The following is a 72,089-nucleotide window of genomic DNA, read 5'->3' on the forward strand; positions in this document are numbered from 1 at the left end:
AGCTACGGCTCAACATCCAACAAATAGGTTAGAACTTTCAAAAGCCGAAAGTAAAAAAAAATATGGAGTTATTAGAGTAGTTAATTTAAGGAGTGTTTGGTTACTTACTTTTCTCCTCCTATTTGCTCTTTCATTTTAAAATGGAGAAACTTAATTGTCTGGTTAGACACCTCTTGTTTATCTTTTATAATTGAAAACTAGCTTTTTATAAAAGTAGTGAATCCCTGTGTTTTTTTAAAACAATTTTTTTCAACAATAAATAGCAGGTAAATCAAACAAGCCCTTAAATATATTGAGTAATTATTTTCAGTTTTATATATAGAAAAACATAGTAACAGCTATAGTAGTAAAGATCGGGAGGGTAAATTAAAGGCTTATATAGTAAGTATATATACTAAGGTGTCATATGTCATATTTGATTCATAGAGTGCTGCCCTTCCTATTTCAAGAATCTTTTCTTTCTCTCTTCCCCTTTTTTCCTTAATCATCCGTTTAAGCATTAACTTCACTTAATTTTCTCCTTAAACACCCCTCTCTAAGCGTTACTTAAATCCATTCTTCCTAATTCGATTTCACACGCACAAAAAAAAAAAAAAACCTCTCTCTCTCTCTCTCTCTAACCATGAAGAACTCCGACGATATTGAACAGAAACCACGGCCACTGAAGCCCAACCATTCCCAAACACTATACCTCCATAGCTTAATCTCATCTTTCCTTCTGTTTGCCTCTGGTTTAGCATTCGGTGTCACTGTTACTTCCTATCTGAATCATATTTCCTTCAATTTTCAACTCAATCAATTCTCCTTTCAAACCCCTCTTTCCAACACCTCCTCCTCCTCCTTGTCTCTCGTTTCTCCTCCTCCGCCTATTAGTGCTTTCGTTTCGAACCGAACGGGGCTGAAAGAGTTCTTGACGCCGCCGGAGGTGTGGCATGATATGGAAGATTCGGAGCTTTTGTGGAGAGCTTCAATGGCTCCTCGTGTTCGTGAATTTCCATTTAAATATGTGCCGAAGGTTGCGTTCATGTTTTTAACTAGAGGAGATTTGACGTTTTCTCCTCTTTGGGATTTGTTCTTTAGAGGTCATGAAGGTTTATATTCTATTTATGTTCATACTAATCCTTCTTACAATGGTACTGTGCCTTCTAATTCTGCGTTTTATGGCAGGCGGATACCAAGCAAGGTTAGTTTTTTCTTTCTTTCTGTCTTTTTTTTTTTCCTTTTTTTGGTTTTTTTTATGGTAAAATTAAAGGTTTGAATTCTATGAAAACGTAATGAATTCGTGAAAAGGTAACGTAAATAAACTTAATTATTACTAAGTTTTTATTTAAGGAATTGTTAGAAAAGATTAAACAAGGAAAACAAACAAAATAAGAAATAATTTTCGCATCCAATTTAAGGCAGCAACGCGTTAGTATTGTATTATTATTATTCTTTTTTATAAAAAAAGATTAGGTTTATAATATAGAGTAATATTTTTTTTACTATAAATGTATTAATACCATTTGCGCTTAAACGGGTTCGAATAATTAATATGAACTTTTAAGTCTAAAATTTGTTTATTATTTATTGAAATATATTGTAAACTTTTACGTGAATTTTTTATATAAATGGGTCTATCTCGTCTGATGTCTATAAATCGTAAGTACCGACCCTACATTACACATATGGCATACTAATTTTTGTAAATCATGCATGGCAAATCAAATATTTGGATCACGGATAATTTTATTATATTTTAAAAACAAAATACTTTTATTCATAATTTTTCTCATCAAAGACAAAAGACCAGACTTGTAAACTTTGTCATTTTTATATATTGATAATTGAAAAACTGAGAATTTAGAAAAAAAAAATTCCAACTTAAAAAAACAAGATTCTATCCTTTGATACATTGATTCACCTCTCAACTTTTTCACATTCCTTTCTTTCATCTATATGATTTCTTTCACTTCACAAAAGACACTAAACAGATAACAAAATAAAAGTTGCACGTCATTTATCTTAATTTATATCAAATTAAAATAATAATAATAATAATAATAATAATGATGAGATTATAATTACTAATGCAGGAAGTAGAATGGGGAAAGCTTTCAATGATTGAAGCTGAACGCAGATTATTAGCAAATGCATTACTTGATATATCCAACCATCGTTTTGTCCTCCTCTCAGAATCATGCATTCCTCTCTTCAACTTTTCCAAAATCTACAATTACTTAATGGGCTCTAAACACTCATTCGTAGAGCTATATGACCTACCAACCCCAGTGGGCCGCGGCCGATACAACCCTAAAATGAGGCCCACTATTCGTCTTGATCAATGGCGAAAGGGCTCACAGTGGTTCGGGATGGACCGTGGCCTCGCCCTTGAGGTGGTCTCTGACCGCAAATATTTCGCGGTCTTCTGGAAATTTTGCAAGGGCTCGTGTTATAGTGATGAGCATTATTTGCCGACCTATATCAATATAAAATTCGGGAGGAAAAATTCGAATAGAACGTTGACATGGGTTGACTGGTCAAAGGGCGGAGCTCATCCGAAGAGGTATGGAAGAACGGATGTGACTATGGATTTCTTAGAGCGGCTGAGGAATAAGAGGCAATGTGATTATAATGGGAAGAGGAATAACATATGCTTCTTGTTTGCAAGAAAATTCATGCCTAATGCTTTGGATAGGTTACTGAGATTTGCTCCTAAAATTATGCATTTTTAGGTTCATTTATGCCATTCTGCTCAACTTTTTGTGGCCTATTTTCAAGTTCTTCGTTGTTCTTCATTTTAGGAATATTAATGTATTCTTTAATTTTATGAGAGAGATGTCACGTTATTTATAAGGAGTGGGTTTTCTATTCATGTTTTATATATTATATTATATTTAAATTTTTCTGTTCTTGAAAGATTTAAGTTTGTAATCTATACTATATATATAATAGCGGAAGCAGAGAGAAATAAGGAAAAGTGTTTTAGAGGCATTTTTGATGAGTTGTCAATGTAGTAAAAAATCAAGACTAAAAAGATTTAATTAATAAAAAATAATAGATTTATATTTATAATAAATTAAATAATTATTAGTCCATTAATTAAAATAATAAAAGAAAGTAAGAGTTACGGGAAGATGAAAAAACACAAAGCAAATGAAATCCAAAAGTCACAAATACACTTACTTCTATATAAAGCATGATAGATAGTATTCCGCCATTATATTCATTGGTCATAATAGATAGTATTATATTTCTGAAGGTAATTGTTCGTTTTTTTTCATATGTTGTAGTTATTTTGTTCTCAATTGTGTTGTTGTTTTATTTTTATTAAACAATAGTTGTTATAGTTTCATCTTTCAGATCCATTTCTGCCGTTACCCAGGTTCTATACCTCTCGCTACCTTATCCATGTTTTTCTTTTTTATTTGTCTTTTTTTTTTCAAACTAATATCTCCAATTGAAGAAACCCGATAGAAATAGAAGATGCATTGACAACTGAAATCGGGAAACACAAAAGTGTCAAAAATTACAAGAAATTCTTACATTTCTCAAGGTAATTATTCAATTTTTTTTCATATATTGTAGTTACTTTTTTTTGAGGGCGAGCCTTGGCGCAACGGTAAAACGTTGTTGCCGTGTGACCAGAGGTCACGGGTTCGAGTCTTAGGAGCGGCCTCTTGCCAATTAAATTGGCAAGGGAAGGCTTGCCCCCAATACACCCTTGTGGTGGGACCCCTCCCCGGACCCTCGCTCAGCGGGGACGCGTAATGCGACCGGGCCGCCCTTTATTGTAGTTACTTTTTTTTCTCAATTCTGTTGTTGTTTTATTTTTATTAAACAATAGTTGGTATAGTTTCATCTTTCAGAGATGAAATTCCATTTCTGTCGTTACCCAGGTTCCATACCTCTCGGTACATTATCCATGTTTTTTTATTTGTCTTTTTTTTTCCAAAATGACTAAAATAAAGATTTTGTATATTTGCATTCTTTTTTAGTATATGTTGCTATGTGTTATCGTTTTGATTGTTAACTCTATAACTAAACTTAGATTTTCGGCTTTATATGAATTCAATTTTTAACTTTAATTGAAGTTAGATTAATTTTTCTAATTCGAAACCTGTTGAAATCCACTCATTTTTTTTAGTTTGAGTTTATCTAACTGATATGGATTGTATTTTTTATTTTTATGTATTTTGCTACAAATAGATATAAAGTTTCACACAATAGTTGTTCATTGAAGTTTGAGACATATTGAATAAAATATTAAAGAGGTATTGAAATATTATACTTACAAGGAAGTTTATTTCAATTATAAATTGTGTTATATTATTATTATTAATGTTATCAAGAAGTTATTTTTTTCCAGTTCTCTAGACAAAGAGATTGTAAGCGTCTAATGCACTTGATAAGATGTTTATTCTTGAAGAATTTGGATTATGTTAGATACGAATTCAAAATGAAGGTAAATAAAAATAAATTTTGGTGCTCAAAATCCTAAAAATGTACGTTAATTATAGGTTATTGAGATAATTGATTTTGCAACATTGGTTTATATAGTTTCTAACTATTATATTATGGTTTGTACAAAATTGTTAGTATTTCAAGAGTTTTTAACATGTAAAAATGAAACATGGTCATAGGACAAGCTGTTGGAAAATATTAATTAAAAAAATATTATTATTTGAATCTCTTCAAATTCTCAAATATTGAGCATAATGATTCAAATTAATAGAATTAATTTCACATATTAATTATAAAACCTTTTTTTTTGTACTGAGTAGACTTAATACTTCATTAAGAAAAAATAAAATTTTTAATTAATGGGTAAAAAATATTTCCACCCTCATTTTTATATGCTTATATTTTGACATTCTCTCTTATTTTTTAAAACAAACAAGAGGAAGATAGTTCTCTCATAATTATCTTTTTTGTCCATTCATTTTTGTTTTCTATTCTTTTATTTGTTTTTCTTGCTTACAAAATTCAAGAATATATAATTATTAGAAAATATTAATGAAATCAAATAAGTGATATCAGCGAGCGTAACTGATATTATATAGTGAAAAAATGAAGAACAAATTGATTGAATGTCTTGATGCGATATTACGAGATGAAAATAGGAGAAATCATCACCTTAAGCTGATTCAATTGGATATATTGGGTTATTGTAGCAGAATGAATAATTGAATTCGAATACTTGGTGATCATGAAATTTCAACAAGCAAGATGATTATCATGAAGATGAATTTGTCACTAATTTTTATGAATTTTATTTTTTTTATATGTAACATATTGAATTGATAAAGTTTCTTCATATGCAACATTAGAAAAGTATTGATTGTAATAGTCTATAGCATAATATATTGATGTTACTTCCACTTTAACATATATTGTAATTCTTTTGTATCGTAGATATAATATTTAGATTTAATTGTAGTTTAATTCAATTTTTGTTTAAAATATTTTGTAATTCTTTTGTATCGTAAATATAATATTTAATATTGTAATTCTTACATTTCTCAAGGTAATTATTCAATTTTTTTCATATTGTTTTATTTTTATTAAACAATAGTTGGTATAGTTTCATCTTTCAGAGATGAAATTCCATTTCTGTCGTTACCCAGGTTCCATAGCTCTCGGTACCTTATCCATGTTTTTTTTATTTGTCTTTTTTTTCCAAAATGACTAAAATAAAGATTTTGTATATTTGCATTCTTTTTTAGTATATGTTGCTATGTGTTATCGTTTTGATTGTTAACTCTATAACTAAATTTAGATTTTCGGCTTTATATGAATTCAATTTTTAACTTTAATTGAAGTTGGATTAATTTTTCTAATTCGAAATCTGTTGAAATCCACTCATTTTTTTAGTTTGAGTTTATCTAACTGATATGGATTGTATTTTTTATTTTTATGTATTTTGCCACAAATAGATATAAAGTTTCACACAATAGTTGTTCATTGAAGTTTGAGACATATTGAATAAAATATTAAGGAGGTATTGAAATATTATACTGACAAGGAAGTTTATTTCAATTATAAATTGTGTTATATTATTATTATTATTAATGTTATCAAGAAGTTATTTTTTTCCAGTTCTCTAGACAAAGAGATTGTAAGCGTCTAATGCACTTGATAAGATGTTTATTCTTGAAGAATTTGGATTATACTAGATACGAATTCAAAATGAACGTAAATAAAAATAAATTTTGATGCTCAAAATCCTAAAAATGTACATTAATTATAGGTTATTGAGATAATTGATTTTGCAACATTGGTTTATATAGTTTCTAACTATTATATTATGGTTTGTACAAAATTGTTAGTATTTCAAGAGTTTTTAACATGTAAAAATGAAACATGGTCATAGGACAAGCTGTTGGAAAATATTAATTAAAAAAATATTATTATTTGAATCTATTCAAATTCTCAAATATTGAGCATAATGATTCTAATTAATAGAATTAATTTCACATATTAATTATAAAACCTTTTTTTGTACTGAGTAGACTTAATACTTCATTAAGAAAAAATAAATTTTTTTATTAATGGGTAAAAAATATTTCCACCCTCCTTTTTATACGCTTATATTTTGACATTCTCTCTTATTTTTTAAAACAAACGAGAGGAAGATAGTTCTCTCATAATTATCTTTTTTGTCTATTCATTTTTGTTTTCTATTCTTTTATTTGTTTTTCTTGCTTACAAAATTCAAGAATATATAATTATTAGAAAATATTAATGAAATCAAATAAGTGATATCTGCGAGCGTGACTGATATTCTATATAGCGAAAGAATGAAGAACAAATTGATTGAATGTCTTGATGCGATATTACGAGATGAAAATAGGAGAAATCATCACCTTAAGCTGATTCAATTGGATATATTAAGTTATTGTAGCATAATGAATAATTGAATTCGAATACTTGGTGATCATAAAATTTCATCAAACAAGATGATTATCATCAAGATGAATTTGTCACTAATTTTTATGATTTTTATTTTTTTTTATATGTAACATATTGAATTGATAAAGTTTCTCCATATGCAACATTAGAAAAGTATTGATTGTAATAGTCTATAGCATAATATATTGATGTTACTTCCACTTTAACATATATCACTACAAGAAAAATCGGTATCACCGACGGAAGTTTTCATCGGTGATTGCCTAAATTGCGTAGGTGATTGCCATCACCGACGGAATTCCGACAATTTCCTCTGTGTCGACGATAGCCTCCTAGGTAAGCTGTTGCGACAACTTTTTACCGACACAAGAAATCACCGACCCAAATTCTAGTCGGTGTTTTGTGTCGGAAATTCCGACTACTTTTAGTCGGTGAATTGGGTCGGAGATTCCTACAACATCACCGACTCATATGCATCGGTGATCTATTTTTAAAAATATTTATTTAAATAGTTTGTGACAGATATTGCATCGGAAATTGCGTCGGAAATTGTAAATTATTTTTAAAATGATTTTTATATTTTATTTTTATTAATTTATTTGGATTGAAGGGAACTCATATATATATCAAACAATACAAAAACTAAAAATTATAAAAGAAATATTGAATGTTGCTATGTGTTATCGTTTTGAATGTTGCTATAACTAAATTTAGATTTTCGGCTTTATATGAATTCAATTTTTAACTTTAATTGAAGTTAGATTAATTTTTCTAATTCGAAATCTGTTGAAATCCACTCATTTTTTTAGTTTGAGTTTATCTAACTGATATGGATTGTATTTTTTATTTTTATGTATTTTGCTACAAATAGATATAAAGTTTCACACAATAGTTGTTCATTGAAGTTTGAGACATATTGAATAAAATATTAAAGAGGTATTGAAATATTATACTTACAAGGAAGTTTATTTCAATTATAAATTGTGTTATATTATTATTATTATTATTAATGTTATCAAGAAGTTATTTTTTTCCAGTTCTCTGGACAAAGAGATTGTAAGCGTCTAATGCACTTGATAAGATGTTTATTCTTGAAGAATTTGGATTATACTAGATACGAATTCAAAATGAACGTAAATAAAAATAAATTTTGATGCTCAAAATCCTAAAAATGTACATTAATTATAGGTTATTGAGATAATTGATTTTGCAACATTGGTTTACATAGTTTCTAACTATTATATTATGGTTTGTACAAAATTGTTAGTATTTCAAGAGTTTTTAACATGTAAAAATGAAACATAGTCATAGGACAAGCTGTTGGAAAATATTAATTAAAAAAATATTATTATTTGAATCTTATCAAATTCTCAAATATTGAGCATAATGATTCTAATTAATAGAATTAATTTCACATATTAATTATAAAACCTTTTTTTGTACTGAGTATACTTAATACTTCACTAAGAAAAAATAAATTTTTTAATTAATGGGTAAAAAATATTGCCACCCTCCTTTTTATATGCTTATATTTTGATATTCTCTCTTGTTTTTTAAAACAAACGAGAGGAAGATAGTTCTCTCATAATTATCTTTTTTGTCCATTAATTTTTGTTTTCTATTCTTTTATTTGTTTTTCTTGCTTACAAAATTCAAGAATATGTAATTATTAGAAAATATTAATGAAATCAAATAAGTGATATCTGCGAGCGTGACTGATATTCTATGTAGTGAAAGAATGAAGAACAAATTGATTGAATGTCTTGATGAGATATTACGAGATGAAAATAGGAGAAATCATCACCTTAAGCTGATAAAATTGGATATATTGGGTTATTGTAGCAGAATGAATAATTGAATTCGAATACTTGGTGATCATGAAATTTCATCAAGCAAGATGATTATCATCAAGATGAATTTGTGACTAATTTTTATGAATTTTTGTTTTTTTTATATGTAGCATATTGAATTGATAAAGTTTTTTCATATGCAATATTAGAAAAGTATTGATTGTAATAGTCTATAGCATAATATATTGATGTTACTTCCACTTTAACATATATTGTAATTCTTTTGTATCGTAGATATAATATTTAGATTTAATTGTAGTTTAATTCAATTTTTGTTTAACATATATTGTAATTATTTTGTATCGTAAATATAATATTTAATTTTAATTGTAGTTTAATTCAATTTTTGGTTTTTCATTATATTCTGATATATTTCTTAATTAATCTCATATTTTATTATTGTTGTTTCATAAAATTCCAAAATATGAAAATGTATTAAAATTATTAAAAAGTACATATCATTGAATTTTGTAGAAATAAATAAACCATTCACCTTTAATTAAAATTCTATAAAAAAATAGTCAATTATTTTCAAAATTAATTTAATTTGAATTATCAATAAAAAATATATATTAATTTCAAATATACATAATATAAAAAAAAATTCATAGCATGATATAAAATTACTTAAAAGTAAATATGTCAATTTATTTATTTATCTTAATTATATAAAAGTTTCGTATCCCGTGCATCGCACGGGTTTTCGACTAGTTAATAACAATAATCAAATACTATACCTGAATTACACAAAATGGTATCAGACGCACATGCTTTTTCCTCCACTGTCTCTACCGTCGTTGTCCCTCCGGCCACAAACATGGTATCAGACGCATAGAAGATGTTACTTGTAGATATTACTTTGTGAAATATAGTGAAAGACAATTGAGCCTCATTGACTATAACGAGGAGTGTTTGGATATTTCTCCAACAAGATTGAAATGCCTCAAGTGTTTCTCCCTAGTGTAATGTGAGAAAATCTACTATGCGCCTGGCATGCCACCTATGTGTGGTTTGCCAATCCATTCAAAGCATGACAGGTGTCAAAAAAAAATAACAGGTAATTAAAATTAATTAAAAGATTCGATCAAAAAAAATAATTAGAAGATAAGAAAACTCTTATACCACGATCCTAATTGCAGTCTTTCTTTTCTCAAAAATAACTATACAGTCGTCTTTTTTATCTGCATCTGTCCAATAGATTAATCTTCTCTCAATTCATCACTCTATCTCTTTTAGAACAACACTTCCGGCATCCAATAAATTTTCCGTGCGCTGGTCAACATCCTTGTTCCGTTTGCATCCCCACCTGTTCATTCTCTTCCGTCCATCCTTTTCCATCTGCTCTTTTAATTTTCACTTCCATTACCGAATTATTGCCGAATTATTGTGATTTTGTTGTGGCCCCATTCGAAAAAAAAAGGCATCCTTCCAATATTTGTTCTTTTGCATTTATTCTTTTTAATATTTTTTCAATATTTAAACATGTTTTATTTGCACATATTTATTTGTTTTATGTAAACGGTAACAATAATTTTTTTAATATTTAATGGTAACATTTAAAAAAACAACGAAAAAATTAAAAATAAAAACTATATATAAGGTTGAGTTTGAAATACTACATCAAGAAATTCAATACTCACTCATTATATATTTATCTTTGTATAATTTTATAATTTCGCATCAGAATTTCTTCCGGTAGCAATGACGAATTTTTGGCACAAGACCAAAGGATGATGGAAATGATAGAGGAAGATGATCTAGAGGATCTCAATATAATTGAACAACATGTTTAGCAATCAGAACCTCGGCAGAAGAAATATGTGAGACGTGATCGTGAAGAAGCTGCAGAGCGACTTTTCAGTGACTACTATTCTCCTAATCCAGTTTATTTAGAGGATCGATTTTGCAGAAAGTTCTTAATGAATAAACTGCCAGAATGGAAACATGCCATATCTCATACAATAAAAGCCCTCCTTGATAACAATACTCGGTTTTTGGTTCCAAATCTAATTGGTAGGTATAGTATGAGTTGTAAATGGTGGTAAAATTGAGAGACACAAAGCCCTTCTAGTGGCTCGTGGCTTCACCTAATAGTCTAGTTTAGACTATAAATAAACATTTATCCCAGTGGTCATGGCTACAACTATCAGGGTCATCCTGGATTTTGCTTCATCTCATAGGTACTACAATGGCTAACTTGATGTTTCAAATTCATTCTTGCATGGCATTCTATCTGAAACTATTCACATAGGGCAACCATAGGGGTTTGTAGATAAAGACAACCGCAATCATGGTTTCCTACTTAAAAAATCCTTATATGGATTGAAACAGGCTCCCATAAAGTGGTTCAACACACTCAAAATGTTTCTTTAGAAGATTGGTTTTTGGATGTCATTGTCAGATCAATCATTGTTTATTAAACACACTAACACTAATTTTTTTTATTCTTTGTTATATGGATGGCATTCTTATCATAAGGATGAAATTAAATCCGATTCATCAAATTATTGTCATTGAAAGTGAATTTCCAATTTAGAAACTTAATCAGTCATCCTATTTCTTTGGGGTTGAAATACATTATGCAAAGAAAGGGATTCACCTATCTGAGGTGAAATATACTCATGACCTCTTTGAACGAGTCAAAATGGACAATTGCAAACCTTGTCAAACTCATACGGCTACTACTCCAAATCTATCCAAGGCCCATGGTACACAGCTTCCTAGTGGTGGTGAGTCTTGTAGCATAGTTGAGGCCTTTTAGTAAATTAGCATCACTCATCCTTATTTGTCCCTCTTATTAACAAATTGCATCAATTCATGCACTTCCCTACTAATGAATAGAAAAGTGCCAAATGAATCCTTCGATATATACGGGGCACACATGACTTTGGCATCCTTTTGCCTTCTTGTTCTATAGTCATACAGTTCATTATTACTCAAATAGTGATTGGATGGGTGCCCTAATGATAGGACATCAATTAGGGCTTATCTATCTATATATATATACTAATTCTGTAAAAGATATTGCTGATGTGTCATTAAATTAGAGTATCAAAGCTGACATGTATTTTTTACATTTAAGAAATTAATTATTTACTTCCACACGTATTATTACCCTCAACTATTCTTCTCCCCCACTTCCTCAACTGCTTCTCATGTACGCAGTTCTAAAACTGCTCCCCCTCTTCCAATATCAACTGCTTCCATTGATTGTTGATGAGTTTGAATCTCTCCTGCATCTGTATCCATGGTAATTCTAGCCTAAATCTTTTTTTTTACTGGTGAATTTTTCCATTTGAGATTGAATTCACATGGGTTTTTCTGGTTTCTCTTTTTCAAGATGTGTTCGCATCAGTATCCACGGTAATGGGTTTTTCTGGTTTCTCTTTTTCAAGATGTGTTCGCATCAGTATCCACGGTAATTTGAGATTGAATTCAGATGGGTTTTTCTGGTTTCTCTTGAGATGTGTTCGCATCAGTATCCACGGTAATTCTAGCCTAAATCTTTTTTTTACTGGTGAAATTTGCCATTTGAGATTGAATTCGGCTGGGTTTTTCTGGTTTCTCTTTTTCAAGTATCCACCGTAATTCTATTCAATTGTTTGTTTATGATTGTACTTCTTTTCGGTTACATTGATGTATGACCTCTCCCTAGATGTATGAGTATGCTGGTATGAATCAATTCAAGGAGTGGTTAGTAATGGGCAATTGTGATTCAAATTTTAGAACATATTTCATTGACAGGTTAGCAATCTGCTCTGAATCTGAAGATTGCATCTTTTATTTGTTAGGATATATTAATGCAGTGTCGTTTCCATTCCTTTCAAATTATCACTGTTTTTCTTTTACTATGGTGGATTGGCTCTCAATATTAACATCTAGAGCATGAAGTAACACAACACACCACACCTTAGGCGGAAAGAAAATTAGATTCTTGGAATGAAGTAATCCTGTATTTAATTCTTTTAACATAGATCCCCTTCTCATCCTGTATTTATTCGCTCAGAAATACGATTTGAAAGTAGGTGCGGTTACAACTGAAATTTTGGGCTCAAATGTTACAATACAACTAATTCTTTCCTTTTGGTGAGTTTTTAATTTTTATATTTTCTGTTTGTGTTTCTATTTGAGTTTACCTTGCATGCAAACAGTTTGTAGTTCTCTGCATTTCTACAGTCCACAGCGACAAATCCCCAATTTCTATGCGGTTACAACTATGTTTTTGGGCTCAAATGCTACAACTGATTCTTTCAAATTTCTTTCTACATCCCCATTTGGTAAGTTTTCTGTAAGACTGTTTCTTTTTCTTAACTTATTCTTTTCTCACAACTGTTTACTCTATTTCCGATTTTTTTCTGTATGCCAATTTTAGAACCTAAATTGGGGTATTAACTGTTCGTGGAAATTCTCCAGTGAGAGTTTTTTGTAGTCAAAATTAGATATTTTCCTTCTTGCTTGGGTGAAAACTGAGTGCAAGTTGCTGATTCTCCATCTACAAGAGTGGCATGTGTTATTTGGACAAATGAAAAAAAAAATGCTAAGTTGAAGAGTCAAATTGATACTTAATATTCTTTTTGGAGTTTAATATTTTTTTGGAGCAAAATAATCAATGATAAAATGAAGTGCCAAATTAACTATTTATCAGTTGTTCTTCAGGTGCATTGAAAGGAAAATCTGGATATGTTCTGTCAAATTATAGACTGAGATTTTTCAAGTCACAAAAATTAAGAGGCACACCACATCAAAAATTACTAGAAAATCGAAAAGTAAAAGCTAAGAACGACACCTAAAAGATGATGAATAATGATGATTTACTTGAGCAGTTACTTTGATCAAACATTATTTGAGGAATGGTCTCCTAACTTTGCAATTTATATCATAACAGCCCCTAAATTCATTTGAGTCTCTAGAATAAATGGTGCTGCAATGTTTTACATTCATTTTTTATTTATGGTTTGTTAGCTTGGATTCCTGTTTTTATTTGAAGGTTGCTTTTCGACTGTTAATTGATTGATAATAAAATTGACTGACCTGTGCTCATCTCTACTGATAGGAAGTTTTAAATCGGAGTGACAGACTCTATAATTGATCATCTGGTTGTGGCGATGGAAGCTGAAGTCTCCCTAATTGGGGGCGATTTCTACTTTGTGGTAATTGATTCCAATGGTTTTTAAATAATACATGAATTTGTTTCATCTTTTCAATTATATGAACACAAACTACATTCATTCTTTTGAGTTTTTCTCATATGAATCTGTCCCTTCTATTGGTCTTTGATTTATACTATTTTTATTCATACTTTGTGTTTACCATCTATTCTGTCTCCAGATTATCATATTCTTCCTGCACTTTTCTTTCTTTCTTAATCTATTGTTTCTCCAAATTCTCAAATTTTTCGTGGTAGATCCATACAGATGGGAATTGCGTCATTTCCAATTGCATTTGACAGGTATGGATTAATCTTTAGCCATGATTTTTTTATTTTCTATGTTACCATTGTTGTATGGTACGGAGTGTTGGGCAGTGAAACACTGCCACATCCATAAGATGTCGGTGGTGGAGATGCGTATGTTGAGATGGATGTGTGGTCACACGAGAAAGGACCGGGTGCGTAATGAAATAATTAGGACAAAAGTAGGGGTCACATCTATTGAGAATAAAATGAGAGAAAACCGACTAAGGTGGTTTGGCCATGTGAGACGTAGAGCGCTTGATGCGCCGGTTAGGAGAACCGAAGAGTGGCAAAGGGATGTAGTGGTGAGGGGTAGGGGAAGACCTAAGCAAACTTGGAGGAGGGTGATCGAGAGTGATATGAGTTTATTGGGAATTGAGGAAAATATGGTAGTGGATAGGACGGAGTGGAGGGAGCGAATCTGTGTCGCTGACACGACTTGATTTTCACGGTTTTATATGATGGTTCATGTTAGCCGACCCCGAATCATTTCGGGACTAAGGCTTTGTTGTTGTTGTTGTTACCATTTCTTTGTTCAAATTCGTCGCTTTTTACCTTGGGCAGAAAAGTTTCTATGTTCTTTCTTTCTGCTAATTTTATGTACTAACACAATGTTTTGTGATATAGGTAGCAAAATACTTCAAATGCCACAAAGATTTAAGTACAGTAGAAGAATTGATTGATGAAAGAAAGCTACAAGAGCTGAAAAACTGAGAAAAATGAACTATGCAACTTTTATATTGCTTAGGAGGAACTTTTACTATTTCCTTATTATTTATGCTATACCTTTAAAAAAATAATATTAATTGTTTAATCATCTAACAAATGACGGATTGGTGAAATTAACAGAGGATAAAGTTTAGTGAAATACCATTCTATTCACTAAGAATTGGAACAATTAACTATTATACCTTAAATTTAAAAACTCTAAATTCTAAATTTAAAAAGTCGAGATAAGAATTTGATCAATTGTTAAATGAACTTTTTAAATTTACAATTCATGTTAAATACTTTGACATCGCATTATCTTTTACAGTTGGAATTTTGAAAAATAAAATTAGCATGACATGTTTTTTTAATGGAAAGTCTATGATAAGTATGAAAATCACATTATCTTTTTAAATTTTAAAATATATGTTTATCTATTAGCTTGAACTTGGCATATTACTACTTATAATTGGAATAAAATTAAAGATTGTATTCAAATACAAACTCATAAACCAAATAGTCCAATATAATTCTTTAAGGGAAGGCTATAAAAATGTTCCAGGAAAAAATACTCAACATTTCCTACTTTCAAATTACACAGTGTTCTTTCTTTCTTATATTATTTTCCTTCCAAAATAAACGAGATAAACGAAAAAAAAAAATTATAGGTTGTAAATATGAGGCGTAAGGTTTTCATATTCCCTCTTTCAAGCCATCAAATATCAAATTAGCTTTTTCTTTTTATCCCAAATAAAACAATATTTCTTAGTTTGCTTTGCTACAACAATAAAATAAACATCAAGATCAATCATTTAACATATTATATATCTTATTACCAGTTTTTAGCTATGATTATGTACTTGGCGAGTCGCAGACTCAACCAAAAAATAATTGAAATATTCTTATGATGAGGATGATAATACAAATAATTGTATTTAAAGTGTAAATTTAAAAATAGAATTTATTGCATTAGCACTATTAATGTACAAATAACATCAAATACTAATTAATTTATATATACGTTATATATATATATATATATATATATATATATATATATATATATATATATATATATATATATATATATAACAATTATAGAAAAAATATTAAAAAGAAAAAAGAAATCCGTGCATAGCACGGGTCTACAACTAGTTATATCTATTTTGGTGACAATTTGGTAACTTGACAGACACGAAAACAACCTAGTCTTACTAGATCATCCAATGAGAGTGAATATAAAATAGTTGTTAATGTCACTATGAAACTTCTTTGGCTTGTTCTCTCTTAACTGATTTAGAGTATATAATGCCCTCTCTAATTCAATTATGGTGTGACCATGTTGGCTCCATTTATCTCAATGTCAATCCCTTGTTTCATAACTCGTCAATTTCTAGCATCTTCTTTGGCTCGTTTCTTTTCTAGAGCAAATGAGGATCTCTATTTGTATTTTCTATATTATTTTCTCTTAAATTTTGCTTGCTCCCTTTCTTTCATCTTCCTTCTTTACAATCAGCACTCTATAATTAGGTAACCTTAAAAATCTCATCCAATTTTTATGAGCAAAAAAATAAAATAGTGTGATAGCTAGTGACTTTAGAGCAATAATTTTGGAGATGATGTAGGTGAGTAAACTCAATCCCACATTCTAAGCATTCTTTTAAAGATGAACTTCTTTCTAATGTGAATGTAGAGCTTTCATTCATTTTTTCCTATTTTCCTATTGTATTGTATGTACAACTATCTAGCAATCCAAGAGTAGTTCACTGTTGTATTAAGCAAGAAATATTAGTCTCTACATTGAGATATATACATACAATCATAAAAGTGGCTTTCTTTCCATCCATCTAGAAGAGCTTCTCAATTTGTGCTTGATGGGAAAAACCGGACTAACAACGGTAACAACAATAATGCGGAATTAACCTTCGTTATTAATCCTTCCCGACTTGAATGAATCTATGAGAAAACTAATTTGTAGAGCAACAATCAAACACAAATGAAGCAACAACGATAGTAAAATGGCAGCCACACAAACACAAAGAACAAGCACGATTTTTACGTGGAAAACCCCCTCAATGCAAGGAGTAAAAACCACGGGGACCGTAGTCCGCTTAAACCTTCCACTATATCAAATAATAATGGGCAATACACAAGTTCATCCCTAGATAACACTAGAGGCATACACAATCAACATACAATCTTGGAATTTTTCCTCAAGAAGTATGGAATCAATCACAACACAAAAGAAAAGAAGAACCTCAAGGAAGACACAAATCTATCTACGATCTGCCCCTGGTACGAACTGGTCTTCCAAGCCTCCGAACGACGATCGCTCCGGTGAAAACAAGTGAACAGGTGTTAGGAAGCTCCTGTCCAAATTTCACGACGATCCAACGGTTCAATCTCCGGCTATGGGCAATTTCGTGTGGCTGGGCGAAATGGAAGAAGAATGGACTTTCACTTTATCTTTTCTTTTGTGGTGGCCGAAAATTAGGTCTAAAAAACACTCTAAACTTACCCTTATATACTCCTAGGGTTAAAACATGGGCCTAACCCTAATTGGGCTCCTCATGGGTCAGAAAAGCCCAACAAATCTCCCCCTTTCTGACTATGAGGAGGAATCCGCCATCCCGGCGATAGAGCAACACACCTTTAGCTTCTCCCTTGCTAAAGCCTTTGTCAACATATCGGAACCATTATCATCGGTATGAACTTTGTCAAGTTCAAACATCCCTTCTTCAAGAGCATCTCTAATCCAATGATACCTCACATCAATATGCTTTGTTTGAGCATGGTAAGTAGAGTTTCTAGCAAGATGAATCGCGCTTTGACTATCACAAAGAATCACATACCGCTGCTGTTTAAAGCCAAGCTCTTGCACAAACCTTTTCAACCACAAAATCTCCTTACCTGCTTCCGTTGCTGCTATATACTCTGCCTCTGTTGTAAAAAGTGCAACACATTTCTGCAATCTTGATTCCCATGACACAGCTCCCCTTGCAAAAGTCATCAAATAACCAGAAGTAGACCTCAGGTTATCCTTATCTCCTACCATATCAGAATATGTGTACCCAACAAGCACTGGCTTCCCATTTCCAAATGTAAGACCCAATTTGGAAGTACCCCGTAGATATCTGAATATCCACTTAACTGCCTCCCAATGCTTCCTACCCGGATTTGACATATAACGGCTAACAACACCTACTGCATGAGCTATATCAGGTCGTGTACACACCATAGCATACATCAAACTTCCTACTGCTGAGGCATATGGAACTCTATCCATCTCTTCCTTCTCTTTCTCTGTAGAAGGGCAATCTTTTCTAGTGAGCTTAAAGTTAGTAGTAAGAGGAGAACTTACCACTTTAGCTTTATCCATGTTGAATCTACAAAGCACCTTTTCAATGTACTTCTCCTGTGACATATGTAATTTCTTGGCAGCTCTATCCCTGCTAATCTTAATCCCAAGAATCTGTTTTGCTGGCCCCAAGTCTTTCATAGCAAAAGACTTGCTTAACTCTTTCTTCAACTGGGCAATTCTTCCAGCATTCTTGCCAACAATTAACATGTCATCAACATAAAGCAACAAAATAATAAAGTCATCAGAGCCAAACCTCTGAACAAAAACACAGTGATCTGAAGTAGTCTTTTGGTAGCCTTGCTCCCCCATAACTAACTCAAACTTCATGTACCACTGCCTTGGTGCTTGCTTCAAACCATATAGACTTTTCTGAAGTCTACACACATACCCCTCTTTTCCTTTCACCTGAAACCCTTCAGGCTGCTCCATGTAAATCTCCTTATCTAAGTCACCATGGAGAAATGCAGTCTTGACATCCATCTGCTCAACCTCCAAATCAAGACTGGCTGCTAAACCGAGAACAACTCTGATAGATGCCATTTTCACAACTGGAGAAAATATCTCATCAAAGTCAATACCTTTCTTTTGACTGAATCCCTTGACCACCAATCTAGCTTTGTACCGTGGCTGTGAAGAGTTCTCTTCTTACTTCTTTCTGAACACCCACCTGTTCTTCAAAGCTATTTTGCCCTTAGGCAACATCACCAACTCAAAAGTATTATTCTCATACAAGGACTTCATCTCATCTTGCATGGCATCAACCCACTCTTTCTTGTGCTCATCTTTCATAGCTTCTGCATAACTCTCGGGTTCTCCCCCATCAGTCAACAACACATACTGATCTGCAGGATACTTGGTGGAAGGATGACGATCTCTGATAGACCGCCTAAGTGGAACAAATGGTGGAACATCTGGTACTGGTAACTCCTCATGGATAATCTCATCCATCTCTTCCTGTTGTGGAGCATCAACATCATCAATACCCTGTTGGCAGTGTTCTAAAAGTCGGCCAAGTCGCCGACTAATCAGCCGACTAGTCGGCGAAATTCAGAACACTGATCGATTTTTTATAACTGGGCGGGTTAAGTCGGGGGTCCGATATATTTCCGCCTAGGCGGTTCAAGTCGGGGTAAATCGGGGCAAGTCGGGCTAGTTGGGCAAGTCGGGTTAGGCGGGCAAGTCGGGTTAGGCGGCTAAAAATCGGGTCAAATCATAAAATTATAAAAATTTTGCTACAAAATAAATAATACAAATAATTAATGATCACAACAACAACTAAAAATAATAAAACTAATTTACATAGCACTAAATAAAATTAATTTCAATATATTAAATTACGAATTAAATATTTTGAGGAAGAAAATAGAGAATTATTTGACGAATATGGAGAAGATAGTAGACATATTTTTTTATGAATATTTATGGATATTTTATTATTTATTTAAAGTAAATATTTATAATATTTAGATAATATTTATTAATATTATTTTTAGATGTGATAATTTATATTTTAAATGTGTTTATATAATATTTATTTAATTATAAATCTAAAAAATAGAAAAATACATATCCGATTAATCCCCGATTAATCTTTTGAGGTCTTGTCCGCCCGACTAGCGCCTTACGACTTTTAGAACACTGTTGTTGGTCATCATTCTGAACACCATCTCCTACATCAACATGTCGAGGAGGAACTGGATCCAAGTCAATAAGGTCATCTGTCTGCTGAGGAGCTGTCTCAACCCTATCAAGAAGATCATCAATATGCTGAGGAACTGACTCTGCCTTCTCAACATCTTTCAAAGTCTGATCTTCCACAAAGATAATATCTCGGCTTCTCACAATTTTCTTCTGAATTGGATCATACAACTTGTAACCCAACTCATCTTGTCCATAGCCAATGAACACACACTGCCTAGTCTTCACATCAAGCTTAGATCTCTCATTTTTGGGAATATGCACAAAAGCCTTGCATCCAAAGACACGTAAATGATCATAAGAAACATCTTTGCCGCTCCATACCCTATCAGGAACATCAAATTGCAAAGGAACACTAGGTGTAAGATTTAGTACATGTACCACAGTACTCAAAGCTTCACCCCAAAATGATCTAGGCAACCCTACATGAGACAAAATGCATCTGAGTCTCTCAACTAGAGTCCTGTTGGTCCGTTCTGCTAAGCCATTTAACTGTGGAGTCTTTGGAGGAGTCTTTTGGTGCCGAATACCCTGCTCTCTACAATAAGCATCAAAAGGGCCTATATACTCACCTCCATTATCTGAACGGATACACCTAAGCTTCTTCCCAGTCTGTCTCTCAACTAATGCTTGAAACTGCTTGAAAGCATCTAACACTTGATCTTTTATCTTCAAGGTGTACACCCACATCTTCCTTGAATAATCATCGATGAATGTAACAAAATAGAGGGAACCACTAATTGTCCTAGTTGACATAGGACCACATACATCGGAATGAACCAGATCAAGTATCTTCTCCTTCCTGTGAGGAGGATGACTCTTAAATGAAACTTTAGTCTATTTACCAGCCAAGCAGTCAGAACATTTCTTCAATTGTATATTCTCCAACCCAGATAGCTTCTTCTTCTTTGACAAAATAGACATGCCCTTTTCACTCATATGAACAAGTATTTAATGCCACAAGTTAACCACATCATAATTCTCCACTGCATTAACAATGCTCTTGGAGATTTTTGGATGTGCCATGTACAACCTAAAGTGCCTACTTCCTCTTGCCACAACTAAAGAACCTCGAGTGAGCTTCCATTGACCATTACCAAAGTTGTTGTGTTAACCATCATCATCAAGCAAGCCTGTAGAAATCAAATTCATTCTCATATCTGGAACATGTTTCACATTATGTAAAACCACCTCCATTCCAGTGTCAAACTTCAAACAGACTTCTCCAATACTAACAACCTTTGATTTTCCATTATTACCCATATGAACATCACCATGATCACCTGGTATGTAGGATGAGTAAAAATCTCTACGTGATGTAACATGACATGCAGCACCACTATCAACAACCCAACTCGAATCATCATAGGCAACATTAATAACATCACAATCACTACAAATCAGAAAATTATCAGTAGTAGCATTTACCTCGGCTTTCTCATTACCATTGTCGTCTTTCTTCTGATTGTTTTCAGCACCCTTCTTGTTGTCTTTCTTCAGCTGTCTGCAGTATCTTTTGGTATGTCCCTTCTTGCCACAATGGTAGCACTCAACATTGGCAAACTTACCCGTGGAACTGCTGCGATGTTTCCCTCTATTACTCGGACCTCTGCTCTGACTTCTCCACTGCCTCTCTGTGACTAAGTCATCTGACTGTGAAGAGGAACCTTGTGACTTTCTTCTAATCTCTTCATTCAACATGTTTCCCTTAGCCAATTCCATGAAAATAATCCCATCTGGTGCAGAGTTAGACAATGACGTTCTAAACGTCTCCCAAGAGTCCGGTAATGTACCAAGGAGGCATAAAGCCTGTACCTCCTCTTCAAACTTGATCCCCATTCCAGAAAGCTGATTTATGATTCCCTGAAAGGCATTCAAGTGATCTGACAAAGGAGCCCCATCTCGGTACTTCAAATTCATCATTTGCTTTATCAAGAACAACTTGTTATTCCCTGTCTTTCGAGCATACAATTGCTCAAGCTTGTTCCACAACTCCTGTGCATTTGCTTCTCCACTAATATGATTCAAAACATTATCATCCACCCACTGTCTGATATAGCCACAGACCTGACGATGCAAAATAGTCCACTCAGACTCTAACTTATCCGCAGGCCTATCTTTACTGAACACTGGCAGATAATAATCCTTCACATAAAGAAGGTCCTCCATTTTCCCTTTCCAAACATGGTAATTTGAACCATTTAAATTCACCATTCTACTTGTATTAGCCTCCATCATTCAAACAAATCCAACAACAATAATAGCCAACCTCTGATACCAATCTGATGGGAAAAAACGGACTAACAACGGTAACAACAATAATGCGGAATTAACCTTCGTTATTAATCCTTCCCGACTTGAATGAATCTATGAGGAAACTAATTTGTAGAGCAACAACCAAACACAAATGAAGCAACAACGATAGTAAAATGGCAGCCACACAAACACAAAGAACAAGCACGATTTTTACGTGGAAAATCCCCTCAATGCAAGGAGTAAAAACCACGAGGACCATAGTCCGCTTAAACCTTCCACTATATCAAATAATAATGGGCAATACACAAGTTCATCCCTAGATAACACTAGAGGCATACACAATCAACATACAATCTTGGAATTTTCCCTCAAGAAGTATGGAATCAATCACAACACAAAAGAAAAGAAGAACCTCAAGGAAGACACAAATCTGTCTACGATCTGCCCCTGGTACGAACTGGTCTTCCAAGCCTCCGAACGACGATCGCTCCGGTGCAAACAAGCGAACATGTGTTAGGAAGCTCCTGTCCAAATTTCACGACGATCCAACAGTTCAATCTCCGACTATGGGCAATTTCGTGTGGCTGGGCGAAATGGAAAAAGAATGGACTTTCACTTTCACTTTTCTTTTGTGGTGGCCGAAAATTAGGTCTAAAAAACACTCTTAAACTTACCCTTATATACTCCTAGGTAGGGCTGTAAATGAGCCGAGCCGCTCATGAGCAGCTCGGCGTTCGGCTCGATAAAAGCTCGGCTCGGCTCGGCTCGGCTCGATTTGTAAATGAGCCGTTCGTGAACACGATTTTCAGGCTCGGTTTATAAACGAGCCGAGCTTGAACAGACCAAAGCTCGGTTCGAAAGCTCGCGAGCAAGCTCGATTAGAGGCTCGTGAACAAGCTCGATAAAAGCTCGTGAATAATATAAATTATATTTAAATACAATGAAAATGATAATTTAAATATAATAAAAATTATAACTTAAGGCCCATATAGAATTAATTAGAAACATCAGCCTTGGCCCATAATAATTAGAAAGATAGGCCCATAATAATTAGAAAGATAGCGTTCAATTTTCATTCCATCTCTACTCTATGCTGCCGCCTCCCCTTCTTTTCCTCTTATCTAAAGACTAAACCCCAGCCAGCCACCTCTTCCTCTTCTCTTTCTTCTTCGCGAATCACAGTTCGTATCGCAATCGCTTTTCGTCGGACCGTCTTCTTAATACTCCGTCCACCATTCTCTGTATCTCGTTCTCCGTCTCTAATTTCATAGTCACACTCCGTGTGTTGTCGTTCTCTTGCCGACTAACTCCGCGATCTCTATTTCCGCCGGACTATACCCTCCGATTCAGTGCTCTTCTCTCATCTCAGTTCTCCATTTGTCGGCTCGTGAGCTCGTTAAACGAGCGCGGCTCGTGAGCAGCTCGTGAACAATCGAGCTGCTAAACGAGCCGAGCTCGAACAGAAATTTGAGCTCGAAGCTCGGCTCGAGCTCGATAAGAAACTGCCGAGCCGAGCTCGAGCAGGCCAAAGCTCGGCTCGGCTCGTTTACAGCCCTACTCCTAGGGTTAAAGCATGGGCCTAACCCTAATTGGGCTCCTCATGGGTCAGAAAAGCCCAACAGTGCTACCTAGGAAATTCACTAGCTTGAATAGCTTTATATATAACCATTCACTAGGAAACAACACCCTACAGGGGGTTTGAGGGTTTGAACACCCACTGGTTGCTAGAAAACGCTAAAAATTCTATGGAAATTGTGTACGGATTTTTAATTTTTTATATAAAAAACCAAAAATATCAATTTAGCACTCATAAATCACAAGAGAAATGAATCATGTATCCGTCACTGAACAACACATTAGAGTTCAGTTATCGGGAGAAAATTGTGCCCTTTTCCAAATCCTTGCAAATGTGCAATCCTAATATATTAAGCAAATATAAAGACTTTTTTTTTTTGTGTTGTTTTGAGTTTGACCAATGAAAATAAGAAACAGTATAAAAAATAGGTAAATTACATTTACGGCCACCGAACTTTATCCATTTTCAAGATGACTACTATATTTACGGCCACTGAACTTTATCCATTTTCAAGATGACTACTATTGTTACCGTTTACTTTTGAATTCCTCTTCAACAAGTTTATATTTTTTTCTCTCTCTTCTCAACGTTTAAAAACATCTCACATCAAAATATGCAGAAACATTCATCTATCCACCTTTTCTTCCTCTGGCCACAAGGATATTGGCACTGCATACGAACTATTTTGGTTTGAAGGAAGCTCCATATGGTGATGAATATGAATATTGTTTTGAAGCCTAAGAATTAAATTTGGAGATGAGATATCAGAGGAATTGATATTATAAGAATGATCAGTTGGAAATGAAATATTAGAATTAAATTTGGAGATGAGATATCAGAGGAATTGATATTATAAGAATGATCAGTTGGAAATGAAATATTAGAATTGGGTTGTGGTGAAGATGGTGATTTGAATTTTTTTTTTTTCCGTTGTTGCTATAGTAATCTGATCTTTTCAAGTTGGTCAACACCAACTCCTCTTTGTGGAACTTTGGTCTTTTGATTTTGCAGCTTCTTTGATGATCTAATTAAACCCCATTTATTTCCAATTGAGCCATTCTTGCTATCTAATTCCATCTAGTAACAACTCAAGAATTCAATCCTCACTGCAAATTGTTGAAGTAGCACCTTAGTTTCTTGAATAGATTTTGGATATCTAAATTCCTATAAGGAAGATCAAAACATACAAATTAAGATTTGGAGAGAGACCGAAAACCAAAATATTCAGCTTTATGATTTGAAATTGAAATTCCGGAGACGAGAAAAGATTACAAAAAGTCTTGTGGGCAATGTAAACTTTTTAACATTTTACTTTCATTAACTTTCATTTATATTTCATCAGCTCCCAAACAATGTTAAATTTTAACCTTTATTTCCATCACTTCCCTTTCCATTCCATTATCTCTTCTAACTCTCACCTGCGTTACCTCCTAACTCCCAAACAAAAGCTAAAGCAACTTATCTATGTTACTAATTTTGATATGTTACCAAAATTGATAACAACCATTCTCTCTCCTACTTTTGTATAAAAAACTATTTTAGTCCCTCAAAAATATATTTTAATCTTTCAAAAGTGTACTTTAACATTTCAAAAGTCGGTTTTAGTCCCTCAGTCTTTTTTTTTCATTTCAATATTTTTATCATACTATTTTATTGGATAAATATTTTTTATGATTAATAATAAATATTGAATTTATTATTTTATTGAGTAAAAATCATTAATTGTATATTAATTGAATAAATATATAATATTTTATGACAAATGGACCATAAAATTGGAAGTAACAAACCTTTGTAATGGTATATTATTTGTGTCACTTTTCCTTATGTGGAAGTGGTAAGTAACAAAATTTGTTACTTACCACTATAAATGCTCTTAGAAGTCAAATGTCAGGTCAACGGTAATATTAGCCACAGGTATAACAAAATGTAAAGTTAAGTAGCTTTTATATTAAAATTTGAAGTTCGGTGGTCATACTATGAAAATGGACAAAGTTCAATGGCTGTGGGTATAATTTACCCTATAACAAAATATATGATTACAAAATATTGCCATTAACATGTAATAAAAATGGATACACTAGTTCTAGAAAAAAACATACAGCAGATGGTACATAGTAATTGATCCCTGATTCAACATATGGCGCTTGTACCTTCAAGGAAACTCCAGCAATGGCTTTCTCTCATTCAAACCTCACAGCAACAGTAGCTATTTTAGTATATTTTTCTCTATCCATTAGCATCATCGGTATTCAAATGACTCCTTATCTACAAAGTAACCGAATTTAAAATAGCAACATGAAAAAGGGGAAAATCTATGAGAAATGACAAACTTACTCCAAGGTCTTAAGAAGCCTAAATAAACCAGCTGCTTCTCTAATGCGCGAAAACTCAATGCAGAAGGCTTGTACTTCAATGAAAAGATCCTTAACTGCAAACCCAACCCAATATAATTTGCCACAATCAACATGCTGAGCTTGTCAATAATAAGTTTGGAAAGAGAAGGCAACATAAGACTGATGAATTAAAACCATAGTTATTAAAGGCGCTAGGGTCCTGGAACCTTGGCGCGAGCCATAGCGAGACAATACGCACTTACAAAAACAAAAATTATAAAACTATAAAACTAACATAAAAATGCAATGAATACTAAATCATGACAATATTAAGCATAAATAAGTTTTAAAATGCAAAATAAACCCCATGTTAGAAAGCTAAAGTTGAACACTAAATCCTAAGTTCTACTCCTCACCAAACTCTCCAAATTAATCACTCATGTTGAATTTGCATTCCCTTGGCTGCTTTGTTCTGTGTTTTGTTCTACTAAACTTCTTCCTCTTATAATAAGATTTTGTCATTACCTCTTCTAGTTAATTCAAATGTATACTCTCTTCCTTTTTAATATTTGTTTTTTTTCCCCTCATTTGGACCCTTCAGAAGAACACTTGTTCCATATATGTAACCGTCAAAAAACCCATGAAACTGCCCCTAACTCACCAAAGCGCACCTTAGTACGCCTTTGGCAACAGCCACTTGGCACACCAGGCGCGTGCCATGACGGTTGCGGCACGCCATGGGGTGTCATGGCGCTAAGGCCTGCACCATATGTGCACCTTTAATAACTATGATTAAAACAATATTCAGCAAAAGAAGATACATCAAGAGGCAAAAGCCTAACAATCAAGAATTGCCTCGGTGCATATAGTCCATTCAAGACCACAAATTCAATTCTCCTTCGAACTATGCACATACAGAAACTATCGCAGTTCAATGAAACACGGAAAGTTTTAGTTAAAAATAAAGTTTGCTGTCATGTAATGCCAACACATATGCAGTGCAGTCAATATAAGATGCAAATATAATCAAAATGCCAATTCCTTAGAAAGCCAAACACCTACAACCTAAACTGCTACCCATTTTTCCAAATAAGAGAAAGAAGAAGAAAAAATCATCATCATTTGCTTAAATCTTATTGTAGAACTTTTAACTTACTAGATATTTGGTAGTTATCCTCCCAAAACCATTTATCTCCAATTGCTGTAGTCAGGGCTGTTCAAGAAACTAACTAATCCAGTGACCCAATCCAATCTAATCCAACCCAAAAAAGCTAGTTTACTAATTTATTTGTTCGATTGGCTTGGTAATAGATTATTTCATACGGATTGGTTAATTTAACCAGTTATTAACCGGTTATTAACTAATCCAATCTAAACCGTAAAGAAAATGGTGAGATTTTGATGGCTAGAGAAATAACTCGATAAATAGTTTGTAAAAAATGAAAAAACATGGAAAACTGAAAAATAGAAAAAAAAAATGAAAAACGTGAAAAAAGCAAAAATAGAAAAACATAAAAATGGAAAAAACATGAAAAACACATGCAAATCAGAGCTCTTAGTTGTGAAAATTTTGTGTAATCTACGATGTTCGTCAACTATTTCTGTTTATAAATTTAATCATCGCGTTGATAAAACCAATAGTTTTCCAAAAATTGATTGCTTTCATCAAGTTTGACACAACAATTATCCGATTTCACATTCAAATTGAAATTGAACTATTCTATTTGAATTAACTAATTATTGTTGAATTTTGAAATACCTTAAGATTTAGTATAAGAAAAACAAAAGGAAAATACTCAGCAACAGATAAAGTCAACTAAATTTAAAAAAAGAAAAGGGAAGATATATTGCTTATAACTAAAGTGAAATCAACCTTATTTTTTTTTTATCGTGGTGAGGGGTAGGGGAAGACCTAAGCAAACTTGGAGGAGGGTGATCGAGAGCGATATGAGTTTACTGGGAATTGAGGAAAATATTATAGTGGATAGGACGGAGTGGAGGGAGCGAATTTGTGTCGCTGACACGACTTGATTTCACGGTTTTATATGATGGTTCATGTTAGCCGACCCCGAATCATTTCGGGACTAAGGCTTTGTTGTTGTTGTTGGTCATTCATTAGAAAATAATAAAATACTAGTGCAATTATATCAAACATATATACAAGTAGAACTTATATTATACTAGAGTTTAGAACACGTATTTTTTCGTTTTTTTTGTTTTCATGTTTCCCGTTTTTTTCCGTTTGTCACATTTTTCCCGTTTTCACATTCTCAGTTCTTTTTTTTTCTGTGTTTTCACGTTTTCTTCCCGATTTTTTCTTCTAAATTTGATATGATTGTATAAAGGGCGGCCCGGTGCACTACGCAGGAGGATCCGGGGAGGGGTCCCACCACAAGACATTGACACGTTTTTAACATTTTATTACATACATTGCCATTTTCCACATATACTCCTAATTTCTCTTATTATTTTAATTTCTCAAGGAAGCTGTCCTACCATGGAAAAAAAAAGGTAGTTTCCTTTATTATTGCACATACGGATCATACAAAAAGGGTCCGTTCGGTATGTTGTAATGCAATGCAATGCAATGTAATCAAGGTTGTAATGTAATGGGATGGAATAGCGATTCCATTACCATGTTTGGTTGGCAAATTTTAATAAATTTGATAAAAATTATCATTACAATAAATATGTTTCTAATAGTGATTCCATTACCATGTTTCGTATTTTTTCGGTTTTTATGTTTTCATGTTTTTTCCGTATTTTGTTATTAGTAATAAAAATACAAGGGCCAATCGTAATGATGATTCATGTCTATTTTGTTTGTAATGCCCATTACATAAATTTGTAAAGAAAAAATGGGTGATGTATTTGTAATTCCACTACGATAAAAATTATATGACTAACCAAACATGGTAATGAGCCTCTATTGTAATGGGCATTCCATTACAACGCCGTTACAGCGTACCAAACGGGGCCAAAGAACATTGTAGGTCAATGTCTCCATATTGTTAACTACGGATTAATGTATGCCAAACTCTATAAAAGGTTATACTGACCATCAATAATTCTATTCCGGATCAAACTCTGCAGGAAAACACAAACAAGCCTGACGAGCCTGTTCTGCATGTACTTGTCCTGTAAAATAAGAGAAAGATGAAGGCACCACATTTAATGAACGAATAACATCCCCAAGTGCTGCAATCGAGAATTTAATGAATACAAATAACTGTAAATTACAAGTGTAGAAAAATACCTTAATGTTTTCACAGGATGATATACAATTTGTTATATACATGCGTACAAATTCCTTTGGAAGTTCAACTGCTGTCGTAAGCCTGTTAACCACTTCCATTGAATGAAGACTCATGTCCATATTGACTAGTACTGTAAAATAGCTGTATAATACATTGGAAAGAAAACAAAAAATACATTAATTTCATCAAGTTTGGAAAAGAGAGGAAGGGGTTAAATTCACCATTGGTCACCAAACTTACATGGTTGTCTCAAAATAGTCACTCAACTTCAATTTGTCTCAATAAAATCACTCAACTTTGAGTTTTGTCTCAATTAGGTCACTCTGGCAATTTCAGTGATTCAAAAGCATCGAAATGATGATGTAGGTGACATGTCATCATGATTCAACTTAGACCTCTGACCGAAACTACACATGACATCCACGTATGAAATCGTCAGAGTCACCTAATTGAGACAAAACTCAAAGTTGTGTGATTTTATTGAGACAAATTGAAGTTGAGTGACCATTTTGAGACAACCATGTAAGTTCAGTGATGTGCATTTCACCCAGAGAGGGAAGTGACAGGGAGCTGTATCCATTCATGGAAAGCATACTCAGCGATTTCCGGAGAATTTATCAACTTAGTAAGAACTTCAACTGCAATTAGGGGATTGTTCTCCACCAATTCCTGATAGCAAAAAAATTTAAAAATATAATTTTCCAGGCAACCCAAATCATTAACATCAAATAGAGGAGAGAATATCAAATCACATACAGGTAACCTCCTTGGTGTCAGTCCACAGTGATAAACTAACTTCGGATCATTTGCCAATTCCACCAGAACTTGCTGGACAAGCAAAGAGAAGGTTGGAATGATTTTTTCAGTATAACTCAAGTAACAATAGGAATACTGATAGAAAATAGCTACCCAAACCAGTAATATAAACTATGGAACAGAAACATAGCAATGAAACAGTAAAAAAAAATTATATTAATGTAAAATTATAGCAATGAACAACAGTAAATGTAACGAAAAATTATATTAATAATGAGATGAATGAAGGAACACACGGGATAATCCCAATGAAGAATTGCCAAACACAGGGGACTGTTCCCCTTCCCAGACCACTGCCAAACTGCAGTAGGTCCCCAAAATTAACAATACATCAATACCCCTCCAACAGGTCTCTCCATTTATTTAATAGACCCGCTACAGAACACACTAATTCGAATGCACTCTAGGCCAATCCTATCTGCCGAGTGTCTCCTTTCTTCCTTCTCTGATACACCCTTAAAACTCTAGGCCCTATGGTTATTGTCCCCCGCCTCATTGTTAACAAATGGAAATATATTTGAGGATCCATTTTCCACCTAAGAAAATACATTTATATAATTTAATGCTTAGTTAAAACATTCCATCACATAAAACACATAGAAGAGGAAACAGACAATAAAAAAAGAGCACAAAAAAACCTATAATCGCTAATACAATTATATACACAATGAGCATATATGAAACTCAATACAAGATGCAGCAACTCTATGATTAAATTGCAAATGTAGAACAAACATTGGTTCAGAATATCCGAAATTACAACAATATAAACACACAATAACAGTTAGACATGAGCAACATGAATGTGCAAAATTTACGTGAAACACCAGATGAACTCTCGACTGGGCAGGAAGTATTAGCTCGTACACCACGGACCAATGCAACGTTTATCCTGAAAAGGACCATAAAAACGAGCCGCAATCTTCTGATTCACTCTTCGAACCCTGTTTGGCAAAGAGACGTTTGGGGTAAACTTAGAGGTTTGGATCCCTTTAGAGGTTTTGACTAGTCAAATCTCTAATAGTGGTGTTTGGTGAAAAGAGGTTTGAAAGATCTTTTATGGTGCAAACCTCTAATTTTGAAAAACCTAGTTTTAAGAGCTTTTTCAATTAGCTTATTGCTACATCTATTTTAAAGGACATTTTTATCCCTAATTACTGCCGATTACCCAAATAAACGTTGTTTTGTTACTTTAATAAAAAATAAACTAATAACATGATAAACATATTCATCTAGCTACATTTTAGTCGTAAATGTCAATTAATAAATCTAAAATTTACTTATGTATTTGGAAATCATATGTCTATTCAAAATTATATGGATTAAAATTAACAATGATATTCTAATGAATATTATTGGAAACTTTGAGAAGAATATAAAAATATTAGGTTTTTGTTTTAGTGAAATGTTAAATGATAAATTAATTGGTATATATTATAAATATCCAAGATACTATTAGCAATCCAAGTCTAAATTTTCCAAAATCTCCTCCTGATAATTAGCTTTGTTCATTAAGTTAATTCATTTTACTTTAACAACTATTACGGCCCCGTTTATTTGCTGAAAAATATTGTGTTTCCTGATTTTTCGGTATTAGTTTGCTTAGGAAAATAAATCAACGGACCAATTCTGTGAAGCGGCACCAATAATTGACAAATATATTAGCTAGAGACTTAGTGGAATATGGGTATTTAAGGAGGATGAAATGAGCATACTTACTCAACCTATACACAACCACCACAATTGTATCGAAGCCATTAGACTTAGGAAGTCCGGTGAGGAAGTCCATTAATAACTCTTGCCACACAACATCAAGAATATTGAAGGGTTGTAAAAGTCCAGCTAGAGCTAGTGTTGACGCCTTGAAACGTTGACAAATATCACAATTTTTTTACGAACTCTTAAACAGCCTTACTCATTCCCACCTAGTAGATGTTTGCCGCCAACCTCCGGTAAGTTCTGTAAAATCCCGAGTGTCCTCCGATAGGAGAAGCATGGAATTCTTGTAATAGTGAGGGTATCAAAGATGATTGGTCCCCATCTTCCTAGCCTCTTCTCGAAAGAGCATCAGCCCTCATATTCAGTTTCCTGCTTGTAGAAAATTTCAAATTGGTACCCCAAAAGTTTTGCCATCCAAGGAATCATTCGAACAGTAGCAGTGCATACTCAAGTCCGGTCCTATTGGTGAAAAAGAAAGAGGACTCATGGCGATTATGTACCATCGATCCTTCAACCGAGTGACAATACCAGACAAGTACCTGATTCTAGTTATGGAGGAGTTCCTAAGTGGGACTAACGTGAGACTCCTAAGTGGGAGTGAATACCAGAATGTCGTCAAAAAATACTCTGATGAACTTCCCCGAATCGAGTCGAAGAATCTCGTTCATCGTAGCTTGTCGGAACATTTGTCAATCCAAACGGCCTCACCAAGTATTCGTAATGTAAGTTGTGCGTCCGAAAGGCAGTCTTTTCCACATCTCGTGCCTTCATCAGAATCTGGTGGTACGCTTACTTCAAATCCACTTCAAAAAAATATTGTGCCCCAGGTAGTTCATCAAGCAACTCCTCCACAACTGGAATCGGGTACTTGTCCGGTATTGTCACTCGGTTTAAGGCTCGACAATCGACACATAATCGCCATGAGTCATCTTTCTTTTTCACGAAAAGGACCGGACTTGAGTATGCATTGCCACTATTTGAATGTCCTTGCTCTAACATTTTTGTTACATGTCTTTGAATCTCGTATTTTTGGTGATGTGCGTAACAATAAGCCCGTACGCAAACAGGGCAACTCCCAACAACTGAAGTGAAGGTGTGATTAATCTTTCTAGGTGGTGGGAATCCTCCGGGTTCTCGAAAGACCACTTTGAACTCCCTACGAGATGTGAACCGTGTTTCTGGCTATTTTGTTTCCCTATGAGCATCTTCCTTTTAGCTTCTTCTAATAAACAATGGAGAGAAGATATTGCTTCCTTACCCCTTCTCATATCACGAATCAGTTCAATTAATTCCCCCTTTTGCCAGAACTTCATTCTCCTTTGGCCCCAGTCATGGCTGACCTCCCCTAATGTTCGCATCCATTTGATCCCCAAAATTAGGTCTAGCTCCCCTAAATCGAAAATCAATGCCTTAATCTGACATTTGAAAGAGCCCATGGCCAAATTGATCACTAGGTTCCTTTCCAACTTCTGTCTATAACCCATCGCTCGAACTAGAGTGGATATGAAATTGTGGGTTGCACCACTATCAATGAGAATCAAGATTGGGATGCCCTGAATTTCTTCGTGACTTTGAACCTTTTAGAGTTCCTCGCCGTTGTGTTCCACCATCTTGTTCCACTAAGATGCGGCATTCACTCCCAACCAACCTCCTCTTCTATTTCATCTTCTTCAGGTGAGGTAATTGCCTCTTCGAGCATAATCTCTCCCTCTGCACTGACCTCCTCATCCTCCGCCAATAAAAGTATGTGCAACCCTCCTTTTGCACAGCGATGTTGTGGAGAATATGGTTGGCCACAACGGAAACACAACCCTCTTTTCTTACAATCATTCCACTCTTTTTAAGTTATATGTTTGGTACCCCTATTCCTCACGGTCGAATTTGCGTAACAGAATGAGTGCGAGTTGGTAGAGGTAGGAAATTTTTCTATTTGGAAATTCAATTCTAGGGCTTACAAAATTGGACCCATTTGGAATTGTTTCAACCCACGTTGTTTGGCCTACTATTCCCACCACCTTTATAATGAGTCACATGAGTAGAGATGGTCTCCCATATTTAGAGTGCCAATCAATTTCTTTGTAATTTTCGGCATCGCTTCTTTCCTTGAACGTTATGGCCTCCGCTGTTTTTGCTAGGCTCATCACTTCTACCCTGGATAAGGGATGGTGCACCCTAACCTTGTCGCTGAGGTCGCCTCTCAAGCCGTTAATGAAATATCCCACGTATTGAAGCTCTTACCAGCTCAAAATCTTCGATGTATTCTATGACTGTTCCAGTTAGACGAATCACAACTAACTCCTCATGGATTTTGAATATCCAGATGGCTGAAACGTTGGGGAAGCTCGTCTTTGAATATCTATGAAGACAGTTGACTGCATTCTTGAAGGATTGTAAACCAGTTGATGGTTGGGCCTTCAATACAAGCGTTGGCTATCCTTAACTCCAACGGTGTGTGGTTGATCCTGAAATACGTCTCAGCCATGGCTAGCTAGCCTCTACGTTCTACTCCTTCAAACAGTGGTAACTTTACTATCCGGCCACCCAAGAGGGAATCCGGAGTCCGAACAACCATGGAGTTGTTGGGAATGTCATTTTCAAGCTCAAGTTGACACCTCGGCCTAGGGTTGTGTTTTGGCAAATCATCGTTGCATCTCTAGTACTCAGTTCAGTTGGTTCTACTCGTACATTCATTCCATGGGAAACAAACTCTGTTTCAATGGGCTGTTTGTCTAACTTCCTCAACACGTTAGACATCTCGACCTTTAGCTCCTCCATAGAAATATGCATATGTTCTGGGACAGCGTGGTAACTTGCTTATCCATTTTGGTGAGCTGCCTATCCACCCTTGCTATCTTAGCATCGACCGAGTCAAACTTGCTCTCAACTCAGCTATCCATGTCCCTGCTGGTGTTTGTCATCCGACAGATCGGACCAAAACCATAGAGAATAGCTACCCAAACTAGTAATATAAACTATGCAACTGAAATATAGCAATGACGGTAAATGAAAATAAAAAGTATATTGATAATGAGATGAATGAAGGAACACACTGGATGATCCCAATGAAGAACATGGACTGTGCCCCTTCCTAGACCACTGCCAAACTGCAGTAGGTCTCCAAAATTAACAATAAATCCAATACCCCTCTCAACAGCTTTCTCCTTTTATTTAATTAATCGACTCACTACAAGACACACTAATTTGAATGCACTCTAGACCAATCCTAATTTGCCGAGTCTCTCCCTTTCTTCCTTCTCTGATACTGCCTCAAAACTCTAGGCCCCACCCTATGGTTATCGTCCCCCGCCTCATTGTTAACAAATGCAAAAATATTTGAGCATCCATATTCCACCTAAGAAAATAGATTGATATAATTTAATGCTTAGTTAAAACATTCCATCAGATAATACACATACAAGGGGAAACAGACAACAAAAAAAAAGCATATAATCACTACTATAATTAATTATAGACACAATGAGCAGATATATGAAACTCAATAGAAGATGCAGCAACTCTGTGATTAAATTGCAAATGCATAACAAACCTTCAGAATATCCAATATAAACGCACAATAACAGTTTGACATGAGAAACATGAATGTGCAAAATTTATGTAGGGATTTTATATAAAATGAAGTAATTAATCTTGTAAAATAAAAAAGAAAAACTTCACATAAGGAAGGTAGAATACATGCAAGAGGGCAAGAGCTTTGTTTGAGACAGTCATGTGTACATGAGTAAAAGCAAGGAAGTTAATTTGCATGTAGTTTATAACATGGGATCATATGAAATTTAAACACTGATACCATATCCCAATGCAATTTCTTTTGATTTTCCAAAATCTTTCTTAAACTACTGAGCAATAATTAGTTAAAGGCTCTAGCTTTGCTCTATTAATAAAACATAGTATGAAAAGAATAATAATAACAATAACAATGAAAGTCATATAACCTCTTGTTGTGCAGGAGCTAGTGCTCCCTTCAAGGCTTTAGAGATCAAGTCTCTAACAGCTGCACCCCTGCTAGTATCCGCACACATACCATGATCCCACACAAGCTCGTGACTATTATCAGGGTTGAGCCATACTAGCTGAACAATGTTCAAGACGCATAAGTAAAGATGGTAAACTCAAGTAATCAATTGAAGAATTAATCATACACTATTACCTCGCCATCCTGAATTGGCAAAATTGGAGGATGAGGCCTCAACCATTGGGGACCTATCCCCTCCAGTGACAAGTGCAACAACAACCCAGTGAGAGTCTCATCTCTATCTCCAGATCCAAGTTTGGGTTTGGCTCCAACTTGCAAATCAAACCTGCAAAGCAACCATGCCTAGTGTAAGCATAAAATAATGAGAAAAAGCAAGAAAGATAAGTAAAATGCAGAAAGCAAATGTCTCTAGTGTCCTTGATTCATAAAGGGCATACTCTTGTGAACTTGCATCACAATTGCTAGGTACATCAGGATCTCGCACTACATTTTTCACAACAGCCTTTTTAAATAAGCAACCATAAGTTTCAGAATGGACTTTATCACAGTACTGTTGCTGCAATTGCTCACGTTGTGGGAAAACCTGACAGCAAGAACATAAACTTATGAAGACCATAAAAGAAAAAGTACAAGGAAGAAAGGAAGATAATGGTTCAAAATAAAAATATTCCCTATATGACAACAGGATCAGAAAGGCAATTGATATTTCTGATCACAAAAGAATGGCTGTTTTTACATGCACATAATTGCGAGAGCATGTTTACAACTTACATGAGCAGAAGGATCAAAGACTTCAATGTAATTTGCAGCAGACAATTTGAGAAACTGAAAAAAGAGTGCCAAATAGTAAGAATTCCTCTTAAGAAACTACATACATTTAAAAGTATAAAACCAGAACTGGAATAACGGATAGAATAGTAACACACTCAAGGAAAGCCTGGCTATAATAAAACTAACTCCATAGAATATCTTAATCTTATATTAGCACAACCACTACCAAGCAGGGAAAAAGAAAAGTTGCCGTCATCCAAGTCTGCAGATCATTTAATATTAAAAGGGTTCAAAAAAATAACTCAAACCTCTCTGCCAACACCAGAGGCTCCAGAAGTTAACAACTGCAGAACAAACGCCCTCTCACATTTTGCAGCCTCATCATCAGATGCTGCCTGAAAATCTCAAAGATAACAACGCAAAAACATACAGCGGGTTATCCGAAAGGCATAGAGAAAGATAATATAATTAGTACAGAAGAATTGGCATTTTTTTGTCATTTCTGCCACATCTTTATTTTATGTTGTTTTTTAATCCAACTACTTTCTAGCTGCACTGCAGATTCATACTAAATATGTTTGGAAACTCTGCAGTTCTTTCTTTTTTTGCAGCATAAATGAAGGGAACAAAGAACATGACAAGCATGAAATAGGCGAAAAGGCAACAATGCAAACAGCATTGAACTCTGTATTTAAACATTATATGTTCATTCTCATCTAATCCACACCTACCTGGCTCGTAATTTTTAACAAATCAATCAATGTGATATCAATGTGCAAACACAACATGGTACTTTCCCACAAAGCATATCTTCTTCTTTTAAGTGTTAAAAAAAAGGTCCATTAGTCAAGCACGAAATGAAAAATTGAAATAACTTGTAAATATATCAGTAATTTGAAGTTATGGTTCAAACAAAATCTACTCAGACTTCAGTTTAAAACTGGCAACATAAATAAGTAATGAAATAAAAGCTTCTTCAAGTTTAAGCATCCCTTGTGCTGCAATATACATGTTCAACCTTTAAATAACAAGGTTGAATGCTGACACCATTAATTATTCAGATAAGCATAAAGGGCGGCCCGGTCGCATTACGCGTCCCCGCTGAGCGAGGGTCCGGGGAGGGGTCCCACCACAAGGGTGTATTGGGGCAAGCCTTCCCTTGCCAATTTAATTGGCAAGAGGCCGCTCCTAAGACTCGAACCCGTGACCTCTGGTCACACGGCAACAACGTTTTACCGTTGCGCCAAGGCTCGCCCTCTATTCAGATAAGCATATTAAAAAAAAAAAAAAAAAAAAAAAATTGGAACTCGCTGAGAAGCAGCAGTTCCAATAGTATGTCGCATGCATGTCATACAGACAACAGACAGAGAATCTAACTGACTTGGACCTCTATGTTAAAAATAATGATGCACAATGGTTCATGAACTTAAAGACATGCCTTGTTCTGTGAAAAACTTGCTTACATTTACAATATAAGATATGAATGGATTTGCAGAAGATGGTTGGGAGGAATAAGCCTGGTGAAGAATAGCAAATGCAATAAGACGTTCAGGAGACTTGAGCATCTTTTTATCCTGCATTTACATAACATACAGCTCGTTAGTTGTTGAACTGCTGAACGTAAATGAAATAGACTAACTGTGTAAGGATAATTGCCTAAAAACACTTAAAAATAACATAAGGCATGATTTTCTAATGTACATACCAAACTAATAATAACTAATAAGATTCATAGTTATCAAAGGCGGGCAGCCTGAGGCAAGGCTCAGGGGTTAGCGCCTCTTTGTGTGTGAGGCAGGCGATGTCAGCCAGGCGCACGCCTTTGTGTGCCTTGGCTAGCGTCTCGCCTTGAGTGGGGCGCGCCTAGGCGCAATTGTAGGGTTCTTTTGGGGGTTTTCGGCTTCTAATCACAGGCATAGGGAATCTTTATGATGAATGGCCCAGAATAAATGAGAAAAAGAAAAAAATAAGGAAAGGAAAGAGATGAGCTGTGATTCTTTCAAGCAGCCATCTCCGATCTCTCCTCCATTCCAGCTCAAGCAGCCAGCAATCTATGATTTATAATTACGTCTTAGTAGTTAATTAGAATTTATCTCATGCATTTTATGATTAAGATTATTGTTATTTATAATTTTATATGTTAATTTGTTTTGGTGCGCCTGAGCCCTGCGCCTGAGCTCCAGGTCCCATTGCGCCTTACACAACTATGATAAGCATATAAAAGAACATAAAAGTAGGCAAATTCAGAAGAAAGAAATCTATATATAAGAGAAACAAAACCACATTTAAATTCAACTTCAAGTTTATTAACATATTATAAGGCTACAAAGTCAGTAAGAATGTGTAAATAAAATGGCAAGAGTAAACCCCAAAAATGAACGCAATATACTTTAGGTTCCATGAAAACTTTTCTGAAGAAGAATATAGCATCTTGCTAAGGTGCTAAGGTATTTAATTGATGATTGTTGGAGTAATAATTCACTTGGAAAAAAGAAAAGAATAAGATATCCAGAATAGTTATGATCCAACAAATCCGATCCAAGGGACTGATAGGACAGGAGCAATATAAGAACCAGAAGTAGATTCTAATTGTTTCTTGAATTTAACACCCCAAAGAAATTTGATAAGCAACGTTGAACTTTCCAGTGCAGCTACTCATACTCTAAAACGGAAATTGAAATTTCAATTTAGGAAGTTTGTTTTTCTTAAATGAAATTAATGATTTGCCTTAACTTCTTGCTAGAGCTGCTTTCCGTCAATGAACATCTCCAACAACCTTGGATAAACTTTAATGAATAAAATCATTAGGCTAAACTACAGAGGTGTTGCTTCCTGTAATTTATGCACATTCATCATAGCCATTCTCATTTCTGTCACTCATCCTGTGCATGTTTTGTCCTAACCAACACTCTCTTCCATGTATCATATGTTGTCAAATAAAAGCACTGTAAGACATTCCCTTCAATTTAGCATTTAGGTCGTAATAACAATTGGACTTCTATTGCAATTTACTTCACCTATCATAAAGTTAAGAATTACTAAAATTGTTCAACGACTAATTGGCCAGAAAGATATCTTAATGAGAAACTAAGGCCCCCTTCAGAATGTTGTAGAGACACACTTCTGGTCAAACTTGTAAATAATGCAAAACATCTTCCCAAGCTCTTTTCAGGTTGTTAAGAATGAAGGAACACAACTAGAACAGCATAGACCATTTAGCCTAATACTCGTGAATTTGACTGAACCATCAAATAGAAGGTTAAATTTTGAAGGATTTTTTTTTCAGTAAGCATTTATGCATAATTGATTAAAAGTACATTTGCGCAACAAATGATTGTAAGTTCAAAATGATAGAGATGCGGTCTGCCACCTAATGGCAGCAAAATTCCAAAATAAAGCCCTAAATAAAAAGCCCCTAGCTAAAACCTAATCAATTCAAGCATTTGCACAGTGAATCACCATAACTTAAAAATATATATATAAATATATATCAAAACAAAAATACTCTTAGATATAAGAGAAAAAGACAACGCAGAAGCGGTTACTTGCCTCTAAGAGGAGTAGGAGAGAATTGCAGACAGCAAAACTGCGGGAGCGGCCAATTTTTAAGCTGAATTCCGATAAGATTTCACCCATTGATCGTTGCTCAGATGTTAGCAACGTGTGAACCAAATTGGATTCCTCGAGGCTTAAAGCCATACTCTTTTTCGTCCTTGAAATGGTATATATACAGAAAAAATTATAGCAGCAATAGAGACGATAAACACAAACATAAACATTAGAAATGAGTCGTACTTACATAGCGAGAACTAGAGACCAAGGAGTCAGGGTTACAGAATTCAAATACTCTCCACTGAAGTAACAGAGGACTCGCACTCGCGACCCACGCCACGCCCAAAAGAAAAAAGATACTGGAGAAAACGACGGAGGAGATCCAAACCAGCTTTATTTATAAGGGGCCATTGTTTCAATTTTTTAAAACATTTACCCAATGAATGTCTTACAAATTTAGGTTTTTTTTTTTTTTTTTTTTTTTTTGACTTGATAGCCTGAAATTGTCCAAAAAGTTAATCCGTCCCCTAAACTTTTAAAATATTTTGGTAGTTCTCAACTTGTATAAAATATTCGGTTAGCTCCCTGAACTTTAGTAAAATATACTTAATTAATTCCTCAGTTGCAAAAAAAAATAAGCTGCATGTGAAAGATGTGGTGCAGTCGCCTTAAAATGTTATTACATAAATCACATAATAGATTAAAAATGAAATTCTTACTTGCCCAACTGTAAAATTTATCTTCTCTAATATTAGAACCGCATACCCGATCTTGATCGTTTTACTCTTTTTTTAAGATGCGTGTAAACATTTTCTACATTTGACTTACTTTTTTTTGCAACTATGTGGTTAATTGATTATATTTTACACAAATTCAGAAGTTAACTGAACATTTTATGCAAATTGACGATGCTACCGGAATACTTTAAAAGTTTCTTTTGAACAAATTCAGATACAGATAATGTATTAAGCTTTTTTGTTTAAATAAAACAAGAGAGAAAAAACCATGTTTGGAGTAAAAATAGTTGAAAAAAGTTACTATAATAATGTAATTTGAAAGACATTTTTTTTAATGAAATAATAATTGAATGTAAATCAAATCATAGCCAATAGACTTATAAAAGAAGATGGGACAAGAAAAGTGTTATCAAACATGAGGTTTCAAAACCCAATTTTACAGCCTGATCAGCGTCACAATTGGCTTCTTGAGGGATAAAATGAAACCTACAACTTGAAATATTCTTAGCAAGATCCAACAATCCGCCAATATAAGCTCCAAACTCGAGTGATCATCCTCCTCATCCTGCAGTAACACATTAATAACCAGTTTAGAATCCCTCTCTAAACAGACTTCTATATCTCCACGATCTTTAATCCAGCTTAGAGCTTCACGGCACGACATTGCTTCTTCTATGGTTAGTGGGAAAGCTCATGTAACTAACACGAAACAAGTAGCCACAAACAGCTCGTGAGAATCCCGAATTACAACCCCAATTCCGATTTTATCTTCTCCACGACAGGCAGCTGCATCGAAATTAACCTTGATACCTGCGAATGGCGGTTGCCACCTCTCATTCCGATTAGTCGTGGCCTCCAATCCACCGACTTTCTGCTACAATTGCGTCCGCCGCTAAGAATCTAAGAACCTAGCAGCCTTTGTAGCTACCTCCAATGGAATGAATGGGCTGCCTTCCCACATCAACTGATTTCTCCCGTGTCAAATAAACCACAGGAGGGTAGCCCAATTTCCTACTATCTGAGGTGAACAGCGACCCATCTCCTCCTATCACCATTGATCAAAACACCATGCCGACCTCTGCCTATTATCAGTCAAGGATGACTGATTCCAGACACTCGTAGAAACAAGGCACTCCAGGAGCACGTGCGATATTGATTTCGGAACCTGTTGACAAAGCGGACACTGAATATCAACATAAACTTGCCGAATTTGAAGATTATCATTGGTTGGAAGAATGTTCCATGCTGCACGTCATGGGAAGTTTTTTACTTTTGGGAGACAAGAGATTTGTCATAGCTTTGTCTATGGAGCTCATGTCTCCTCTAAAGGCTTTGAAAGTGAAGATTATAATTAATTAAAAGTTACTTCCTAATATAAATACTAATAGCATTTATATTTCTTATTTGGATTATAATTGACGTAATTAATTTGTAAATAATTATAATCTAATTATAATTAAACTGTAAATCAATTAAAATAATTTACCTAATATACCTATGTAAATTATCCTCCTTTTTTTCTCTCTCCTATTAGAACAATTCCAAAATTACAATTTTATCATTAGTTCTCAATTCATAATGTCGGACCTATTAGGTTCTTACCACAATTAGTCATATATGTTTATTACAATTCATTTAATCTTGAATGGAATATCAAATTAACTCCTTAATTTCCATCTATTAATTCTATCATAATTAATCCAACTAAACGTATAACAGAGTGAGTGCCCCAACTTAAAGTTAAGAAGTGTCTCACTCCCCTAGAAGCCATAGGAAGTCAAGTTGATTTTAACCTTTTTACCTTTCTGTGAATACTTCAGTATAATATAATCTTTCATCAACTATATCCAAACAAATCGTGACTATGGAAATTGTCAAGTCACATATATAGACATTTGTTTACTTGCTCAGGTTCAATTCACTCATAACGGATAGGTTAAATGAAATCTCAATTTCCACAGTTAACTTACCACCTTGTAAGGGTTTTAAGTAATTCTACCGCAAATCGCCTATGATATATCTCTCATCTATCAAGAGTGGTGAATGCTCAAGCTATCATACAACTACCTAATGTGATACCCAGACAAAGCCTAAGGCACACCTGAATGGATGTGCGTGATAATAGAACTAAAACATCACATTACATAACTCAAACTACTCTTGATGATTCGTTGAGTCTGAGGACTAGTTATACCTACTATCATAAACGAGATAAGACATGCGACATCAAACAGATTGATCCATCAATTTCTCTATTATTTTCTATATTACTCTATTATTTACTATAATATTGATTAGATTATTAATTAATCTATTATATATTAATATTAAGCTCTGATTTATATATTATTTTTATATTCTTTAATATATTCTATAATATATATATATATTATTAATTATTATTAATTAATAAGGTAATAAGGAATACAAATTAATAAGAATACGAGAAGTATGTTAGATCTCCAATGCATATGAACCATTCATAAACATCTATGTAACCGCCTAGATATCCTCATATTTAAAGCTTGTGAGATCAGTTCCCTTTTTCACAAACAAGAGACACTATTACATGCAAGTCTCAATGACTTTATATCAATCCTATAATATAATGCTTGACTTAGGATGTTTAAGTTCATTATCATTTATTGGAGTCATGAAGTACAATCCCACTTCATCTTGTATGTACACTTTATGTTATGAATATAAACTATGAGTTTCTTTTAACTCATTAATTATCCGATAAAAGATAAAAGCCTTTATATAGGGAATTACTGTCTTGAATGAATCAAATAATTTGAAATGAACTATTCATTTATTTAAAAAAAAAAGTTCACAAAATCACTGTCTTTAGGATACAATACTAACACAATGTGGGGGACATCTGTTACAGATCCACTATATTAAAGACCTAAGCGCAAATGGACATGAGACTCTCCAGAGGTCCCACCCCTTTATAGATCCATAAGCCCCTCACTTTCTAAATCCCTCACTTAGGGGCGTTAAGGTAATCTCTGTTGAAACACCTTTCCACATGATTTTGATTTGACAAAATTATTTAAGTAATGATAAAAATATTCTAACACATTAAATTTAAATGCTTTGATTTATTACACTAATGTGTTTGTTCAATGTTGAGTTTAATTGTTTACAAGATTAAAAAGCCCAAAGGCCCTTAAAGTGAAAGTCAAGCCCAAGTCAACACATCAAGACTATTCGGCCCAAGAGTTCAAAACGAAGCCGTATCAAGTAAAACGACGACTCAGCGAAAGAAGGATCGAGAAGCCTTCGAAGCAAAAGCTTCAAATGGAAGCTGCTGAGTTGGACGACAATGCAGTCTGGACAGCGGCAGACAACGATCAACTTCTAGACAAAGTATTTCTACTTTGGGAGAAGTTCAGAAGGCGCAGGAAGTTGTCTCATGGACTTTTCCTTAAATGTCGAAACATTCTGTTCCAAGGACGAAAAGCTGCCGTGGACAGAAGATGCGTAAATCCTATTGGCCAACGACACTGAGCACGCCTAGAGTGACAACGACAGGAAGTCGTTTCCCTCCAACGGTTATTTCGAAATTCAAAATGACCAGGTGCCTCAAGTGTCACTATATAAAGGCCATCCTTTTGCTTCAATCGATGCAGATCTTCAATTAGTCGAAACGCTGACCAAATTCATACTTGAAGTTTCTGTGAGAAAAGCAAAGCAAATAACTTACACCAATTTCTATATTATTGTGTAAAAGTCTAGAGTGATTTTCAATCATCTAAAGTGTCTTAGCAATTGTTGTTTAGGGCAAACACTTTATCATTTCTAGAAGAATAGAAATGAGAGGCTGAGTACTCGGTTATAGTACTCAGCGGTAGATATAGGAGTGAGTAGAGGTATAGAGGAAGGTACTCTTGTTATACTCAGCTTCTATCTGTAAAAGGTTTCGTGCTCTACCTTTAAAGAGCTCAGTAGAGAATTCAAAAAGCTCAGAACGAGTTTCGGGGACTAGATGTAGACGAAGAGGCCGAACCAGGATAAGTCTGCTGAGTAATATCTTTCTAACCCTTAAACTCCTTTAATATATATTGCTTGCTATAAAACTGACTAAGTAAAGAACTCACGCTGAGTTAAGTCTACTAAGAAGCTGAGTTCAGGAATAGACTCTAAGTGCTAATTCCTGACTCAAGTAAAGAAGTAGACTTAATCACAAGTTGACTAAGCTTGTGTCTTGAATCTACTTAGTGACGCTGTGTAAACCTTTTCATTAGAAAAGAAGTCAGCCTTAACGGAAAAATTTTTAAATAGTTCCTACCCCCCCCCCTTGGAACTAACTTGTCACATTATAAGGGGCCAACAATCTCACCCTTGGGGACCCCTACAAAAAGGTATTTTTCTCTCTTTATAGGACATGTTCACATTCTATTATAGTACTTTTCCTGACAATTTTACTGACTTTGACATCGAAGTTTACTTAGGGAGCCCATCCTAGTGTAGGTCAACTTCTAAAGACCGAGTTATCAATCGAGCTCTTAGGCCAGACCCAATAAATAATATATATTTTTATTAGTAGTGTTCATATAGACCCTGAGTAATCAAATAGTTTTGGATAGTTACAATTAGATCTAGGCTTATTAAAATTCTAAGGTGGAGATTAAAGTCATCCTAAGGGTTATATCTAATAACTCTAGATCTAATATGATTATAAAATGATTATAAATAATTATATGGAGATTAATATAATAGATTAATTTAATTGATAATAAAATGGCAAAAAAATATAAAAGAATGAATGTCTCAATTTCTTATGTGTTTATAAATGAGGAAACTAAACATATGCACACAAATAGACTTCCAAACCGTATGGTTAAAACTAGGGATAGGTCCAAGATTTGTAACTAGTGGAGACAAACTATATATGGAATGTAAAATAAAAAAATATACAAAAAAAATCAATAACAATATAAATAAATAATTTCAAGGGTAAATTCCAAAAACAACCCCTGTGGTTTCATGGATTTCAAAAAAAAAAAACCATGTGGTTTGTTTATACAAAAAAAAGGACTGTGTTATACGCCGTTACCCGAAAAACGGAAAATGTCTTAACACCGTTAAAAATGCTGACGTGGCAAAGGGTAAAACGGAAAAAATTAATTTTTTTATTTTTTTATTTTTCTCTCTCTTCTTCTTCTTCTTCTTCTTCTTCTTCTTCTTCTTCTTCTTCTTCTTCTTCTTCTTCTTCTTCTTCTTCTTCTTCTTCTTCTTCCTCCTCCTCCTCCTCCTCCTCCTCCTCCTCCTCTCTTCTCTTCCTCTTCCTCCTCCTTTCTTTTCTTCTTCCTCTCTCTCTTCTGTTCTTCTTTTTTTTCTTCTTTTTTTTTTAATTTCCAGAATTCTGGAGAATTTCCAGAATTTCTGGAAAAATTCCAGAATCTCTGGAAATTTTCTAGAATTCTTCAGAACGTTTGAAAAATCCAGACGTGATGAACGTCTGGATTTCAGACGTTCTGAAGAAGAATTAAAAAAAATTAGAAGAAGAGAGGAGATGAAGAAGAAAAAGAAGAAGAAGAAGAAGAAGAAGAATAAGAAGGAGAGAGAAGGAAGAGAGAGAGAAAGAAAAAAAAATAATTTTTCTCGTTTTACCCTTTGCCACGTCAGCACTTTTAACGATGTTAAGCCATTTTCCATTTTTCGGGTAACGGCGTATAACACAGTCCTTTTTTTTGTAAAAACAAACCACATGGGGTTTTTTTAAATCCATGAAACCACAAGGGTTGTTTTTAGAATTTACCCTAATTTCAATTACAATATATCAAATTAAATTGCATCAATTACTTCAAACTTTTGCTAAATTACTAAATTGCTTCAAACTTTTGTTAAATTCTTTAGACTTTTTAATTGCTTAAGACGTTTATAATTGCTAAATTTCCAATGCTAAACTCTTAAATTGTAAATTTCTTCAACAAAATTGCTTCAATTGCTAAAATAGATAAAAACAAAAATTAACAGGAAATTCTAAATTGCTTCAATAGAAAAATCGAAAATGCTAAATTCTTCGAATAGCAAAATTGAAAATGCTAAATTGCTTCAATATAAAAACATCAAATTACATAAGATAGGAATTAGCAGCAAACACTTAAAATGAACCATAATTCATAAAACAAGAAAACCAACCATAATTCATAATTCATAAGCAATAAAGCAAGATTTTATAGCAATTAGGAAAAGCTATGAGACGAGTGAGAGAGAAGAAGCAGAGAGTTCAACCTTCGTTCCTGGTTCGAAGGATGGACAAAGTGAGAGAGAAAAAATTGACTTCGACATTCCTTTGAGTGAGAGAATTAATTAAGAAGCAGATTTGGTTTGAGCTTTAGAGAATTTGAAATTCATGGAGTTAAGCTCTGTTGAAAAAGAGATTGAGAAAGAATTAAAGAAACACATTTCCGTTGAGTGAGAGAAAGAGTAAATCAGATATTGATTTTAATTTTATTTTTTATTCCTACTTGACAAAACGACGCCATTCCACTTAAGTGGAAAGACGTCGTTTTATCAAGATAAAATCCAAAAAAAAAATTAAAACCAGCTATTTTGCATCATCTTCAAGCTTTTGACAACAACTTGCATGAACCATAGAAAACCTTGGGCAGCAGCAACAATGGAGGATTAGGGGGCAAACTCAGACATTATATATATGTGATTTTACACATTTGTAGATCTCAGTGGGGGCAAGTGCCTCCATTGCTCCTACTGTAGATTTGTCCCTGGTTAAAACTACATTTATTTCTTAATTATATGCGTAGTTAGTATCATTCATACATGTATAGTTTTTGGTAGAGATGTACTTTGACATTCCATAACACTTTGTGAGAGTATGATACTACATCGCCATTCCTGCATCAACTTCGTATTTTGTTGATATATTGATAAATGTTTCAGTTGAGGTGCTCTATAATACTTGAGTTGTTAGTTGTCATTTTAGTGACAATTTTGATAGTTGGTTAATTGTAACAAATTGTTGAGCTAGCAGTCTTTAGATGGAAAGTTAGTAGTATAAAATATGTATTTTCTATAATATTGGTATATAGATCTTTCTCATTAAATTAATAAGAATTTTACGTGGTTTTATTTATGTAATACATAATTGTTTTGTTTCATATGGTATTAGAGCTTTAAGGTGGTCCTTAAGATATGTGTTGGTCCCTTGTAATGTGAGATTAGTTCCAAAAGGGGGATGAATGGAACTATGAGTGATTTTAATATTTTAAGTTTTCTTTCTCACACAATGTTCAATAGCAAACATTGAGGCTTGATTTGGAATCAAAGGCAAGTTTCGTTAGCTAAGTTATTCAGTTAACAAAGCTTGATTATGCTTTAGTATCAAAGACGTACGAAGTACTTTTCACTCAAATGAGCTTCTGTTTAGCGTATTAACTTCACACAACACTTTAGACTTAGGATATTGAGATAAACAATTTAAAGCATACAACATCAGAAGTAAATAGAGAAATGATACTCAACAATTTATACTGGTTCGGCCTCCTACCTACATCTAGTCCTTAAAATACTGTCTTATGAGTTTTAATCCACTACTGAGCTCTTTATCGATAGAGCATAAACCTTTACAATAGATCCAGAGGTTCTGTAAAGTATCGTTCTTTACACTCCACACTCAGTTATCTATCTTTCAAGTTGTTTACTTATAACCGAAGTAAACAGAAGAGCTTCTGATCTTTTTAACTATAGATGATTTTGTTCTAACTTAGAACACAAATGAAGTTCTACTTTTCTATAAGCTATTACACGAATTACAGAAATGAAATGTGTACTAGCCTGTGTTTTTCACTTGAAGAGTATATCTCAATTTCAGCGTTGATGATCAAGTGTTGGAAGGAGCTTTTTATGGGGCTTTGATAGTGGAGTTTGAAGATAGAGCCTTTTGAATTTTGAAAAGACCATTGGAGGAAAACGACTTCTGTCGCTTTCATCTTCTGTCTTCTAGTATAAAAAGTTTACCATTATAGACGCCCATGCTTCTATCTCTTTGAGCCACGCACACTTCTGAATTCTGCTTCGACAGACCGATGGTTTGTGCATTTATGGTAAATAGTAGAAGTTGTTGGCGAGGAAAAGCTTTCTATCGTTGTGTCAAACGCAGAGTCAATGATAGTGTTTCTTATCTTCCGGCTCCATTGCTTCTGGGCCTTTCTTGCTTCTAGATTGTTCCAACTTTTGGGCCAGAAGCAAGGCTTGGGCCTTTATCTTCCTTAGGCCTTTTTTATTTTAATCACAACACTTAACAAGTTTATTAGTACAAATAAATCAATATATAATTTTGTACTTAAGCAATTTTTGGGAATTTAATTCCGTATTAAATATTTTTTTCATAATAAAAAATCTTTGTGGAAATCGTGTTTCAACAATGTTTTCTTCTACAATGGTGAGGAAAGCTCTAAGAGAAAGACATATTCCACATGATGGGAGATTTAGTGATGAAGATCTAGTGTTTGTTGATGAAGACCGTACTTCACACAATTATCAACATCATAGAAGAGAAGAAAAGATTCATACTCATCGAGAGCGAGGAAGAATTCCAAATCCCACATTAGAAGTTGCTAGAAGACAAATGAATTTTACGAAATCATGATAATCCATGTTTTGGAAATCTTTAATTTTCAATCGACTGGTGAGAGTTATATTTCATAGAGAAGAGTTACGGTTGGAGCATTGAATGTAAAAGAAAAGAGTGACTTGGTCTTGAAAGATTTTGAGATTCCTAAAAAAGGTTCTTTTGGATATCAACAATGGTTCAAAACTGGTTGTTTAGAAACTATTTGGCTTATAAACCGTGTGACAAAGGATATAGTTGGGGGTACTCAATATGTTTCTTCTTCAAGAGAGTTGTGTAAGGAATTGGAATGCATATTTGATGCAATAATGGCATGATGATGTATAAGATTCAGAGAGAAATCAGTCTTTTGACTTGAGGTAATCTTTCCAATCTACATTACTTTAATAAATTGAAAATATTATGGGATGAAATGAGTTTTATTTCACCAATTCCTAGCTGTGATTTTGGAGTTTCATAAAATTGCACATGTAATGATTTCCAGATATTGGTTGCAACTGCAGAAGAACTAAACTGATTCAATTTTTTTATAGGGTTAATAAGACCTACGCATTTAAAATTACGTTTAGAATATAATAAATTTTATCTAATTTATATAAATTAGAAATTATATTTTCATTTCAATAAATCGTATCTCGAATAAAATTTGATAATTAAACTTAAATATAACAAATTGATTAGAAAAATATAATTTCTCAGAAAAATCATATGTGAAACACACACACAATTTTGAACTTATTAAAACTTCATATTTAATCCAGTAAAACTTGAAAAATGTCCCAAAAATGGGTATCTACACCCACCATGAGCAAACCAAAAGCTCGGCTCGGCTTGATTATAACCATACTCATAATCAATCTAAGACTTTTAGAAAAGTCTTGTGCAACAAGTCTTGCTTTGTACCTCATGACTTTTTTTTTCATTTCTCTTTCTCACATATATCCATTTGTACCTAACAGGTTTCAACATTCTGATGTTAGGACTACATGTCCAAAAATTTCATGTTTTTTAAAAGAAACCAATTCTCCTTGGATTGCATCTTCATATTTTTGCCAATTATATCATTTTGACATTCTTGAACGGATTGTATATGGTCCGTATTTTTATACTTAATGCACTGCCACATTATATGTGAAAAGTGGGTCAACAAATATTTCATCTCGAATATGTTTTTTTTTTTCAGAACTAACATAATTTATTAAAATCTCTCATTTTTAACAACTTCAAGTGTTTGCTGATGCGTGTGGCGCCTAGGTAGAGCTTATGAAATATATATTATGATAAGTTCGTTATGACTATGGATGTGATCTTACTAAATGCTCTATCTCTACTAGACGCTACGACTTAGGGGCAAGTGTACCCCATCGTATCAAGTAATAATCCGGTTAAGACCGGGTATCGAATCCACGGAATTTATAACTACAAGTATTAAACGACTCGGTTTTATACGTTATCTAAGCGGTGAATACTTTGAGTTGATTCGGGGAACAACTACAAACTACTCCTAACTACGGGTGAGACAAATTTATATAACAAAAACTCTACGAAGTGGTATGGATGGTGATAAGTTATAAATACGATAAACAATGACTCCCAACATATACGGTTAATGATTTACTCTTGCAATGACGACTACGTGTAGTGTGACCGATCCGTGAAGTACTTAGACTACATGGTTCCTAGTCAAGGCGTGTCTAATGCTTGGGATCAGAAATTAGGGCCCGTAAGTTCCGTGGCTTGTCAATTCCTACGGTTTCCGGAGTGTCACTTCCGGTAAGGCAACACCTATATGAATCCCTAAAGATAGCCCGAATGGCGTTGGAAATCGCGTTCCCCTACACAATAATCAATTACGAGTATCAAAACAAGTAACAAACATCAACACATATATAGAAAAAGAGATTATGAATCATAAATTATAAATATGGAGAATGTAAATATGGAGTACAACCAAGCCTAGTACATAGGAAGAGTACAAGCTAATTAGCAAGTGAAAAGGGAAGAATCCACCCTCGGAACTAGCTAACCGGACTCAAGGCCGTCTCTTAGGACTTGGAGGTGGAACTCTCGAGCTTGGTGAACGGAGATGGAACGGAACTTTGACGGAATGCCGGAATCAACGAACAAGCTCTCAAGGTGATAGAGTTTTGCTATGTAAAATAAAATCTAAAACTAAGTAGCAAGAGCTTAATCTATATCAAGAGTTGTATATCAAAAGCTATCTAAATGAGTGCTAGTCACTCCTATTTATACACATCAAGCTAGGGGTAAAATTGTAAGTTTGCAAGGTGCAAGCATGGAGGAACATGATTTTCTGCAGATTTCCCATGACACGCCTCGCGTATGGTGGAGTACGCCCCGCGTATTTGCCCATTCCGTCAGAAATCTCCTGCATGTGGACCAAATCCAGATCTTGTTGTCTCAACCACGCCCCGCGTAGACTGGGGTACGCCTCGCGTGGTTGAGCTTCTGAGATTTTATTGCTTGAATTAGGTCCTTTACGCCACGCGTAGTCTGAAGCACGCCTCGCGTATGTAAGTCTCTGGTTTTCTGGACTGAAGAACTTCCCATACACGCCCTGCGTGTATGGTTGTACGCCCTGCGTGTATGGTTGTACGCCCCACGTATTGTCAGTTGACTTAGAAGATCTTGCAGTCTGACATTCATGATTGAGACATTATTGCTTATCATTGCTCATACGCCCTGTGTGGAAGGTAGGACGCCCCGCGTGGCAGTGGGTAAGTTCCACGTGGTGCCTACGGATTGAGCAATTATTTCTGACAATGTGTTCCACGCCCTGCGTGGAGGGTGATACGCCCCGCGTATGTCGGAGGATTTTTGCTCCTTACTCGTACCTAAAATACAATTCTCAAGAGCCGAGTTAGCTTGACGTTTTATTTTCTAAATTAATAAAAATAAGGAAAATTAACCGAAAGTACGGAATTTATTTTTATTTCATTATTTTATTAGAACATTCTATTTTTGCAATTAAACTTATTTATTTAATCCAAAATTAAATTGTAAATCACGCTAAAAGATAGGGACGAAACGCCCCTATCAAACCTCCTCGGACTTTAAAGTTTTACTTGTCCTCAAGTAAAAGAAATCGAAAGACAAGGGATTGAGATTATTAAGAAACAAACCGTCGGTTGGTTTTACCAAGTGCGTGATCCCAAAGCTAAAGTTTTATGCAAAGTTTTCGGCAAGTACTTACGCAAACAAATGAGTGACCAAAACTTGTTTGAAACCTCCATGATCAAATTTAACAGGCAATATTAACGGGGGTCGATTATCTTTTGAGAACCCGAAAGTACCTCACCAAGGGATTTCACTCTTACGCTCAAATTTTGGTGGGTCGGTGTTTTTGTACTCTCCTTTGCACTTACTCGAAGTCACTTTGAGTTTGCATTTTCATCCGGGTTTTTCCTCCTATGTTATGGTCTAGGCAATATTAAAAATGAACCCGGAGGGGGTTGTAATGTGGGTGGCTTTTTAGTGGTTAACTTTTAGAAACTCGAGTTCAAACACCATTTTGATGATCGCACCGTGTTTTTATTTTGGCCTTGGCGAGTTCGTAAAATATAACTCGAAATTGCTCGGGTGGAGCTTGAGAATGCCTTTTGCTCTTTATTGTGTTTTTCTTTTTCTTTTTGTTTTGAGAGCGGCACAAAAACGATTTCGAAAGCTTATGGTGGTTACTTATCAAGGCCTTGGCTTGTTTCAGGTAATTCATGTGCGATTTGATTTCGTTGGTATTTGAGCACGAGGAAAAAGGGTTAGATGTTAAAAAGGTATTTAACAACAAAGTCGGTTAATAGGCTCAAGGGGGTTTCCTAGAGGTTAATGAAAAAGAAAAAAATAAGTTAAGAAAAGAATTAGCCTAAGTGGGTTCGTTTTATCGTCTATTGCCATTTTTACCCAAAATAAGTGTACTTAACCCGGTATTAGGTGCAAACTCTATGAGTCGAGTGAAGTCAAAGCTCTCGAAAAATTGTGAAAGAAATAGAGTTCTCGTACGAACTCTTTTAGGCTCAAAAATACCTCACAAAATTTCGGGTTAAATTGTGTACGGTCAAGTTCTCGTCAAATTTTCAACTATCCCGTCTTTATTGCCTTTTTAAATTTCATTATGGAGATGACCTGTGGGTTAGGACTCAAAGTTTTTGTTTAGTACGAATCTAAGCTTTGCATAAATTCTATAACTTCAGAATCAAGACTAGAATTTCTTAATCAAACCGATCCTTTGTGTTAACGTCTTTTCATTTAAGAACAAATAACGGAACTTTTAATTAATTTCCGAGGGAGGTAGTGTGTCAGAAAAATTTAAGAATCAATAAATCAGTTTAATTATTTTGTTTTTTATTTGATTTTTGTTTTTGTTTTTGTCAGTGCAAAACAAACGGTGAGTGCGGGGTTGCACGGCCCTCCGCGTTATTAAAATGACATCTATTCCAAGGACATCGCAAAAAGAAAAGAAAAACAAATACAAAAATAAAGATAGAATTTTTTAAAAAAAGGACCCTTAAGGTCAGGTCCTACGCGTGGCGTGCCCAGGAGGGCGCCCCGCGTAGGAGGTGCGTTTTAAGTTTATTTTAGCTAGAGACTGAGATACGCGGGGCGCACTAAGAGGGGCGCCCCGCGTGTTCCGAGCTCTGGGCTAGTTAGAAGGGGAAAAAGCGGGGCACGCGGGGCGTAGAATGGGGTACACCCCGCGCGTCCATTATTACCCATGCATAAACAGAAAACGAACACACGAAACAAAAACAAACACAAAGAGAAATTATAAGAAGGGAAAAAAAAGATAGATATATTAATTAAAGGAGAACGAAAGTACAAGAAAACATAAAAAATAACATAAAAACACGAACGAAAAACATAAACACGAAAAGGAAAAACATAAAACAAAGGAAAACATAAAACAAAGGAAAACATAAAACAAAGAAAGGGAAACTAGGGTGGAGGCGGAGGAGGAGGTGGAGTGGATAAGTGGGAAAGATTTTTGGGGAAAAGGAGAGAGTGATGAGAAAGGTGGAAGAGGAAAAGGCTGCCATGGGGAGTTGCAATTCGCAACTCCCACAGGATACGTGGGGCGTGCCCTATGGGGCGCCCCGCGTGTCCGTACACGTGGCTTTTATTTAGTGGAAGTCCCAGCGGTTGAAGGTACGCGGGGCGTGGTAGGGTAGACGCCCCGCGTAGCATGTCTTTAATTACGAAAATGGGGACAGACACGCAGGTACGCGGGGCGTACTAGTGTGTATGCTCCGCGTGGCTTGTTTTTGGATTTAAAAATGGGATTTGTTTTTCTTTTGATTTATGAAACGGAAGAGAAGACAAATAACTAAGAAGAGAAAAATAAAAATAAATTAAAAGAGAGAAATATAAAAATAAATAAAAATAAGGTGAAAAACGGTTATGATACATATAAATAAGGGGTTTGAGAAATCCAAACCGATGCTACGTTTAGAGTCGGAGTAGCTCGACTTTCTCATGTGGTGGCTTACTGTAGGCTGTCCGAGTTGGAACTCGATGGGTCCGAACTTCTACTATTTAGGAGAGTTATCGCTTGTCCGGACTCTCTATTTTTGCCCCGCGGGTTTTGCTCGGTGTTTGCCGGGAGAGTTCCTAATGGCCTCTCTTATTGCTGACGATTCAAGTGGGCTACCTGGCGGCTAAGGTCCCTGCAAAACACCTCACTATCGGCAAGACGGGTTAAGATATCCTTTAACAAGGATGTTACCGACTGGCCATGCACATTGTCGGGAGGTGGAGTGTTCCGACTACCGGGCATGGTTTGTGATTGCCCTAGCCCATTTTCCCGATATTCTTGATCAAAGTCGGGTGGGGGCCTCAGTACATTATTATTATTGCCATACGACAAGTTAGGGTGTTGGTACCGAGGCCTCCATCCGCTGTTATTATTATTGTGGTGGTGTGAGTAGGAGTTCGGGTTAGGGTTGTACCTTTGATTGCCTCCTATGTAACTTACATTTTCGGTGTCGCCGGCGAAAGGGCTACCGGCTTGGCAATTAAGTCCGTCATGATCTCCACCACAATGATTGCACATCAGGACCTGTGCAACTTTGTTAAGGCTCAACTGGGCTATCAAAGCGTCAAGTTTTTTATTCATTTCTGCCATGGAACTTTTCGGAGCCTCTTTCTCCACGACGAACGTTTGATGCCGCGAGGGTCCGGCAAGCTGATCTTCTTGCCACTGTATGCTTTTCCTTACGAGCTCGTGGATGAGCTCATATGCTTCACTAGCCGACTTCCTAAACAGGTCCCCACCTGCTGCGGAATCCACGATGGCATGATTAGTAGGTGTTAATCCGTGATAAAAAGTACTTACCAAATCGTGCTTGGGGATATCATGGTGCGGGCAGCTTCGAAGCAACTTTCGGAATCTTGCCCAAGCCGCATGAAGGGCTTCGTGTTCGAGCTGCCGAAAGGTAGTGATGTCGTTCCTCAACTTAACCGTTTTGGAAGGCGAGAAGTAGTAAGAAAGGAACTCCTTCTCAAGCTCCTCCCATGATGTAATCGAACCCGCCTCTAACGAGTGCAACCACTCCAACGCTTGTCCTGTCAAAGAGAAAGGAAACAACTTTAGTCGGACGGCCTCAACCGGTACACCGTTTTACCGAGAAGTTTCGGCACACATAAGAAATTTATCTAGATGTTCGTTAGGGTTTTCATGGGGTTCTCCTCCAAACTGGCCAAGTTGTTAGATGAGTTGGATCATGCTAGTCTTGATTTCATATGTGTTGGTCGGAATGGTGGGGGCAACGATTCCGTTGCGGTTTTGAGGGCGATGCGGAGTAAGAATCTCCATCATCGAGCGCATGTCATTGCCTCCACCATTGCGGTTGTTATTCACGGGTTGCACCGACGGCCTTTGGTTGCCCTCGGGTTGGTTAGCTTCATTGTTGAGGTTTGCCATTTTCTCTCTCCGAATCCTACAAAGAGTGCGTTCAATTTCAAGATCAATAGGAACGAGAGTATCACTCCGAGATCGGGTGTGCATAAAATAAATAAATGGCTCCTCCCTTTTTCTCTCATCTCGCCCTTATTTCTCGACCTCACTAATGCCTTTTCACTCACCTCTTCTCTCTTCACACCCTCACTGATTTTATCACTCTTATTTTCTCTCGCCTTAACCGTTTCCCTTCTCACAGATTGTTCTTGTAACATTCTTTGCATGTAGAGTTGATCTTCAAACACTTCAGCAGGTGACAAAGGTGGCAAAATATACTTCTTTCCATCTTTAGCAATAGTAAATTTATTTGTCCGACCATGATGTAGTGCTGATCGATCGAATTGCCAAGGCCTCCCCAATAACACATGACATGCTTGCATGGGTACTACATCACATAATACCTCATCAGAAAAAGAACCAATAGAAAAGTTCAGAAGCACCTGTTTAGTAACTTTGAGTTCGTTACTATCATTCAACCATTGTAACCGATAAGGATTGGGATGTGGAATTGTTGATATCCCCAATCGGCTTGCTAACATGTTGCTCACCACGTTGCAACAACTTCCTCCATCAATAATTAGTAAGCATGTCTTTCCAAGTACCTTGCAATGAGCATGAAATATGTGCTCCCGTTGCTCAATGTCACTACTCACTCCCATCTTCAATGTTCTACGAGTGACTAAGTTAACTCCATGTCCTCCTTTACTATCCACCTCTTCTATATCACTACAATCTTCTAAGACGGGCATATCATCTGATTCATGTTCGGATTCACTTTCGGATATTAACTCACCATGCTTCATAACCATCACATTTTGATTCGAACACTCTCTTGCATAGTGCCCTCTCCCTTGGCACTTAAAACACACAATTTCACGAGTTCTTATGGGCTTTTCAGTACTTTTGTATTTTGGAGTAGTTCCACCAATTTGTAACTTCCCAAATGCTTTTGAATCAACTTGAGGCTTTTGATCACTTTTAGAGCTAAATTCGGATTTAGTTTTAAAATTACCTCTTGGATCTGACTCCCATAGAGTGGAAGTAGTACCTTTGAACTTTGATCTCCCCTCCTCAACCTCTTGAAGTTGTCTCTCAATTTTTATTGCTTTATGGAGCATCTCCTCCATGTGGAAATAAGTTTGTAGCTCAAGAGGGTTGCGAATCTCCCTCTTCATTCCCATGAGAAATCTAATCATGGTAGCTTCCTCGTCTTCTTGTATATCAGCTCGGATTAGTGCCATCTCCAATTGTTTGTGATAATCTTCAACAGATTGGTTACCTTGAGACATAGATTGGAGTTCTTTCAACAACTCCTTATAATAGTGAGCCGGTACAAATCTCTTTTTCATGACCTTCTTCAATTCCCCCCTGTTCTTATGGGTTCATCACCATCTCTTTTTCTTATGCGCTTCAATTGGTCCCACCAAACAGCCGCATATTCAGTTAGTTCGGATACTACAAGTTTCACATTTTTCTCCTCGGAATACTCATGTATGTCAAAGATTGTTTCAACCTTTCGTACCCAATCAAAATACGCATCTGGGTCACTAGCTCATCGAAAAGTAGGCATTTTAAGTTTGATAGCATTAAGATTACTATCTTTTCGATCGTTACCCTTTTTTCGGTATCCAAACTGCTCCTCCTCTTCAGACTCGGATAGTTCATCATCAAAATTCAATCTCCCCTGCCCTCATTTCCTTTGGCTTGATTTCTTTTGGTTTGAAACCAAATCAGCCATAATAGCCCCTAACCTCTTCATCTCACCTACAATAGCTTGTTGCCATTCTTTAGAATCAACGTCGTTAACGTTGTCCTCTTTAGGTCCGTTAGACATAACAAAATATATAAAGAATGAAAGAGAAGTGAAATCTAGTCTAAAGCAAGAAAAGAAGAAAAAGAAAGTAAAAGAAGTACCTCACAATCGGTTCAATCACTCTTTTATATTATCTTGATAAATCACAAGGATTATCTCGGGTAATATAAATGCCAATGGAGCAAAAGAATGACAAAATAAAGTAGGGCAGAAACTAGAAGCAAAGAAGACTAATATTGTGACGATAACCAAAGTTTAGCACACTAAGAATAGAATAAAAGACGATTTTCGAAGAAGAGACAAAGGTTTGAAAGAAATTTTAAGAATGTGTGTTTAGCATGCAAATTCTAGAAAACTTATAACTTTAGTACAAACAATGAACCGATTTTTTTTCCTTTTTTTTAACTAGGCTGAAATTGATTAACAAATTAAACTTGCACTAATGATTTAGCATGCAAAAATTTGAATAAATTCACACACATAAATAGGTTTGGCTAGTAAGAATAGAATACAAAAATCAATTCACTACAACTAAGAACCTAAATAACTAGATGCAAAGGTATGAAGAACTCGATCAATAATTAAAGACTCTAGATTGGGGTTTTTTTTTATTTCGACAAACAAAATAAAAACAACAAATTCCTTAAGAGCCAAAGCTCTGATACCAATTGATGTGATATTGGTTATGAAAGAGAAATAATAACCAAATCAACAAGTTTTTCCGATCTATCTTAAGGAATTAAGACAATCAAATAACAAACATAAATTGGTGATAACAAACCAATCCCAAAGAATTAAAGACAATGAAAGGAGATTTAACCTTACACCTTCGAATAATTAAATTGGAACCTGAATGTTTGGCGATTCACAAGTACCTTACCAAAATACTTGTTCACGATCAAGATAATATTGCAAGAATGATGACCCGGTCTCTCAAGCTCACAATAAAGAATTCAATCCCGGATTGAAAATAATTCCCAAAGGAAAAGAACTTTTGTTCATAAAAATATTGATGTTCGATTGATGAAAATAATAAAGAATACAAGCCTTTATATAGGCTACAAAATAAACCTAAACCTAAACTAAAAAGGAAGTTGAATCCTAGTGCACCAAGGTAAAAGAAATCCTAATTAGACAAGGAAAAACATTAAATTCGTTTTTGTCATTTAGAGCCTAATTTCAGCCCACTAATTAACATTATTTGGGCCTTTTAATTAGCTAGAAATAAGCCCAATCAAACCTATAAGGTTATAGCATTAATTTAATGAGTCCCAATGAGTTTTGAACATGCCAAACACATGCAAGTCCAAAGCTTCTCTTAAAACATGATCAACCTTTTTACATATCACTATTATTGGCTTGGGCTTGGATACAACACAAAAACACACCATTTTTAATGACTTTGCTAGAATTCATTCCTTGCTTAAAGAAGCTCAAGATGAGTCCATTAAGCATTTGTTGGTCTTTCTTTGCACTATTCTTCGTCATAGGTCCAATTGACAGCTCCAATGGATCCCTCATGCTTCTACTGGGCTCCTTAACTCCAAGCTCCTTTGTTCCATGCTCTTGTGCTTTTGATATCACATCAAGTGTACCCCGTCGTATCAAGTAATAATCCGGTTAAGACCGGGTATCGAATCCACGGGTTTTATAACTACAAGTATTAAACGACTCGGTTTTATACGTTATCTAAGCGGTGAATACTTTGAGTTGATTCGGGGAACAACTACAAACTACTCCTAACTACGGGTGAGACAAATTTATATAACAAAAACTCTACGAAGTGGTATGGATGGTGATAAGTTATAAATACGATAAACAATGACTCCCAACATATACGGTTAATGATTTACTCTTGCAATGACGACTACGTGTAGTGTGACCGATCCGTGAAGTACTTAGACTACGTGGTTCCTAGTCAAGGCGTGTCTAATGCTTGGGATCAGAAATTAGGGCCCGTAAGTTCCGTGGCTTGTCAATTCCTACGGTTTCCGGAGCGTCACTTCCGGTAAGGCAACACCTATATGAATCCCTAAAGATAGCCCGAATGGCGTCGGAAATCGCGTTCCCCTACACAATAATCAATTACGAGTATCAAAACAAGTAACAAACATCAACACATATATAGAAAAAGAGATTATGAATCATAAATTATAAATATGGAGAATGTAAATATGGAGTACAACCAAGCCTAGTACATAGGAAGAGTACAAGCTAATTAGCAAGTGAAAAGGGAAGAATCCACCCTCGGAACTAGCTAACCGGACTCAAGGCCGTTTCTTAGGACTTGGAGGTGGAACTCTCGAGCTTGGTGAACGGAGATGGAACGGAACTTTGACGGAATGCCGGAATCAACGAACAAGCTCTCAAGGTGATAGAGTTTTGCTATGTAAAATAAAATCTAAAACTAAGTAGCAAGAGCTTAATCTATATCAAGAGTTGTATATCAAAAGCTATCTAAATGAGTGCTAGTCACTCCTATTTATACACATCAAGCTAGGGGTAAAATTGTAAGTTTACAAGGTGCAAGCATGGAGGAACATGATTTTCTGCAGATTTCCCATGACACGCCTCGCGTATGGTGGAGTACGCCCCGCGTATTTGCCCATTCCGTCAGAAATCTCCTGCATGTGGACCAAATCCAGATCTTGTTGTCTCAACCACGCCCCGCGTAAACTGGGGTACGCCTCGCGTGGTTGAGCTTCTGAGATTTTATTGCTTGAATTAGGTCCTTTACGCCACGCGTAGTCTGAAGCACGCCTCGCGTATGTAAGTCTCTGGTTTTCTGGACTAAAGAACTTCCCATACACGCCCCGCGTGTATGGTTGTACGCCCCGCGTGTATGGTTGTACGCCCCGCGTATTGTCAGTTGACTTAGAAGATCTTGCAGTCTAACATTCATGATTGAGACATTATTGCTTATCATTGCTCATACGCCCTGCGTGGAAGGTAGGACGCCCCGCGTGGCAGTGGGTAAGTTCCACGTGGTGCCTGCGGATTGAGCAATTATTTCTGACAATGTGTTCCACGCCCTGCGTGGAGGGTGATACGCCCCGCGTATGTCGAAGGATTTTTGCTCCTTACTCGTACCTGAAATACAATTCTCGAGAGCCGAGTTAGCTTGACGTTTTATTTTCTAAATTAATAAAAATAAGGAAAATTAACCGAAAGTACGGAATTTATTTTTATTTCATTATTTTATTAAAACATTCTATTTTTGCAATTAAACTTATTTATTTAATCTAAAATTAAACCGTAAATCATGCTAAAAGATAGGGACGAAACACCCCTATCATTTGCACTTCTTCAAGAAGGGTATTTAAGTTAACATCTTTATCATCAATATAATCATCTATATTATTGACCAATTTGATTTTTCAAGAATTCTTATCCTTAGATACAATTGGACTTCCGTGCTTTAAGCGTGTTTGATAATCATCACAAGTTGTTTTTAAGGAATTTCAATATGAATTGGTGTATCAGCTTTTAGTATATATTTTTTTGTTACTGGTGTTGGATCAACACGTGCATCTGGAAATTGATTTGTAAATTTTGAAAATGAATTATCTTATGAACTTACTATTCACAATGCTTTATTTTTGGATCCATGTGAGGAAATGATGAAGTTTTCTACAATATTGTCTTTTGACATTTTTATTTTCCTCCCTTAATTTTAGGAATGTGGTTTCATCAAAATGACGATCTGCAAATAGTGAAATAAACATATCCCCTATTAATGGATGCTAAACTGGTTCGCATAAATGATTATTCAGGGGTCCCCAAGATAGACCTCATATTATAAAGCTCCACCAAAAACTCAGGACTAAGTTGGGGAAATGTTCCATATACAAAGAGAAAAATAGAGATTAGTTGATGCTAAACTGGTTCGTATAAATGATGAAATAAACATATCCCCTATTAATGGATGCTAAACTGGTTCGCATAAATGATTATTCAGGGGTCCTCAAGATAGACCTCATATTATAAAGCTCCACCAAAAACTCAGGACTAAGTTAGGGAAATGTTCTATATACAAAGAGAAAAATAGAGATTAGTTGATGGGAGAATGAAAGAAAGGAGGTGAAGGAAATATTTAGATAACTACCTCTTTAGCTTCTTCATTCATATTGTTCTTAGGGGGGACGACATTTTTATGATGCTTCTTCGTAAGGGTGGCCACTTTCTTAGTCCTCTTTGGGGCTTTATTTTTAAAGGAGTGAATTGCATGATTTGATCATTTAGAGGTCTTGGTAGGAACCATATCTTTTACAACCAAAGTTGAATCCTTCATGGGAGTATTATAGATTTGTTGCTACAAATGAATGGTATATGGTAAAGTCCCCTCTAGAAGGGAAATCACAGAGTATGAAGGAAATAAGAGAAAAAAATGGGGCTCGGTCACCCTGAATTCAAAATTTGTATTGGCCATTATCTTTTCACCCAAGTCAACTAGGATTAGATGGAAAATAGGACTCGGTAGAAATTGAAAGCTTCAAGCATTTTCCGAAAGCTCAAGTAACTATTGTAAGTAGATGCTCTTACCCTTCTCTAGATCATCCTTTGAAGGCCATATGGCTTTTCCTTAAAGGTTTCAGATAGTGGGAAAATTACCTTTTCCTTCTATTTGATAAAGAAAAAATTCATATTTCTATCATTTTGCAGATAAGATGAGACTAGTAAAAAAATGCAAACCTTTCTTGTAGAAGGTATAGTTAGGGATGTAAACAAGGTGGGGTGGGTAAGGATTACATTCCTCATCTCGCTCCTCGATCTATCAGGGATTCCCCATCCCTATCCTGAAACCTAAACGGGGACAATTTTATCCCAGTCCCCACCTTGCGGGGAATCCCCTTCTCCTCTTTATTATGTTTATATATATATACTAGTTTTTGACCCGTGCGATGCACGGATTCATCTTAATATATAAATATTAATAAAAATATAATTTAATAATTATAATTTAAATTCTGTAGAACTCTTAGATATAGTACGAATAAAATAATCTTTTTTATAAACAAATATAATAATATAACTAAAGTTAATATATTATATTTTTTATCAGTAAAAAAAGAGGAAGTGACACCTCAGCTCCATCGTTACTGTTTTATATTATATATATATATATATATATATATATATATATATATATATATATATATATATATATAATGTTTATTCTATTTTTTCTCCATTTTCTTGGTATTTGATATAGTATAACGATAAATAATAAGATAAAATTTGAGTTGAATGGCGAAAAAAAGAACAAAATTGACCTAATAACTCTAAAAGGAATCACAAAAATATACATAAAAATAAAAAAGAGAAAACTACAAAAATAAACCTTATGGTTTGGCCGATTTGCAAAGACAGTCCTCATAGTTTAAAAGTTTGCAAACATAGGTTTATGCTTTGTGAATTTTGCAGTTAAAGGATATATGAGTCAGTTATTCGGCCAAACAATACTTGGGGGGTTTAGTTAATTTGCAAAGTTAGCCTTTTAATTGCTCCAACTTGCTCCCTTTTGGGGTAAATACTAAATAGTCATTGTCACGACCCAACCCAGGCCATGACCGGCGCATAAATTAAGTTAACTTTAATCTATGCTAGCCTTAATTCCAAACTAATGAAAAGTCCAAAATTAACTAACAGAATATCAACTCATCTCAATTACATCAATAATCTTTAAAGGGATCAAATACGCAAGTCTAAACCTCAATAAACAAAAGTCTCCAATAGATAAAGCAAAACTAAATTATTAAGCAGTCTCCTTCAACATCAATCTAACGGTTATCTCACGAACAGGGACTTTAATCTAAAAAAGAAAGATTCAATGTGGTATGAGATTTTCATCTATACGAGCGAAAACCTCGGTGAGCAGTAGCTATAGCACACAACAGAAAAGGAACAGGCAGACATGCTGATACTTTTAAATTGGGGTAATTAATTTATTAGTCCCTATATTTTGACAAAACACACTATTTAGTCCCTGTATTTTTAAAAACACACGGTAAAGTCCCTAACGTTTTTCTCGGTGAACTGTTTAGTCCCTGCCGTTAGACTCTCATGAAGATTTTGTTAGTCAATTTAGATTTACATTCTTCTTTTCCTTTATTTTCATTTCCTTTAAACTCTAATGCATCTGAAATCAACTTTGAGTGTTATTCTTCTTGATTTTCTTTTTAATCGTTCAAATTCGTAAGCATTGGGACTGTTCTTTTTCTTGTTCTCCATACAAACAACTTCTTCTTCTAAATTGGATTTCCTCTTCTGAAGTTTGAAGGTAAATAGTAAAGGGTAATTTAGTCATTTCTGAAGTCATAAACGGTAAAAAATCTAACAAACAGACGGAATGACTAAACAGTTCACTAAGAAAAAGGTTAGGGACCTTACCATATGTTTTTAAAAATACAGGGACAAAACAGTGTGTTTTATCAAAATATAGGGACTAATAAATTAATTACCCTTTAAATTATGACAAATATAGTTCAAAATATAGTATTTCAAAATCAGTTAAACTAAAGGGTCAATATAAGATAATCAATTCAAAATACTGAAAATCAATTGTCAAACACAATACTGAAGCTTTTCAAAATATTAAAAATTAGAATAATCAGAAAATAAGGCAAAAGCTTTAAAACACATGGTATAGTGTAACAAAGTGGTGATACTGCACACCACCAGGGCCAGATAAATGGTAAGCGTGCTACCAGTAACAAATACAAATAACAGATAATTGTCTTCACCGATCTTATGCATGATTCTAATGTTGACACAACTGACGACAAAACTAACAACTGACATCATGACTCGAAAACAGATGCAAAGTCCTAATGTTATGAAAATCGGTGAGAGACTAGATAACAGATACGGATATACTGAGCACTTGTACCAGTTTGAAAACATATAGTATAGATAAATAAGTCAGAAAATCATAACGGATTAAACGAATTATCAGATTTCTGAAATAAAAGCAATGTTTGTGATAAATTAGTATCAGGAGGTACAAATCATATCAAATCAAACCTTAATAATGCCATTGTAACTGATAATAAAACAAATCAAATATAAAGGCCTGTTCCCAGAATATAAGCTTTAATACTAAGGATATTTAGTAAACGTAAGGTTCAAAATGTACGTTTTTTTATGAAAGAAATTATATAATCAAATGTCAATTTTGATAAACAGTTTAAAGTTAGATATTTCAATCAATAGAGTCATGTACTATAATTACCACTTAATTGATATCCAGCCGAATGATAAATCTAAGAATCCCGGTAACTCACCACTCAATCGACTAATGGGTACTGTTATCTCCTATAATTTAAATGAAAAAGGAACAGCAGTGAATCACTATAAATAAAAAAATCTAAGATTGAATTTAAATTGATAGGGTCCTGACTTCTTTTAGGGGACAAAACAATAGTTATAATAATATCATATTATTTCAAACGAAGTTTACGTTGAATTAACACAAAAAAGATATGATGGTTTCTTTCATAAAAGATTATCAACAAGAAAGAATAATGTTAGTCAAGGTATATATAAACAATTTATACAAAAAGAATGCTTAAACTAACAATGAAACGTTTTTGTCTAATATTGTAGGAGATTATAAATCCCCGGCAACGGCGCCAAAAACTTGGTGGCGTAAAGTCTAGTGTAGTGTTTTCTTACGGAGAAATGTATATATTATGAGTGCGGACTCTATATCTATGGATGTGTTCTTTATAAATTGCTCTTAACTCTACTAGACGTTACGACTACTTAGGGGCAAGTGTACCCCGTCGTATCAAGTAATAATCCGGTTAAGACCGGGTATCGAATCCACGGGATTTATAATTACAAGTATTAGACGACTCGGTTTCGTATGTTATTTAAGCGACGATTACTTTGGGGTAAAGTAAGACACAACTACACACTATTCCTAACTATTGGCGACACAGATTTATGTAGCTAAAACCCTATGAAGTGGGATGAATTATGATAAGTTATAACCACGATAAATAACGACTCTAAATGTATACGGATAATAATTTACTCTTGCAAAGATGACTAAGTGTAGCAGGACCGACCCGTGAAGCACTTAGACTACGTGATTCCTAGTCAAGGCGTGTCTAATGCGGGGGAATTAGAAACTAGGGCCCGTAAGTTCCGTGGCTTGTCAATTCCTACGGTTTCCGGTTTGTCACTTGCGGTAGGGCAACACCTATATAACTCCCTAAGGATAGCCCGAATGGCGTCGGAAATCGCATTCTCCTACACAATAATCAATTATCAATATCAAAACAAGTAGCAAACACTAACACGTAAAGAGAAATAGAGATTATAAATCATGAAATTATAAATATGAAATGTATATAAATGGAATACAACCAAGCCTAGTACATAGGAAGAGTACAAGCTAATTAGCACGTAAAAGGGGAGAATCCACCCTTGAAACTAGCTAACCGGACTCAAAGCCGTCTCCTAGGTCGTGGAGGTGGAACTCTCGAGCTTGGTGACGAATGGTGGAGCGGAACTTCGATGGAATGCCGAGACAACCGAACAAGCTCTCGAGGTGGAGAGTTTAGCTACAAAAACTGAATCTATACTAAAACAAGTAACAAAACAAGTATAGTTTGCTCTCTAGTGTGTAATTATTTCTTGGGTTGCTGTCAAATGAAGTTCAAGAGCTTCCTATTTATAGACATCAAGCAAGGGCAAGTTTATAATTTCACAAAGTACAAGTATGGAGCAACATTATTTGGTGCAGAAATCCCATGATACGCCCCGTGTAAGGTGGTCTACGCCCCGCATAAAGGAGTATATGCCCCGCATATTTGAGTAGATTTTCTGCTCCTTGCTCGTACCTGAAATACAAATCTTGCGAGCCGAGTTAGCTTGACGTTTTTATTTCCTAAACTAATCAAAAGCATGGAAAATTAACAGAAAGTACGAGATTTATTTTTATTTCTTTATTTTATCAAAATACTTTATTTTTGTAATTCAACTTATTTATTTTATCCAAAATCACCCCGTAAATCATGCTAAAAGATAGGGGTAAAATACCCCTATCAAACCTCCTCGGACTTTAAAGTTTTACTTGTCCTCAAGTAAAAGAAATCGAAAGACAAGGGATTGAGAAAATTAAGAAACAAACCGAAGGTTGGTTTTACCAAGTGCGTGATTTCAAAGTTATGGTTTTGTGCAAAGGTTTCGGTAAGTACCTACGCAAACAATTGAGTACGAAACTTGTTTGAAACCTCCATGATCAAGATTTAATAGGCAATATTAACGGGGGTTGATTATCTTTTGAGAACCCGATAGTACCTCACCAAGGGATTTCGCTCTTACGCTCAATTTTAGGTGGGTTGGTGTTTTAGCACTATTCTTTGCACTTACTCGAGATCATGTTGAATTTGCATTTTCATCCGGGTTTTTCCTCCTAAAATATGGTTAGGCAATATTAAAAATGAACCCGGAGGGGGGTTGTAATATGGGTGGCTTCTTTAGTGGTTAGTTTAAAGAAACTCGAGTTCAAAAATACCATTTTGTGATTGCACCGTATCATTATTTATTTCGGCCTTGGCGAATTTTACAAAATATACTTCAAAATTGCTCGGGTGGAGCTTGAGAATGCCTTTTTATTTTTATTGTATCCTTTGTTTTGATAGAGGCACAAAAATAATATTTTGAGAAGTTATGGTGCTCATTTGCTAAGGCCGTGACTTATTTCGGGTAATTTGGGTGCAACTTGATTATGTCGGTAATTGAACAAGAGGAAAAAGGGTTAAATGTTAAGAGGGTATTAATAAAAAAAAGTTGGTTAATAGGCTCGAAGGGGTTTCCTAATGTTGAATGAAAACGAGAAAAATAATTTAAGAAAAATTAGCCTAAGTGGATTCGGTTTATCATCTATTGCCTTTTTACCAAAAATAAGTGTACTTAACCCGGTATTGGATGCAAATTCTATGAGTCGAGTGAAGTCAAAGCTCTCGAAAAATTGTAAAAAGAATTAGAGTTCTCGTACGAACTCTTTTAGGCTCAAAAATACCTCACAAAGATTCGGGTTTAATTTGTGTACTATCAAGTCTTCGCTAAATTCTCAACTATCCCGTTTTTATTGCCTTTTTAAAGTTTATTATGGAGATAACATTTGGGTTAAGACTCAATGTCTTAGTTTAGTACTAATCCTAAGTTTTGCACAAATTCCCTAATTTCAAAACCAAGACTAAAAATTCCTTAATTAGGTCATCCCCTTGTGTCGACGTCTCTTATTTTTGATGACAAATAACGGAACTTTGATTAATTTCCGAAGGAGGGATAGCGTGTTGGGAAAAATTTGAAAGATTCAATAAAGTAGTTTAATTATTATTATTATTATTATTATTTTGTATTTATTTGATTTTTATTTTTGTTTTTGTTAGTGCAAAACAAACGTTAAGTGCGGGGTAGCACGACCCTCCGCGTTATTTAAAATGACGCCTATTCTAAGGGCGTCGCAAAAAGAGGTTAAAACAAAAACAAAAATAGAAACAAAAATAAAGTAAGGAAAGGAAAAGAAGACCCTTGGTGGTCAGGGGCCCTACGCGAGGCGTGCCCAGGGGGGCGCCCCGCGTAGGGTAGCATTTTTGGTGCGTTTTGAGTCAGAGACTCAAATACGCGGGGTGTAATAGTGAGGGCGCCCCGCGTAAGGCGGTGGTTTTATTGTTTTGGGAGTCAGAGACCCAAATACGCGGGGCGCAGGAACAGGGCGCCCCGCGTGTTTGAGTTTCGGAACTGATTTAAGCATAAAAATGATGGGCACGCGGGGCGTGCCATGAGGTACGCCCTGCGTGGTGTTATTCTAAACAATAAAACGAAAATAACGAAAGCACAAAACATAAACGGAACTTAACAATTTCAATTAAAAAGAACATCCTACATTAAAAATACAAAAACAACATAGGAAATAATAAAAACAACATCAAAAAGAAAATAAAGAAAACATGAAAAGAAAAGAGAGGGAAACTAAGGTTGTGGTGGAGGCGGGTTGTTACGGATGTTGAAGTGGGTGTAGAAGGCGTTGGTGAAGGCGTCAAAGTTAGCCCTATCCTCTAGCCGTTGAGCCTCGAGGGTATCGAAGCGGGAGTCGAAATGAGCCCGATCCCGACGTTGGTTATCCTCCAAAATATCCAACCGAGCATAAAGAGAGTTAAAATCATGGAGGGGTGGAGGACTAAAATTGAGACCCAAACTCGAGTCCGAGTCACCTTCCGTATTGGAGTTGGCTGCCCCCGAGGTCTCGCCCGGGCCGGAAGTTGGATTATTTAAGGATTTAAAAGCGTTTTTGTCCAATGGTCGAGGCACAAGGCATGGGAGGCGCTCGAGGGCCGCTTCACCGAGAGCGGCAAGGGCGAAGATGGTGACGAGGTGGCCAAAATCGAGCTTGGCCCGCTTCCGGATGGGTGTGGAGTGGAGGTGAGCAGCCACGTGGTAGGCGAGGTCATAGGTGAGCCCATTGACACAACAGTAGAGGGCCAACAGTTCGTGTTTGTTGACCTTAGAGGCCTCGGACTTCCCCGAGAAGTAAAATGAGATGAAACGGTGGAGAAGTTGGAGGATAGGGTCACGGATGAGAGATGGGCGGAGGTTGGAGATGTGATAGTCATCGGACCCGGTAATGGAGGCCCAAAACTCACGAGCGGCAACGCCGGTGGGCCAACTAGATCTGTCCCCCTCCGTTTGGAAAGTGAAATGGTGTTGGAGCCATTGAGTGTCAATGGAGAATGGGCGGTTGTGGAGGCGGAAGTTGAAGAGTGCGGCTCCGGGGACATTGTTGGAGGTGAGGGTGGTGTAGAACTCAAGGACCAAGGAGGGGTACACGTGGTATTTTTTACTATAGATGTCGTACCATCCGAGGGCACGGAGACGAGCTTCAAAAGGCGTACCGAGATCGTGTTGATCGAGCACGCTACGTGGGATATAGGGAAGCTCCATGACGGTGGCGGCACAAAGGTCTTCGTACCGGGTGGCCTCCTCCTCGGTGAGAAGGTGAAAAGGGGCCCGGTATAGGCGGGTGAGAGGGGGCGTGCTTTCCCGCTCGGGTGGCTGTTGTGGTTGGTTTTGGGTGCGGGAGGAGCGAGTGGTGCGAGCTCGACGAGCTTGCATTTGTTGGTCGAGGGGAGTGTTAACGGCTGCTCGTTTGCTTCGGGTCATGATTGGATGAGGAAGAAGGGAGAAGGAATGAAGAGGGAGTGGGAGATGAGTGTTGTGAAGAGTTGGGGCAGTTGTGAGGAAGGAAAGGGAGAAAAAGGGAAGATATATATAGGGGAGAAGTGGGGAATCCAAGCAAAGCTCGGATTCCCAGAGGGGTACGCGGGGCGTAAAGGGGCCACGCCACGCGTATCCCTCCCCCTGATGTTATTTTGCGTAAGAATGGTGAGATACGCGCGGCGTAAAAAGGGTTACGCCACGCGTATCGGACCTCCTGCTCATTTTTTATGACAAAAAGGGCGGAGACGCGGGGCGTAAACGGGGTTACGCCCCGTGTATGAGGACGGAAGATGAAGGCTTTTTGTGATTTTTGGTAATTTTTTGATTTTTTTGACTTTTGGATTTATGAGTGTTTAATGTTTTTTCATTGATTTTATGATTTTTATGTTTTATTTATGACTCTTTTTAATTTTTATGTGTTATTAATTTGTCATTAAGGGGTAGTTAATGCAAAATTTATTGTGGAGGGAAGTTTAAAATTTTGAATTTGAAAGGATGGAAGTTGATTGGATGGAAGAGGAGGTGGAGTGTGGAAGTGGAAAAGGTATATAGGGAAGAGGAGTGCTGGGAAGTTTGAGAGAGAGGGAGTTGCCATGGGGAGTTGTGATTCACAACTTCCCCGAGGATACGCGCGGCGTACCCTAGGGTACGCCCCGCGTGTCCTCTACGTGGCATTTATTGAAAGGGGTTTACCCACCGACGGGTACGCGGGGCGTGGTGGGAGATACGCTCCGCGTAGTGTGTCTTTTATTGAGTAAAATTGGACAGACACACAACTACGCGGGACGCATGGGTTTGTACGTCTCGCGTATCCTAAAATTTTCGGATTAAAATGGGATTTGTTTTTCTTTGGGTTTTATAAAATTAATAGAAACTAAGCTAAAAATAAAAATGAAAGCAAAAATTAAAACACAAGTGAAAATAAAATGTAAAACAATAACTCAAAAAGGAAAAATTAAAGAGAAGAGAAAAGAACAAAAATTTATAATACATATAAACAAAAAGGTTCGAGTAATTCAAACCGATGCTACGTTTATAGTCGAAGTAGCTTGACTTTCTCATGCCGCGGCTTAGGGCAAGATGTTTGAGTTGGAACTTGACAGGTCCGAACTCCTATTGTTGAGGAGCGTTATCACTTGTCTGGATTCCCTATTCTTACCCCGCGGGTTCTGTTCAGTGTTCGCCGGGAGGGTTCCTAGTGGCCTTTCTTGTTGTTGACGGTTTAGGTGGGCCACCTGGCGGCTAAGATCCCTGCAAAACACTTCGCTATCAGAAAGACGGGTTAATATGTGCTTCAACAAGAACGTGACCGATTGGTCGTGTACATTGTTGGAAGATGGAGCGTTCTGATTACCGGGCGCGGCTTGTGATTGCCCGAGCCCATTTTCTCGAAATTCTTGCTCAAAGCCGGATGGGGGCCTCAACACGTTATTATTATTGCCATATGATAAGTTCGGATGTTGGTACCGAGGCCTCCATCCGCCGTTATTATTGTT

General features: G+C 35.5%; 2 protein-coding genes across 2 annotated transcripts; one reads left to right on the top strand and one right to left on the bottom strand.

Annotated features, from left to right (window-relative positions):
- Nucleotides 1–806: 806 nt before the first annotated feature.
- LOC136220556 (glycosyltransferase BC10-like) lies at nt 807–2,816 on the top strand. Its single transcript, XM_066008369.1, has 2 exons — nt 807–1,183; nt 2,076–2,816. Exons 1-2 carry the CDS (start codon nt 938–940, stop codon nt 2,712–2,714), a joined length of 885 nt encoding a protein of 294 aa, XP_065864441.1. The 5' UTR covers nt 807–937; the 3' UTR covers nt 2,715–2,816.
- Nucleotides 2,817–25,712: 22,896 nt separating this feature from the next.
- Nucleotides 25,713–40,639, bottom strand: LOC136217959 (uncharacterized). Its single transcript, XM_066004680.1, has 14 exons — nt 40,485–40,639; nt 40,235–40,397; nt 38,149–38,259; nt 36,994–37,080; nt 36,686–36,739; nt 36,352–36,497; nt 36,089–36,239; nt 35,874–36,011; nt 30,142–30,213; nt 29,981–30,054; nt 29,385–29,526; nt 29,188–29,266; nt 26,130–26,223; nt 25,713–26,060 (listed from the first exon to the last, which is right to left on the bottom strand). Coding segments are annotated over exons 1-14 (1,317 nt in total). The 5' UTR covers nt 40,487–40,639; the 3' UTR covers nt 25,713–26,056.
- Nucleotides 40,640–72,089: the final 31,450 nt, after the last annotated feature.

Source organism: Euphorbia lathyris, chromosome 2 (assembly GCF_963576675.1).
Source record: "Euphorbia lathyris chromosome 2, ddEupLath1.1, whole genome shotgun sequence".
NCBI lineage: Eukaryota > Viridiplantae > Streptophyta > Magnoliopsida > Malpighiales > Euphorbiaceae > Euphorbia > Euphorbia lathyris.

Coding starts and splice junctions, on each gene's coding strand:
- LOC136217959 (XM_066004680.1), bottom strand. Junction 36,240..36,351: donor TGTGATGCAAGTTCACAAGA/GTATGCCCTTTA, acceptor GTTGCTTTGCAG/GTTTGATTTGCAAGTTGGAG. Junction 29,267..29,384: donor CATCCTGTGAAAACATTAAG/GTATTTTTCTAC, acceptor CTTATTTTACAG/GACAAGTACATGCAGAACAG.
- LOC136220556 (XM_066008369.1), top strand. CDS start 938: ATGGAAGATTCGGAGCTTTTGTGGAGAGCTTCAATGGCTCCTCGTGTT. Junction 1,184..2,075: donor GCAGGCGGATACCAAGCAAG/GTTAGTTTTTTC, acceptor TTACTAATGCAG/GAAGTAGAATGGGGAAAGCT.